At 39.1% G+C, this 72,089-nt stretch overlaps 3 non-coding genes across 3 annotated transcripts; 1 reads left to right on the top strand and 2 right to left on the bottom strand.

Annotated features, from left to right (window-relative positions):
• Positions 1 to 31,368: 31,368 nt before the first annotated feature.
• Positions 31,369 to 31,476, bottom strand: LOC112745795 (small nucleolar RNA R71). The gene has a single exon (XR_003173706.1). It is a non-coding gene; the product is annotated as a small nucleolar RNA R71 (small nucleolar RNA).
• Positions 31,477 to 44,453: 12,977 nt separating this feature from the next.
• LOC112746260 (small nucleolar RNA R71) lies at positions 44,454 to 44,561 on the bottom strand. Its single transcript, XR_003174153.1, has one exon. It is a non-coding gene; the product is annotated as a small nucleolar RNA R71 (small nucleolar RNA).
• An 18,143-nt stretch (positions 44,562 to 62,704) lies between these two features.
• Positions 62,705 to 62,811, top strand: LOC112745309 (small nucleolar RNA R71). Its single transcript, XR_003173245.1, has one exon. It is a non-coding gene; the product is annotated as a small nucleolar RNA R71 (small nucleolar RNA).
• The last annotated feature ends 9,278 nt before the right edge of the window (positions 62,812 to 72,089 follow it).

The raw sequence follows: 72,089 nt of genomic DNA, 5'->3' as shown, positions 1-72,089 counted from the left end.
CTAATTTTCAACAAACAAAAAGTAACATGAACAATTAGGATCAAAATGAACTAAGCATATGCTATTCACATCATCCAATCACAAACCATATCTATACTATATACTAAGCAAAATAAAACTCAAAACATATATAAAGCATAATTAAAAGTGCAATACTAAAGAAAAACTCGAGGCAACTAATATATACATACCAACAGTACTAAACAGTAGTTCATAAGTCAAAGTACTAAAATATTCACAAAAAGCATGATAAAACTCAAAATAAACTAGATGACAAGTGTTAAGGAGAGAATGTTTACACCTAAAAAATAGTAGATCCTCCCCCACACTTAAATGAAGCACGGTCCTCCGTGCCAAGAATCAGACAGGGGGTGATCAACTCTGCTAAGCTCCACAGTCTGGCGGTGGCGGGTGGTGATGATGCTGATACAATGATGGCGTGGGAAGTCTCTGTGGTAGTCTAAGCTGCCGGCTCCTAAACAGCCTGGTCAGCTGGCTCTGCTGCCATCTCTACTATTGGCTCGACTCCAGCTGACAGCTCCTCAACTTTAGGCTGCTCCACCCTCTGCTCAAGGGGCTCGACTGCTTGGCCAGCTTCAGCTGCTAGCTCCTCCGCTGTCGCCTCAGTCACATGCTCAAGCTCTGGTGTATCGGAAGGAGGTGGCCCAGGGTCTCTACCCTCAAACTTCGCCACAATCCACTGAAAGTGGCAAGCATTGCGGTGCTCATAACGGTGGAGGGTCTCAAGAATCACCCGACCCAGGTCATAGGGTGTCTGAGGTCGGAGTGTGGGCACAGGAGGTCCTGAAGGCTCAGATGATGATGCTGGTGGCTCTGTGGTCTTCCTCTTCTTCTGTGGCAGTCTCTCATACTCGCTGTATGGTAGGAATGGCTGGGTGCTAATGTAAACAGAGGTCTGGTCTGTCGAACGTCTCTCCACCCCAAATAAGGTAGCCAATCTGGTGATCATCGAAGGGAAGGGAATGTTATACTTCTGTTGTTGGGTCACCTTCTATATCGAATCTCTGATAAGGGGAAAAATAGAGATCCTCTTCCCTTCCAGAATAGCCCAAAGTAAAACGACTACACGGACGCGAATGTGAGTGGCATCCGTGCTCGGCAGGATGTGGTCGGCAATGATCTGCTACCAGATCCTCGCCTCAGAAGTCAAGTCGGTACACGCGATGCTCTGTGGGACCGCATTTTCTCCTCTGTTGTACTCTCATTTGGCCTCAGGTATACGAATCTTCTTCAGAACTACGTCCAATAAAAGCTTCCCCGATGTTAAGTCCTTCACTATCTGAGGCTAAGCATCACGGGCCGGAGGAATATGTGGAATCTCTAAGAGGGCCTCCAAAACATGATCAGATGCGTCTAGTATGACACCTCTCAAAAAACCAGTTGTGGCGTTCCTCTTAAGCAGATTTCCATAGAATTCTTTGACCTGGTGTTCATTGATTTCCACCGGATCGAATTCTACGAATTTCGAATGGTAAAAATTTAGTCTGTTAAGTCTTTGGTCCGCATATTTCTCCGGTAAGTTCAACTTCCTCTCGTAGTGGAAGGCTTTCGTTTTCACTTTCTTATATTATTCTTGGGCTGTTTCATTGATGAACGTATCCGGTTGGGTACTCGGAGGCACAGGACGGGGAGGAGCCAAAGGGTTGGCTTTCTCCTTTCTTTTGCGGCGCATCCTAAAAAAGAAAAAAAAATAGAATACAACTCAGGAGAAACAGATAAAAATCACAGAAACCAAAGGGAAATAGTCAAATGAAGCATATTAGAGCCAGTAAGGTAAACAAACACTCAATTGAGGAAAACATGTTCAAAACAAGTGATATGCTCAAAAGAGAATGTATTTTCCTACAATCAAGCAACCTGAGTAACATAAAAGAGAATGAACAACAATTAAAGGACATATATGACTTAGGTGTAACAATGCAAGTGAATTGAATTGAAAGGAATTGATTATTGCAATTTTGCATTTGAATTGAAAAGATTAGCAAAAATTGGTACAAAAGGCAATAATCAATTTGACAATTGAAGCACCTGCCTATTCACGAGAAAAAGTGGCAAAATGATCACATAGCCAAACCCTTGTTCCAATATCAATAGTTGATCAAAATCAGATTGCATTGGTCAAAAAGATTTGTAAAAAACAAGTTATTGTACATGATCATTTATGGTCAAGAACACATGAGTAAGCAGTTAGTCAATTCACTCAACAAACACTGTATGCACTGTTGCAAATGCACCAAACAGATTTCAAAATTTGTAAGTTTAAAGCTATTTTGGTGTTTAAGCAAAAAATTAACAACATGTACATAACTCAGCAGTTTACCAGGCTAAAGGAAAATATGCACAGCTAAGGTAACACCAAACAGAATAATCACAGCAGAAAATTTCAAGTTCAGATTGGTGTTTAAGCAAAAATAACACAAGGTGCATAATCAACCTTCAAGAATAGTTATCATCCAAAACCATAGAAATTTGTACATGGATGAATAACAATGCATAATGGAAGAAAAATTCAACGCTCATGCTAAACAGACAAGAGGATCAAATAAAAAATTTCATTCAAGCATTATATCAAGCATGTTATGTGCATCAGATTCAGACAGCATTCTTAGTACAATATAGCAGTAAAGCAACCTAGAAAATTCAACACTAATCAACCAACATTCAACATTCAATCCAAAACATAGAAGTCATCTAACCTTTAGCCTCCTAATCACTAAAACAGAATTAAAAAGTAGTGAAGATAACGAAAGTAAGATAGAAACAGGAAGGGGGTACGGCTCAGGGGAAGAAATGGAACCTGTGCTGTGAAGGAGAGAAGAGGAAGAATAGGGGTGTGGAGGCGGGGTCGCAGCGGCACAGAGCTTCGCTGCTGCTGGTGGCTCGCCGGCGCTGAAAAACGCAAATGGGGACTCGGCGCAGGAATGGCTTGCACGTAGAGACAGGGGAGAAATCGAGGAGAAATGGAGAAGAGAAAAAGGAAAGAAGGGAGGGATGGTGGGCGACGGTGGTCGCTGGAGGTGTCGCGGTCAAACGGAGGTGCTGGTTGGTGGTGGTCTGGGTTGCTGGGTTGAAGGTTGGTGGTGTTGGGTTCAAGAAAAGAAGAAGAAGAAAGAAAAGGGATTTAGGGGAAACTGAAGCGCGCTGGTCTTCTTTTTGAATTAACGTTCGAAAAGTTACCTGTGCGTACGCACAAGGTAGTGTCCGGACGCACATAAGGCAAAAATGAGGGTATGCGCACGCACAGCAGCGTGTGGGTGCTGCAGACAAAAGAGGTATCGCGACCTGTGCGCGTTCACAAGGTCCTGTACGGGCGCACAGAAGAGAAAAAGATGGGGCTGTTCCGACGCACAAGGGGCGCGTGTGCTGCGACCAGAAGGGTTGTCGCAAGCTGTGTGTGTGCTTAGGGCTATGCGCACGCACAGGTGGCTTCTCTCTTGATGAATCCAAATTGATGAATCCATATTTTACGATAAATTTTGGTTTGATTTGAGTGGATTTTATCACGTAAACACACATTTATTCATCTAAATAGCATAGTTTCATGATTTCTTCCTAAATTGTGCTTGAAAGTGAAAACATGCTTTTTTGTGCTTAAATTAGTCAATTTTATTCACTTTAATCCCATTTGGTGCCTTGATGTATTTGTTAAGTGATTTCAGGTTTCCGAGGCAAGTATGGGTTGAAGAAGTGAGAAAAAGAGCATGCAAAAGAGAAGAAACCATGAAAAAATGGAGTTTGGACATTCCAGCATCCGTGCGTGTGGTGCATGAATTGTGAATCACACTTTTCACAACCAGTACCACTAACCAGCAAGTTCACTGGGTCGTCCAAGTAATACCTTACGTGAGTAAGGGTCGAATCCCACGGAGATGGTTGGTTTGAACCAAACTATGGTTATCTTATTATTCTTAGTCAGGATGCCAACAACAGTGTTTTTCAACTTCAATTGTAAAGAGTCAAAGGACATAAATATAAATACTTATTGTGCAATGATGGAGAATATGTTGGGGTTTTGGAGATGCTTTGTCTTCTTTATTTCAGTTTTTCTCTTGTACTCCTCTTCACACACGCAAGGCTCCTTCCATGGCAAGCTGTATGTAAGGTGTCACCATTGTCGACGGCTACTTCCCGTCCTCTCAGTGAAAATGGTCCAAATGCTCTGTCATAGCACGGCTAATCATCTGTTGGTTCTCGATCATGTCGGAATAGAATCCCTTGATTCTTTTGCGTCTGTTACTATGCCCAACAATCGCGAGTTTGAAGCTCGTCACAGCCATTCAATCCTTGAATCCTACTCGGAATACCACAGACAAGGTTTAGACTTTCCGGATTCTCATGAATGCCGCCATCAATTCTAGCTTATACCACGAAGATTCTGATTAAGAAATCTAAGAGATACTCATTCAATCTAATGTAGAACGGAGGTGGTTCTCAGGCACACGTTCATGGATTGAGGAAGGTGATGAGTGTCACGGATCATCACCTTCTTCATAGTGAAGCGCGAATGAACATCTTAGATAGGAACAAGCGTGTTTGAATGGAAAACAGAGATAATTGCATTAATTCATCAAGACATTGCAGAGCTTTTCACCCCCAACAATGGAGTTTAGAGACTCATGCCGTCAAAGAGTACAAAGTTCAGATCTAAAAATGTCATGAGATCCAAAATAAATCTCTAAAAGTTGTTTAAATACTAAACTAGTAACCTAGGTTTACAGAAAATGAGTAAACTATGATAGAGAGCGCAGAAATCCACTTTTGGGGCCCACTTGGTGTGTGCTGGGTCTGAGACTTAAGCTTTTCACGTGCTTGGGCTGTTTTGGGCGTAACCTATTTCTGGCGTTGAACTCCAACTTGTAACTTGTTTCTGGCGCTGGACGCCAGACTGCAACATGGAACTGGCGTTGAACGCCAGTTTACATCATCTATCCTTGATCAAAGTATGAACTATTATATATTTCTGGAAAGCCCTGGATGTCTACTTTCCAACGCAATTAAGAGCGCGCCATATGGAGTTCTGTAGCTCCAGCAAATCCACTTTGAGTGCAGGGAGGTCAGAATCCAACAGCATCAGCAGTCCTTTTTCAGCCTGAATCAAATTTTTGCTCAGCTCCCTCAATTTCAGCCAGAAAATACCTGAAATCATGGAAAAACACACAAACTCATAGTAAAGTCCAGAAATGTGATTTTTAATTAAAAACTAATGAAAATATACTAAAAGCCAACTAAATCATACTAAAAACTAAGTAAAAACAATACCAAAAAGCGTATAAATTATCCGCTCATCACAATACCAAACTTAAATTGTTGCTTATCCCCAAGCAACTAAAAATAAAGTAGGATAAAAATAAGAGAATATACAATGAATTCCAAAAACATCTATGAAGATCAGTCTTAATTAGATGAGCGGGGCTATTAGCTTTTTGCTTCTGAATAGTTTTGGCATCTCACTTTATCCTTTGAAGTTCAGAATGATTGGTATCTATAGGAACTCAGAATTCAGATAGTATTATTGATTCTCCTAGTTCAGTATGTTGATTCTTGAACACAGCTACTTTATGAGTCTTGGCCGTGGCCCTAAGCACTCTGTTTTCCAGTATTACCACCGGATACATACATGCCATAGACACATAACTGGGTGAACCTTTTCAGATTGTGACTCAGCTTTGCTAAAGTCCCCAATTAGAGGTGTCCAGGGTTCTTAAGCACACTCTGTTTTTTTGCTTTGGACCTCGACTTTAACCGCTCAGTCTCAAGTTTTCACTTGACACCTTCACGCCACAAGCACATGGTTAGGGACAGCTTGGTTTAGCCGCTAAGGCCAGGATTTTATTCCTTTAGGCCCTCCTATCCACTAATGCTCAAAGCCTTGAATCCTTTTTATTACCCTTGCCTTTTGGTTTTAAAGGCTATTGGCTTTTTTCTCTTGCCTTTTGGTTTAAAGAGCTTTTGGCTTTTTCTGCTTGCTTTTTCTTTTTCTTGCTCTTTTTTTTTTCGCATTTTTTTTCTGCAAGCTTTGTTCTTCACTGCTTTTTCTTGTTTCAAGAATCATTTTTATGATTTTTCAGATTATCAAATAACATTTCTCCTTTTTCATCATTCTTTTAAGAGCCAACAATTTTATCATTCATAACAACAAATTCAAAAGACATATGCACTGTTCAAGCATTCATTTAGAAAATGAAAAGTATTGCCACCACATCAAAATAATTAAACTATTTTAAAATTCGAAATTCATGTACTTCTTTTTCTTTTTCAGAAAATAATTTTCATTTAAGAAAGGTGATGGATTCATAGGACATTCATATCTTTAAGACATAGACACTTAGATACTAGTGATCATATAGTAAAGACACAAACATAATTAAACATGAAGCATAGTAAACGAAAAACAGGAAAATAAGAACAAGGAGATTAAGGAATGGATCCACCTTAATGAGGGTGGCGTCTTCCTCTTCTTGAAGGACCAATGGTGCTTTTGAGCTCCTCTATGTCTCTTCCTTGCCTTTGTTGCTCTTTCCTCATAGCTCTTTGATCTGTAGTCAATTGCTCTACCACTGAATTATGGAAAAACAAAAGTAATCCTTTTACCACACCAAACTTAAAAGGTTTGCTCGTCCTCGAGCAAAAGAAGAAAGAAGTGGAGAAGATGGAGGAGATGAAAATGTGTGAATGGGTGGGTTTGGGAGGGAAATGGTTTGAATTAGAATGGTGAGGTAGGTTGGGATCCTGTGGGGTCCACAGATCCAGTGGGGTCAAGGATTTAGCATCCCTGCTCCAATTAGGCGTACAAAATGCCCTTACTGTGCAATCCTGGCGTTTAACGCCAGACTGCTGCCTATTTATGGCATTAAACGCCCAAATGTGGCCTGTTTCTGGCGTTTAACGCCAGACTGATGCTTGTTTCTGGCGTTAAATGCCAGCTTGGTGCTTGTTTCTGGCGTTAAACGCCAGACAGATGCTTGTTTTTGGCGTTTAAATGCTAGAATGATCTTCCTCCAGGGTGTGCTATTTTTCATGCTGTTTTTCATTCTGTTTTTGATTTTCCATTTGTTTTTGTGACTTCACATGATCATCAACCTAAAGAAAACATAAAATAGCCATGGAAAATAAATAGATATAATTAAATAACATTGGGTTGCCTCCCAACAAGCGCTTCTTTAATGTCAATAGCTTGACAGTGAGCTCTCATGGAGCCTCACAGATAATCAGAGCAAGGTTGGGACCTCCCAACATCAAACTTAGAGTTTGAATGTGGGGGTTCAACACCAAACCTAGAGTTTGGTTGTGGCCTCCCAACACCGAACTTAGAGTTTGACTGTGGGGGATTTGGTTGACTCTGCAGTGAGAGAAGCTTTTCATGCTTCCTCTCCATGGTTATAGAAGGAGAACCTTGTGTCTTATAGTTTGCAATGTCTGCAAACCACAGAGCTTCCTAAATAGCAAACAATTGCTCATCCAGAAAGATTTTAGAGATCTCAGTAGGAGGGAGGGATGCTCCTGCTACTAGTTCTATCCAGGACAGGTGATCAGCTACTTGATTCTCTGTTCCTTTTCTGTCTCTTATTTCTATATCAAACTCTTGCAGAAGCAACACCCATCTTATGAGCCTGGGCTTTGAATCCTGCTTTGTGAGTAGATATTTAAGAGCAGCATGGTCAGTGTACACAATCACTTTTGATCCTACTAAGTAGGATCTAAACTTGTCAATGGCATAAACCACTGCAAGTAATTCTTTTTTTGTGGTTGTGTAATTTTTCTGGGCATCATTTAAAATACTGCTAGCATAATAAATGACATGCAGAAGCTTGTTATGCCTCTGTCCCAATACTGCACCAATGGTATGGTCACTGGTATCACACATTAGTTCAAAGGGTAATGTCCAGTCTGGTGCAGAAATAACTGGTGCTGTGACCAGCTTAGCTTTCAGGGTCTCAAACGCCTGTAGACACTTTGTGTCAAACACAAATGGCGTGTCAGCAGCTAGTAGATTGCTCAGAGGTTTTGCAATTTTTGAAAAATCCTTTATAAACCTCCTATAGAATCCTGCATGCCCCAGAAAGCTTCTGATTGCCTTAACATTGGCAGGTGGTGGTAATTTTTCAATTACTTCAACTTTAGCTTGATCCACCTCTATTCCCTTGTTTAAAATTTTATGCCCAAGGACAATCCATTCAGTCACCATAAAGTGACATTTTTTCCAGTTTAAAACTAGGTTGGTCTCTTGGCATCTTTTCAGAACAAGTGCTAAATGGTTAAGGCAGGAGCTGAATGAGTCTCCAAATATTGAAAAGTCATCCATGAAGACTTCCAAAAACTTCTCTACCATATCAGAGAAGATAGAGAGCATGCACCTTTGAAAGGTTGCAGGTGCATTACACAGATCAAAAGGCATCCTTCTGTAGGCAAACAGTCCAGAAGGACATGTGAATGCTGTTTTCTCTTGGTCCTGAGGATCTACTGCAACTTGGTTGTAACCTGAATATCCATCCAAAAAGCAGTAATATTCATGACCTGCTAGTCTCTCTAGCATCTGGTCTATGAATGGTAAAGGAAAATGATCCTTCCTGGTGGCTGTATTGAGCCTTCTGTAGTCAATACACATACGCCACCCTGTACCTGTTCTTGTAGGAACCAGTTCATTCTTTTCATTATGAACCACTGTCATTCCTCCCTTCTTAGGGACAACATGGACAGGGCTCACCCAGGGGCTATCAGAAATAGGATAGATAATCCCAGCCTCTAGTAACTTAGTGACCTCTTTCTGCACCACCTCCTTCATGGCGGGATTTAGCCGCCTCTGTCGTTGAACCACTGGCTTAGCATCATCCTCCAATAGGATCTTGTGCATGCATCTGGCTAGGCTAATGCCCTTAAGATCACTTATGGACCACCCAAGAGCTGTCTTGTGTGTCCTTAGCACCTAAATTAGTGCTTTCTCTTCCTGTGGCCCTAAAGCAGAGCTTATGATTACAGGAAAAATGTCACCTTCTCCCAGAAATGCATATTTCAGGGATGGTGGTAGTGGTTTGAGCTCGGGTTTAGGAGGTTTCTCCTCTTCCTGAAGAGTTTTCAGAGGTTCTTTTATTTCCTCTGGTTCCTCCAGATCAGGCTGAACATCTTTAAAAATGTCCTCTAGCTCTGATTCGAGACTCTCAGTCATATGGACCTCTTCCACCAGGGAGTCAATAATATCAACGCCCAGGCAGTCGTCTGATGTGTCTGGATGTTGCATAGCTTTGACAACATTCAACTTAAACTCATCCTCATTGACTCTCAGGGTTATCTCCCCTTTTTGGACGTCAATGAGGGTTCGTCCAGTTGCTTGGAATGGTCTTCCTAGAATGAGAGTTGCACTCTTGTGCTCCTCCATTTCCAGCACTACAAAGTCAGTAGGGAAGGCAAATGGCCCAACCTTGACAATCATGTCCTCAATTATGCCTGATGGGTATTTAATGGAGCCATCAGTAAGTTGAAGACAGATTCGGGTTGGTTTGACCTCTTCAGTCAAGCCAAGCTTTCTGATAGTGGATGCAGAGATTAGGTTGATGCTTGCCCCAAGATCACATAGAGCTGTCTTGGTGCAGTTACCCTCTAATATGCATGGTATCATAAAGCTCCCGAGATCTTTAAGCTTTTCTGGGAAGCTTTTCAGAATGACTGGACTGCATTCTTCAGTGAGGAGAACCCTTTCAGTTTCTCTCCAATCCTTCTTATGACTCAAGATATCTTTCATGAACTTGGCATAAGAGGGTATTTGCTCAAGTGCCTCTGCAAACGGAATCTTTATTTCAAGAGTCCTGAGATACTCTGCAAAGCGGGAAAATTGCTTATCCTGCTCCTCTTTGCGGAGTTTTTGAGGGTAAGGCATCTTGGCTTTGTATTCCTCAACCTTAGTTGCTGCAGGTTTATTTCCTACAGAGGTAGGTTGAGAAGCCTTCTTGAGGGATTTATTATCAGCACTTGCAGGTGTCTGATCCCTCACTGGCATTTGAAAGCCAGGGTTGGAAGCTGGAGTGGCGTTAGACGCCAACTCCTCATCTGTTCCTGGCGTCTGAACGCCAGAACTGTGCTTCCTTTGGGCGTTCAACGCCAGTTCCTTGCTTGTTTCTGGCGTTGAACGCCAGTCCTGAGCATGGTTTGGGCGTTCAGCGCCAGCCTTCCACCCAATTTCTGGCGTTTTAGCGCCAGAATTATTTTTCCCTGGGCTCTTACTGTCCTCAGATGGAATTTGGGTAGTTTGCTCATTTCTTGGCTTCCTGCTGCCTTGAGGTGGGGTATTTAATGTTTTCCCACTTCTTAATTGAACTGCTTGGCATTCTTCTGTTATTTGTTTTGACAGCTGCTGCTTTGTTTGCTTTAATTGTTCTTCCATATTTATATTAGCCATCCTTGTCTCTTGTAGTCTCTCCTTGAATTCGGCTAACTGTTTTGTTAGAAAATCCAATTGCTGATTGAATTCAGTAGCTTGTTCAGCAGGATTGAGTTCAGTAGTCACTGTTTTAGCCTCTTCTTTCATGGAAGGTTCGCTGCTTAAGTATAGATGCTGATTTTTGGCAACTGTATCAATGAGCTCTTGAGCTTCTTCAATTGTCTTCCTCATGTGGATAGATCCACCAGCTGAGTAGTCTAGAGACATCTGAGCTCTTTCTGTAAGCCCATAATAGAAGATGTCTAGCTGAACCCACTCTGAAAACATCTCAGAGGGGCATTTTCTTAGCATCTCTCTGTATCTCTCCCAGGCATCATAAAGAGGTTCATTATCTCCTTGTTTAAAGCCTTGGATGTCCAGCCTTAGCTGTGTCATCCGTTTTGGAGGAAAGTATTGATTCAGGAATTTCTCTATCAGCTGTTTCCATGTCTTTATGCTAGCCTTAGGTTGGTTATTTAACCACCTCTTGGCTTGGTCTTTTACAGCAAATGGAAACAGTAATAATCTGTAGACATCCTGATCTACTTCCTTATCATGTACTGTGTCAGCAATTTGTAAAAAATGTGCCAGAAACTCTGTAGGTTCTTCCTGTGGAAGACCAGAATACTGGCAACTTTGCTGCACCATGATAATGAGCTGAGGATTCAACTCAAAGCTAATGACCCCAGAGTCCTTCTGGACTGTTCATTTCCACTTAGATCCATGATGGAGAAAGGGAAATGATGTGAAATAGAGAAGAAATATTTTTATTTATTTAATTATTTATTTATTTCGAAAATAAAATAAATTAAAATAAAATAAATAAAAATGGGTGAAGATTTTCGAAAAAATGAGGAGAGAGAAAGTGGTTATGAAGTTTTGAAAAAGATATGATTTTTTTTAAGGTTTTAAATTTTGAAATAAATAAATAAAAATAAATAAATAAATAAAAAATCTGAATTTAAAAATAAATTTCGAAAATTTGTTTTAAAATAGAGAGAAAAGATATTTTTGAATTTAAAGAGGAAAGAGAAAAACATTAAGATAGCACAAGATTTAAAATTTTTAGATCTAATGCTCCTTGTTTTCGAAAATTTTGGAGGAAAAACACCAAGGAACACCAAACTTAAAAATTTTAAGATCAAGACACAAGGAAAACTCAAGAACATTTTGAAGACTCACAAGAACACAAGAACATGAAGAAAGAACACCAAACTTAAAATTTTTAGAAAACCAAAATAAAATTTTCGAAAAACAAAGAAAAATCAACAAGAAAACACCAAACTTAAAGTTTTGCACAAGATTTGATAGACAAATTATTTTTGAAAAAGAAGATTTTGAAAAGAATATAAAAGATTCTGACCCAATTGCCAAGAACACAGACTAACGCTCTAGCCAACTGAGTTATAAATGTAACACTTGTTTTGAAGAAGTATTTTTAAATAACAAAGAATGAAAAAATTATTTTTTTGAAAACTAATGTTTTGAAAAGGCACAAGAAAAACAAGAAAAATCACAAAACAAGAAAAACTAAAGATCAAACAAGAAAAAAAATTCAATTATAAAAATATAATTTTCGAAAAAAAAATTTTTTTTTTGAAAGAAAAAAAATAAGGATTCTAAAATTTTAACCAGAAACAATATTAGAAGACTCTAAACCAAAAAGAAAAATTTTTCCTAATCTAAGCAACAAGATTCACTGTCAGTTGTCCAGACTCAAACAATCCCCGGCAACGGCGCCAAAAACATGGTGCACGAATTGTGAATCACACTTTTCACAACTAGTACCACTAACCAGTAAGTGCACTGGGTCGTCCAAGTAATACCTTACGTGAGTAAGGGTCGAATCCTACGGAGATTGTTAGTTTGAAGCAAACTATGGTTATCTTATTATTCTTAGTCAGGATGCCAACAACAGTGTTTTTCAACTTCAATTGTAAAGAGTCAAAGGACATAAATATAAATACTTATTGTGCAATGATGGAGAATATGTTGGGGTTTTGGAGATGCTTTGTCTTCTTTATTTCAGTTTTTCTCTTGTACTCCTCTTCACACACGCAAGGCTCCTTCCATGGCAAGCTGTATGTAAGGTGTCACCGTTGTCAATGGCTACTTCCCGTCCTCTCAGTGAAAATGGTCCAAATGCTCTGTCACAGCACGGCTAATCATCTGTTGGTTCTCGATCATGTCGGAATAGAATCCCTTGATTCTTTTGCGTCTGTCACTACGCCCAACAATCGCGAGTTTGAAGCCCGTCACAGCCATTCAATCCTTGAATCCTACTTGGAATACCACAGACAAAGTTTAGACTTTCTGGATTCTCATGAATGCCGCCATCAATTCTAGCTTATACCACGAAGATTCTTATTAAGAAATATAAGAGATACTCATTCAATCTGATATAGAATGGAGGTGGTTGTCAGGCACACGTTCATGGATTGAGGAAGGTGATGAGTGTCACGGATCATCACCTTCTTCATAGTGAAGCGCGAATGAACATCTTAGATAGGAACAAGCGTGTTTGAATGGAAAACAGAGATAATTGCATTAATTCATCAAGACGCTGTAGAGCTCCTCACCCCCAACAATGGAGTTTAGAGACTCATGCCGTCAAAGAGTACAAAGTTCAGATCTAAAAATGTCATGAGATCCAAAATAAATCTCTATCAACATAAGGATTTAATCAACCCTCATGGCAACAACCACCTCCAATGGACTATCAACAACCACCATCATATGCCTATGAACCTCCTCAACACAACTTGGGACCACCATACTCACAAGCCCTTTTCCACCACTCACCTCCATATGACCCTAACCCTCATCCACCATACCAACCACCTTATGAACCAAATGAACCCTCCTATCTACCCCAAACCTCCATGGAGAAAGCACTTGCCGATCTAAAGTCTACTATACAAGCTCTCTTCGCCCAAATCGGACTACCAAACACCTTCAACATTCAACCCTCAAGCTCTAGTGCACTTCCTTATCAACCACAGAATAATCTCTCCATCCCATCACCACCATCCATGGAAGAGCATCCACATCCATAAATCCAGGAGCAACATGATCCCAATGATGCTATTGACATAGAACAAGAGAGAAGGGATCATCTTCGTGAATCCATACTTCATAAGGAGCTAGAGGAGGCCCTAAAGGTGAAGGTAGTAAATACCCTTGAAGATGAAAGAATAGTTGAAAGGAGTTTTCATGAAAAGAAAATCATCGAGGATGAGTACGATTTTATACTTAAACAACTGGACAAAGCAGCAATTATTAAAAAGGAAGAAGTGGTTGCAGACTTAAGAGATGCTGTACCTCCATTGGAAAGTCCAGTCACAAAGCCTCCTTCCACGGTGTTTGATGTTAATGTTGAGAAGAGCGTACAACCTCCAAGGCAGATCATGGTTGAAGATTTTGTAGAGGTTGATCAAGAGGTAGAAGATGTCAAAGAAGAGCACAAGGGAGTGGAGCTTGAAATTACCCTGCCAAAGTTGTTGGAAACCCCTCCCCCTAAGTTGCCATCATCCTTCACAACATTCAAGTGGGTAAAATTCATATCCTATAGCTTTCTAATCCCACTTGAATATGGGCTACTAGAGACGGATGGTCAACTTAGAGCTCTTTGTAACATTCAGAATAAGAGGAAGATGGCCAGTGGTAAGAATTGTCCTGCAAGGTTCATCATGGTTGGAAGATTTAAGTTTAAACGTAAAGGTTGGTATAGAGCTCAACTGAATGGGTCTAGGAAGTTGTTTGGCCGCCTACGTGAGAATTCAGATTGCCTACCACCCGGATGGAATCATGATGATCAACAAGAAAATGGGTGCAAAAGCAAGATTTGGGACCCCGAAATCCAATCTAGAAATCAGCACTCTTGGGGCCTTGTCACATGCTTTAACTTACTTGATGGCTTTCTGCGCCTAGTTTGGGACCCCAGAGGCCATTGGAATCACAAACATTGGTGGAGATTCCTGGATCAGTACAAGCACAAGCCACCATAGCAGGAAGCTCATCAAATGTCCAACTTAAGGACCATAACTAAAAGTGCTAGGTGGGAGACAACCCACCATGGTATGATCGTTCCTTTTTCATTTTTATTTAGTTTTATTTGTTTTCAAGTTTTATTTTATTTTATTAAACCTGGAGTTTTGCATCACATTCATATTAACACTGCATTCTGCATTTTTCAGATTACAAAAAAAAAAAGGAGCGAGCACGCGACGCGACCGCATCAGCGACGCGTCCGCATCGCAAGGAGACGGGAGACAATATTAATATGAACAGAGAGTTTCGTAGGAGCAGCGCTGGAGGCGTGCCAGTGGCACAAATCGACCGACGCGACCGCGTCGCCGACGCGTCCGCGTCATGTAGGAACTTTGGCCTCCCACGCGACCGCGTCGCCCACGCGGCCGCGTGCCCTGAAAATCGACGTGAAAAAGGGTGCTTGGCCAAAAGTTGTGCTGGAGTTGGGCTGGACTCGTGCTGGAAGCCCAAGCCCTCCCACGCGAACGCGTGCCCCACGCATTCGCGTCGTTTTCAAAAGATGGCCACCCACGCGACCGCGTCAACCACGCGATCGCGTCACCCAGAATTTTGGGAAAAAAGAGTTTCGAACAGAGAGTTGTGCGACCGCGAAGCTACACTCGCACCACTAGCACAAATCAAGTCACGCGATCGCGTGCCCCACGCATCCGCTTCACCTGACCTTATTGCGCACCACGCGACCGCGTCACCCACGCGACCGCGTCACCCACGCGACCGCGTCGCCAGCGTCGTACAACCTATCCAGATTAGTGCCAATTTTATTATCTTCTCTTTTCTAATCCTAATTTCTTCCTTCTCTCTCCTTTCTCACTTTCTTTTTCTTCTTCTCATCCCTTTTCCCTCTCATTTTATTTTACTTCATTTATTTGCATATTTCATTCATTGCATTATTCTTATTGGTGTTGGAGTTTTATTTGGATAAGTGCCTTATTTTATTTCAGCACGTGGCTACTCGGAGAAGAGATTTGACAATTGACATTTACTTGTGGTTCTCATATACATTTGGATTACATTATTTTCATCCCTATTTTAACTTGCACAACCAATGTATTTGGGATTATCATTCACAATTGTCATCATTACACATGCTCTTTAATTTGGCACATTTATTACTTGATGCTTGAGCTATGCTTCTCATGCCTATTATTTGCATGTTTTTACCCTCTTGCATCTAATTATTTTTGAATTGCCATTTTTAATCATTATTGTTGTCTTCCCTACATGTTGTAGCTACCATGTAGATGGACTATCATCTTTCCTTTGGCATTCCTTATCACTTGGAATTTCCTCCCTTCCGGTTTTAGTTTTCTATATTTCACACTCTTCCTTTTTCTTCTTCCTTAGGCATGGGTACCAAGAAAGGAAAAGAGAAGGCCACTGACAAGACACCAGCAAGGAAAGGAACCAAGAGATCTCCAACTAAGGCGCCTCCATCTACAAGCATCAGTTGGAGCAACCCGTCCACCTGCACATCTCAGCATGCACCGAGGACGGTGCAATCTTTAAGTGTGGGGAGGTCAATACCGATCTCCATGAGTTAGTTATTTTCTGACTCAACACCAAAATTCTTATTTTATTTGTTTGTTCGTTGTTGCATTTGCATGTTTGATTGCATATTTGTTTGATTTTTTGCATATTTTACCACTTGGTTAAAGTAATATTTTCTTTTTCAAGAAACCTTTTAGAAAATTTCACTAATTTGAATAAAATTTAATGTTACACTTGTTTGAAGGGATATTATACTGGAACATGGTTTAGAACTCGAACACACAAAACCTGTGAGATTTTTTTAGCCTATTTGAATTGGTTGCATTTTATCAACCAATATTTTATTTTTAGTGTGTATTTTTCTCTCTAAAAGTGTGATCTTTGTCTTGCTTAATTCTATATTTCCATAATTTGATGTATGCATACACTTACTTGATTGAGGCCTTTGTTTCACTGAGCTTACATACCCATATGGCCTTACCTTTCATTATCCTTTGCAAACCAATTTGAGCCTATTTTACCCCTTTGTTCTTTACTTTAGCACATCATTAACTCTATGCGGAAAACAAGAATGTCCTTAATTTGAATCCTTAGTTAGCTTAGACTAGTGAGAGTACTTATGATTTAAGTGTGGGAAATTGGGTTTGGAAATATTTGGTTTGAGAATTGAGTATGTTAGAATTTTCTAAAAATGTGAAAGAAATGTTTAGGACATGTTCATGCATTCAATAAATTAATCATATGCATTGACAAAAATAAAAGAAAAAGAAAAATTATGTATAAAAAAAAAAAGAGGAAAAAGAGCAAATAAGAAAAAGGGGACAAAATGCCCCAAAGTAAATGTTGAAAACAATGCATATGAATTGTACTTGAAATTAGAATGCATGAATATGTGGAAAACATGGTTGATGGATAGTTAGATTTTGTACTGTGATTACATGGATTGTTTAAGTTATGTGGAAAGTTTAAGTTAATTAAGGATTCAGATTTTAGTCCACATGGCCAAATACAATCCTACCTTAACCCTAACCCCATTACAACCCTTAAAAGACTTCTTGATATGTGTATCTGTGCATTAAAATTATGTTGATTGTTAGATGAAGAGCAAGCCTTAGAAAGCAAGGTTAGTAGAGAATTGAGAGAATCGAACCTAAAACACTTGAGTGACTAGAGTGTATACACTACCAGTGAGGGTTCGATGCTCAATTCCTTATTCCCTGCTTTCATGAGCTATTTTCTTCTACAAGTCTATTTGTACTTCATTTTTTATGATTTGAATTAGTGAAATCCAGTTCATATTTATTCTTGGAGAACTTATTTACTCTTAACCAAGTAAGTAAAAGCATTTAGCATGTAGTTGCATTCATAGGTTACATTTCATGCATTCTACCATTCCTCTTTATTTCTTTATAGCTTCTCTTGAGCTTAGCATGAGGACATGCTAATGTTTAAGTGTGGGGAGGTTGATAAACCACTATTTTATGGTTTATCTTGTGCTCAATTAAGTGGTTTTTATCTACTCTTTACCCACTTATTCATACTATTTGCATGGTTTTACATTTGCCTTCCTAATTATGTGCTTTGATTGAAAACATGTTTCTTTGGACTTATATTTGCTAATATTAATCCTCTCTTATTACCATTAGATGCCTTGATATGTGTGTTAAGTGATTTCAGAGATTACAGGGCAGGAATGGCTCAGAGGATGAAAAGGAAGCATGCAAAAGTGGAAGGAATACAAGAAGTTGGAGAAATTGCTAAGCTGTCTAGCCTAACCTCTTCGCACTCAAACAGCTATAACTTTAGCTACAGAGGTCCAAATGACGTGGTTCCAGTTGCGTTGGAATGCTAACGTCCGGGGCTTCGATTTGATATGTAATATCTTATAGTTTCTCTGACGCTAGGCAATGCGACTGCGTGATCCATGCGGCCACATCACAATGACGAAAATCCAGCGTGGCAAAAATTCGAAACCAGCGAATTCTCTTAGTTTTAGGAGTGACTCTCAATCCCAGGTTCTTTATTTTTATTTATTTTTTCAATTGGCTTATGAACTTTTCCATGTTAGATTTTACTACTTTGAATGTATTTTATTTGAGGTATTTTCAGATTTAAGATTGCTTTGCTTTATTTATATTGATGCTCTGTTTAAGATTGCTTTCAATTTAATTTAGATATTTTCTTCCTTTTGGCTTCGGTTAGGTAATTGGTAACACTTGAGTTGTCAAACTCAGGAGTGGTTGAAATTGGCAGATTTTGCTTTAGCTAGGATTGCTCTAACACTAGTCTCTCCACAGGGATTGACTAGGACTTGAGGATCAAGCTAATTAGTCCACTTGACTTAAATAAGTGGGAGAAAAATCCAATTCTCATTACAATTGATAAGGATAACTGGGATAGGACCTCCAGTCTTCAAACCTTGCCAAGAGTTATTTTATTATTACTATTTTATTTTATTCTTTTTGTGCAACATACTGCTTCCTTACTTCCAAAACCCCCAATTTACAATCCTCATAACCAATAATAAGAACATACCTCCCTGCAATTCCTTGAGATGACGACCCGAGGTTTAAATACTCGGTTATCAATTTTAAAGGGGTTTGTTACTTGTGACAACCAAAACGTTTGTACGAAGGGATTTTTGTTGGTTTAGAGACTATAACTACAATGCGACTGTTTTTATGACATTCTTTACTGGCAAAAATCCTAACGTCAATGATCATTAGTGTCTAAGTGTCATGCCTTAAAGTAGTGAATATGAATCCATCACCTCTCTTAAATGAAAAATGTTTTAATTCAAAAGAACAAGAAGTACATGAGTTTCGAATTTATCCTTGAACTTAGTTTAATTATATTGATGTGGTGACAATACTTTTTGTTTTCTGAATGAATGCTTGAACAGTGCATATGTCTTTTGAAGTTGTTTTTTATGAATGTTAAATATGTTGGCTCTTGAAAGAATGATGACAAGGAGACATGTTATTTGATAATCTGAAAAATCATAAAATTCATTCTTGAAGCAAGAAAAAGCAGTGAATACAAAAGCTTGCAGAAAAAAAATGGCAAAAAAAAAAGCAAGCAGAAAAAGCCAAAAGCTCTTAAAACCAAAAGGCAAGAGCAAAAAGCCAATAGCCCTTAAAACCAAAAGGCAAGGGTAAATAAAAAGGATCCCAAGGCTTTGAGCATCAGTGGATAGGAGGGCCTAAAGGAATAAAATCCTGGCCTAAGCGGCTAAACCAAGCTGTCCCTAACCATGTGCTTGTGGCGTGAAGGTGTCAAGTGAAAACTTGAGACTGAGCGGTTAAAGTCAAGGTCCAAAGAAAAAGAAGAGTGTGCTTAAGAACCCTGGACACCTCTAATTGGGGACTTTAGCAAAGCTGAGTCACAATCTGAAAAGGTTCACCCAATTATGGGTCTATGGCATTTATGTATCCGGTGGTAATACTGGAAAACAAAATGCTTAGGGCCACGGCCAAGACTCATAAAGTAGCTGTGTTCAAGAATCAATAACACTATCTGAACTCTGAGTTCCTATAGATGCCAATCATTCTGAACCTCAATGGATAAATTGAGATGCCAAAACTATTCAAGAGGCAAAAAGCTACAAGTCCCGCTAATCTGATTGGAGCTATGTTTCATTGATAGTTTGGAATTTATAGTATATTCTCTTCTTTTTATCCTATTTGATTTTCAGTTGCTTGGGGACAAGCAACAATTTAAGTTTGGTGTTGTGATGAGCGGATAATTTATACGCTTTTTGGCATTGTTTTTAGTATGTTTTTAGTAGAATCTAGTTACTTTTAGGGATGTTTTCATTAGTTTTTATGTTAAATTCACATTTCTGGACTTTACTATGAGTTTGTGTGTTTTTCTATGATTTCAGGTATTTTCTGGCTGAAATTGAGGGACTTGAGCAAAAATCAGATTCAGAGGTTGAAGAAGGACTGCTGATGCTGTTGGATTCTGACCTCCCTGCACTAAAAGTAGATTTTCTAGAGCTACAGAACTCAAAATATTGCGCTTCGAATTGCGTTGGAAAGTAGACATCCAGGGCTTTCCAGAAATATATAATAGTCCATACTTTGGCCGAGTTTAGACAATGCAAAAGGGCGTTGAACGCCAGTTCTACGCTGCAGTCTGGAGTTAAACGCCAGAAACACGTCACGAACCAGAGTTGAACACCAGAAACACGTTACAAACTGGCGTTCAACTCCAAGAATGACCTCTCCACGTGTAAACTTCAAGCTCAGCCCAAGCACACACCAAGTGGGCCCCGGAAGTGGATTTATGCATCAATTACTTACTTCTGTAAACCCTAGTAACTAGTTTAGTATAAATAGGACTTTTTACTATTGTATTAGAGATCTTTGATCAGTTTTATGCTATCTTAGACTTTCATGGGGGCTGGCCTTTCGGCCATTCCTGGACCATTATCACTTATGTATCTTCAAATGGTAGAGTTTCTGTACTCCATAGATTAATGTGTGGAGCTCTGCTGTTCCTCATGATTTAATGCAAAGTACTACTATTTTTCTATTCAATTCAACTTATTCCGCTTCTAAGATATCCATTCGTTCCCAAGAACATGATGAATGTGATGATTATGTGACACTCATCATTATTCTCACTTATGAACGCGTGCCTGACAAACACTTCCGTTCTACATGCAAACAAGCTAGAATGAGTATCTCTTAGATATCTAATACAGGGGACCGAGTCCGAGTTATTAATATCTTCGTGGTATAAGTTAGAACCCATGGATGGCCATTCCTGAGATCCGGAAAGTCTAAACCTTGTCTGTTGTATTCCGAGTAGGATCTGGGAAGGGATGGCTGTGACGAACTTCAAACTCGCAAGTGCTGGGCGTAGTGACAGACGCAAAAGGAGGGTGAATCCTATTCCAGCATGATCGAGAATCTCCAGATGATTAGCCATACTGTGACAGAGCATTTGGATCATTTTCACAAGAGAGGATGGGATGTAGCCATTGACAACGGTGATGCCCTTACAGAAAGCTTGCCATGGAAAGGATTAAGACTGATTGGATGAAGACAGTGGGAAAGCAGAGATTCAGAGGAACAAAAGCATCTCTATATGCTTATATGAAATTCTCACCAATGATATACATAAGGATTTCTATCTTTATTTTCCATTTATTTATTATTTAATTTCGAAAACTCCATAACCATTTGATATCCGCCTGACTGAGATTTACAAGGTGACCATAGCTTGCTTCAGGCCGACAATCTCTGTGGGATCGACCCTTACTCACGTAAGATTTTATTACTTGGACGACCCAGTGCACTTGCTGGTTAGTTGTGCGAAGTTGTGAAGTTATGTTTGGACCATGGTACTGTGCACACGTTTTTGGAGCCATTACCAGGGAGAGAACGAACAATAAATTTTACAACCTCAGAGTAACAATTTCGCATATCATGTGGCATATCTCTCTATACACATCCACAACAGAGACTCGGAGTGGGGTGTAATTATGATACCTTCGAGGTTTTTCCGAGTTGTACTCCTCCTTTTTCTGAGTTTCTTTCTCCTTTTCCCAAGTTGGGTAGGACAGGTTGGGCCTCGGGGGAGGCTCTCTAAGTCGGAAATTTTTCTTAATGTTGATGTATTTTCTGCCCGCTCTTGTACTTCGTATAAGAAAGTCAGGTGTTACTTGGATATGGATTGAGAGAATGACACTCCTTTTAGGCCATTAACCAATCCTATTATCACTGCTTCAGTAGACAAGTTTTATATTTCAAAGCAGGCTTTGTTGAATCTCTCCATATCATCTAGGAATGTCTCTCTATCTTCTTGTTTAACCCCTAGAAAGCTTAGGACATGCTTCACTCTGTCTTTCTGAATAGAAAATCCGGTACGAAACTTCCTTGCCAGGTCATCAAAGCAAGTTACCGACCTAGGAGGTAGGTTATCAAACCACTTCATTGCGGATTTAGCAAAAGTTATCGGGAAGGCTTTGCAACGAGTCGCATCAGAGGTGTCAGCTAGATACATCCGACTCTAGAAATTACTGAGATGATGCCTCAGATCGGTTGTTCTATCATAGAGATCCATTTTGGGAGTTTTGAAATTTTTGAGGACTCTAGCTTGCATGATTTCTTCAATAAATAGATCTTTTCCTTCTAAAGGTCTTTCTTTCCGATCTGCCAGATTACTCTATCTTTGGAGGTCAGCCTCCAACCTTAAGAGCTTTTTCTCCAGCTCTTTTCATCATACATCCCTTCGCAGTTCCTATTCTGCTTCTCGTTATTGTTCAGCTTCCAGTTCGAGTTATTCTAGTCATTCACTGTGGCCGTGAACTAACCCCAGTATTTCTATTGGATGTGGTGGTTCTTCGTCCTCAGGTGGATGAACCTCTAGATGGATCTACCGTGGTGAAGGGTTTTCTGATGTTCCTTCCCCATGGGTGCATTCGTTCATTCTCAAGGTGGAGGTAATGCCAGCGTTAGGTCATCATGGTAGTGTTCGGGTTTCTACTCAGACCTCGTGTGACCGTCTTTGTATTGATTGGCCACCATACTCGGATGAAAACTTCCAGGTCCCCTACAATGGCGCCAAAATTCTGAAGGTTACCTGAAACTGGATTGCTCTTGGGCCTGAACATGAGGTCCAAGCTCCTTTTGGGACAGCAACCGACTTATCCTAACGTCTAGGTGCTGCTGTCCGAGTTCCTCGTGAGGAGGTTAGGGGTGGTACGTGCAAGAGACTCTGATGCTTAAGTTAGCAAGGGCTTGATAAACCCAATTTTTAGGGTATATCTTGTGTTGAATTTAATGGATTTTATCAACTTTTCCCACATTTATTCAATAAAATAGCATAGTTTTGTGAAATTCTATTAAATTGTGCTTAAGAGTGAAAATATGCTTTTTAGGGCCTTAATTTGCTAAATTTAATTCTCTTTAAATTATATTCGATGCCTTGATGTGTTTGTTTAGTGATTTCAGGGTTAGAAGGCGAAGATTGGATTGAAGAAGTGGGGAAAAAGTATGCAAAATGGAGAATTCATGAAGAAATGAAGAATTGGTGGAAATCATGACCACGCATACGCATGCCTCACACGTACGCGTGACACTCGTCATGTGACTTCATCATTAAAAAAAATGTGACTAGCAATTTCTGAGATGCATCGGGCCCAAATCCAACTCATTTCTTAAGCTATTAGAGGCAGAATTCAAGATGGAACAAAGAGAGAGCAATTAGGGGATAGTTTAGTATCATGCTTTGGGGTATATTCTAAAGAGAGAAGCTCTCTCTTTTCTCTAGAATTAGGGTAGATTAGATGAAATTTCTCTTAGGCTAAACCTTAAATTGTTACTTTGATTAAGTTTCCTTACAATTTATTTTTCTTGTATCTTTGTTCCTTTAGTTTTATTTGCTACTCCTTTTATTTTGGTACTTTTATGTCCATGCACTCTTGTTGGATTTTCATTTTCATTAATGAAATTTATGTTTCATGTTTCTTCTTTTTTAATTTAGTTGTTATTATTGTTTTCTTGTAATTGGTAGTTGTTAGAGTTTATATTTCTTGTCATTTTTACCATGCTTTTATTTTGTGGCTTCCAAGTGTTTGATAAAATGCTTTGCTGGATTTTAGAGTAGAATTTTGTATTCTTGCCTTGAGTTGAGTAATTGGAGACTCTTGAGTTGTCAAACTCATTTGTTGATTGGTGATTGAGGATTGCTAGTTGGCTTGAAATCCACTAAAGCTAATCTTTGATTGGGATTTGTGCATTAGAGTTGACTTTGCTCACTTGACTTTCCTTCAATTGTTAGAGGATGACTAAGTGAGAGCAACAGACAATTACCATCATAATTTAGGATGATATTGAGGATAGGATTTCCAATTCTTATTTCTTGCCAAGACTTTTTTTAGTTGTTGGCTTATTTCTTTTTTTATTTACATTTCTTGTCCCTTATTACAAAAACCCCAAAATATTTCATAACCGATAATATGCACACTTCCCTGCAATTCCTTGAGAGACGACCCGAGGTTTAAATACTCTTGGTTTTTATTGGGTTGCTTAAGTGACAAACAAATTAAAATTTGATTAAGGGTTGTCTATCGGTTTGGATCTATACTTCAACAGAATTATTTGTGAAAATTCCTAACCGACGAGGCGACGATTTCCCTTTATCATGTTTTTGGCGCCATTGCCGGGGACTTGCATATGTGCGCTTGTTATTGGTTATTGTATATATGTTAATATTGTGGATAGCTTGATTTTTGGATTGATTGTTAGTTTTTGCTAGTTTTAGGAGTTTATTTTCATTAGTTCTTATTAGTGTTGGCCTTTGTTTTCTCTTGCTACTATGAATTCTCACCGTTTTGGCTATGAGTGTGGTTACAAGTATGTTGTAGGAAATGAGGACCAAAATGAAGGCTTGCATCAAGGATGGGAGAATTAAAGGTGGGAGGAGCCATATACTTATGATCAACTCTTTTGGCAACAACCTCCTCCAACATACTATGAGCGTGAACTACCCAATGATGCATACCCATCTGATGGATATCATGGACCTCCTTGTGGTTATCAACCACAACCACCATATGCCTATGAACCCCCTCCTCAACATAGTTTTGAACCACGATACTCACAAGCCCCCTACCACCAAACACCTCTATATGACCCTAATCCGTATCCACCATACCAACCACCTTATGACCCATATGAACCATACATAGAACCACCACAATTCTAACATCAATACTCCTAAGAACCACCACCTCAATATACACCACCTTTATATCCTTATCAAGATGCACTACCTTCCTATTGTGAACCCTTTCCTCCATATAATGAACCCTCCACTCCATCTCAAACCCTCATAGATGATTCTTTTATTTCATTACTTCATGAGCAACGTGAAGCTCAAAAGAGGCAACTAGAATTCATGGCTACCTTGACTGAGGTAGTAAACAACTTAGCCTCACAATGCTTAGACACTCAAAGTACTTGCACAGCTACATGTGGAGAATCAAGTGAAGAGCGTAGCATGAAGGAGAGATTAGAAACTCTGGTGAAAAATGAGGAATGGGACTTTGTGTTGGAACAATTAGAGGAAGCCGTAATTGTTGAAGAGGAAGAAGTTGTTGAAGACTTAGGAGATGTTGAAAGTCCATGGGAATCTCAAGTCATAGAGCCTCCTTCCAAGAAGTTTAAATTTGATGTTGAGGAGGGTGTGCAACCTCCAAAATATATTCCCCATGAAGAATCGAAAAGAGTAGAGCAAGAAACAGGTTCCCTTGGTGATGATGATGATTCCATATCAAGACCTTCTAGTGATGAACTTGCATCCACAAATGAATTATTTGAGCTTGATGAATCCTCCCCCATTGAATTTAAATTTGATAATAAGGTAGACCACAGTCAACCTCCAACTTATGACTTGAGTGATGGGGAAGAATTAGAAGAATTTAGTGAGAAAGAGGTTCAAGTTGAAAAAGCTTGTCAAGAGGTGGAAGTCCTTCCAAAAGGATGGACGGAAGTGGAATTTGCTTTGTCAAGATCATTGGAGACTTCTCTACCTAGGTCTCCATCTAATCCTCCATTTGGGTGGGTAAACTTATATCCCTTAGCTTTATTGTCCCACTTGAATTTAGTTTGCTTGAAATGGATGGTCAACTTAGAGTGCTTTGTGGAATGAAGCGTAAGAGAAGGATGGTTAGTGGTTGGCGTTGTAAATCAAGGCTCATCATGGTTGATACTTCAGTGATTAAATGTAAAGGTTGGACTAGCACTCAATTGAATGGGTCTAGGAGGATGTTTGGTTGCTTATATGAGAATTCTATGTGCTTACCACCCGGGTGTGAAAATAAGATATGGGACCCTGGATTACAGCAAGAGTATCAACTTTGGGGGCCCTTAACATTTGTGTAACTTCATCAAGACTTAGTGTACTTGGTTGGAAATTCTGGCAACCAATGGAGATCCAAACATTGGTGGAAGTTTCAAGATGAGTTCAAGCATAAGCCGCCATGATAGGGAGCTCATCAAATGTCTAACTTACGGACTATAAATAAAAGTGGTAGGTGGGAGTCACCCTACCATGATAACCTCTTTTCACTCCTCTCTTTTGTTTATATTGGTAAATAAGTTTAATTTCATGTTTAGTTTGGTTGGTTATGTTTATTTGGTAGTCTAGGGTGTTAAATAAGGTTTGATGGTGTTTAGATGACTACTTGGATGCTTGGAATACTTGGTTTGGAGCAAGAAGTTGAAAAATTTTGAAAAACAGAGCACTCTGTCATGCGTACGTGTGATACCGTGATTCCAAACACTCCCACGTACGTGCCCATAATGATGCATACGCATCATGCATTTTGTTGGCCCAAGATGCGTACGTGGTCACTTTTCGTGTATGCATTCCACCCAGGCAGAGAGTACTCTCCGCGTCCCAATTACTTGCGTACGCAGAACCATTCCTCTTCCCCATGTCATATGTACATATGACCCACACGTACGCGTGACCCCCTGCCCTGTTTCACACACTTCTTTTCTTTCTTCTCTCAATTTCTTTTCTTCTTTTCTCTTCTCCTCTATTCTTTCCTTCTTCCAACCATCATCTACCACTATCATTCACTGTCAACCATCACTTTCTTTAGATAGATAATTAGTTAGTTTTTTTAATTTTCTATTTTTGTGGATAAGTGCTGGATTATTAATCTGTTTTGCTGTTTATTGCTGCTGATTACTGATAGGATGTTATTTTAGCATCATTGTTGTTAATATTCATTGTTGGATTTCTTTATTGAGGATCCAATTTGTTACTTGATTTTGAATTTTTCATGCTTAACATTTGTGATTAACAAGTACTTATGACATTGCCTTCAAACCTTTCTAAATCTGCTGAATTGTATGATTTGGCCACCATGTGATTTGAATTCTTCACTTTGACTAGGCAATTCCTTGATGTTGGATGATGTGTATTTATCTTAATGCATTGTGTTGCTTGATCATATGCATCCATATGTTATGCTTATGCCTTAATGATATGTTGATCCTTAAATGTTTAACTATGTGCTCTACACATAATTGAAACTAGTTATTTTGGCATAATGTTTCGTTTGTGAAATTGGATTGTAAGCTTACCTAGGGACATCTTTTCAAAATTCTTAAGCTCTATGGATCATGCTTGCTATGTGATGAGCGGATAATTTATACACTTTTTGGCATTGTTTTTAGTATGTTTTTAGAAGAATCTAGTTACTTTTAGGGATGTTTTCATTAGTTTTTATGTTAAATTCACATTTCTGGACTTTACTATGAGTTTGTGTGTTTTTTTGTGATTTCAGGTATTTTCTGGCTGAAATTGAGGGACTTGAGCAAAAATCAGATTCAGAGGTTGAAGAAGGACTGCTGATGCTGTTGGATTCTGACCTCCCTGCACTCAAAATGGATTTTCTGGAGCTACAGAACTAAACATGGCGCGCTTCCAATTGCGTTGGAAAGTAGACATCCAGGGCTTTCCAGCAATATATAATAGTCTATACTTTGCCCAAGTTTAGATGACGCAAACTGGCGTTCAACGCCAGCTCTCTGCCCAATTCTGGCGTCCAGCGCCAGAATCAAGTTGCAAAGTGGAGTTCAACGCCCAAACTGGCACAAAAGCTGGCGTTCAACTCCAAGAATGACCTCTCCACGTGTAGACTTCAAGCTCAGCCCAAGCACACACCAAGTGGGCCCCGGAAGTGGATTTATGCATCAATTACTTACTTCTGTAAACTCTAGTAGCTAGTTTATTATAAATAGGACCTTTTTCTATTGTATTTGACATCTTTGAATTATCTTTTGATCTATTGATCACGTTTGGAGGCTGGCCATTCAGCCATGCCTGGACCTTCATTACTTATGTATTTTCAACGGTAGAGTTTCTGCACTCCATAAATTAAGGTGTGGAGCTCTGCTGTTCCTCAAAGATTATTGCAAAGTACTACTGTTTTCTATTCAATTCATCTTATTTCGCTTCTAAGATATTCATTCACACTTCAACCTGAATGTGATGAACGTGACAATCATCATCATTCCCTATGAATGCGTGCCTGACAACCACTTCTGTTCTACATTAGATTGAATGAGTATCTCTTAGATCTCTTAATCAGAATCTTCGTGGTATAAGCTAGATTGATGGCGGCATTCATGAGAGTCCAGAAAGTCTAAACCTTGTTCGTGGTATTCGGAGTAGGACTCTGGGATTGAATGACTGTGACGAACTCCAAACTCGCGAGTGCTGGGCGTAGTGACAGACGCAAAAGGATAGTAAATTCTATTCCAGTATGATCGAGAACCTCCAAGATGATTAGCCATGCAGTGACAGTGCATCGGACCATTTTCACAGAGAGGAATAGGATGCAACCAACGACAAGGGTGATGCCTCCAGACGATTAGCCGTGCTGTGACAGAGCATTTGGACCATTTTCCCGAGAGGATTGAAAGTAGCCATTGGCACCGGTGGCATCCTTACATAAAGCCAGCCATAGAGAGGAGTAAGACGGATTGGATGAAGACAGCAGGAAAGCAGAGGTTCAGAGGAATGAATGCATCTCCATACGCTTATCTAAAATTCTCACCAATGATTTACATAAGTATTTCTATCCTTATTTTAGTATTAATTTCGAAAACTCCTTAACTATTTTATATCCGCCTGACTGAGATTTACAAGGTGACCATAGCTTGCTTCATACCAACAATCTCCGTGGGATCGACCCTTACTCATGTAAGGTTTATTACTTGGACGACCCAGTGCACTTGCTGGTTAGTTATGCGAAGTTGTGAAGATATGTTTAGACCATGGTTCTGTGCATCCATTTTTGGTGCCATCGCTTGGGAATCAATTTCGAACAATAATTCACAACCTGAGTAACAATTTCGCATACCAAGTTTTTGGCGCCGTTGCCGGGGATTGTTCGAGTTTTCGGCAAGCTTTTGGTCCGGTAACATTAGTGCCAAGTTTGATCCAGCAACAACACCAAGTTTTTGGCGCCGTTGCCGGGGATTGTTCGAGTTTGGACAACTGACGGTTCATCTTGTTGCTCAGATTAGGTAACTTTCTTTTTGTTTTCTTTTCAAAAAGTTTTCAAAAATCTTTCAAAAATTTCTCCTTTGTTTTCGAAAAAAAATGTTTTCAAAAATATATTTTTCTTCAAAATTTTTAATAATGAATTCTAGTGTTTCATGAAGCAGGTTGAAGCTTGACTAGCTATAAAGCCATGTCTAAATTCTTTTGGACTGAGGCTTCCAAACCATCAGCATAGAGGCAAGTTACTTTGATAAGTAATGAGCAGTATATTCTCTGATGTTATATGCTAAAGCTTGGCTGGCTATTAAGCCATGCCTAACCCTCAGATTGGAGCTTTAGACTAAGAATACTAGATTCCTGGAATTCATATTAAAAATTTTGGAATCCTTATTTTTGTTTTTCAAATAATTTTCGAAAAAATACAAAAAAATTAGAAAATCATAAAAATCAAAAATATTTTTTGTGTTTCTTGTTTGAGTCTTGAGTCATGTTATAAGTTTGGTGTCAATTGCATGTTCATCTTGCATTTTTCGAAAAAATTCATGCATTCATAGTGTTCTTCATGATCTTCAAGTTGTTCTTGGTAAGTCTTCTTGTTTGATCTTTGCATTTGCATGTTTTGTGTCTTTTCTTGTTTTTCATATTCATTCCTGAATTCTTTAAGTCTAAGCATTAAAAAATTCTAAGTTTGGTGTCTTGCATGTTTTCTTTTCATTAAAAATTTTTCAAAAATGTGTTCTTGATGTTCATCATGATCTTCATAGTGTTCTTGGTGTTCATCTTGACATTCATAGCATTCTTGCATGCATTCATTGTTTTGATCCATAACTTTCATCCATTGCATCATTTTTCTTGTTTTTCTCTCTCATCATAAAAATTCAAAAATCAAAAAAATATCTTTCCCTTTTTCTCTCTTAAAATTTCGAAAACTAGATTTGACTTTTTCAAAAATTTTTAAAATCTAGTTGTTTTTATGAGTCAAATCAAATTTTCAATTTAAAAAAATCTTATCTTTTTCAAAATCTTTTTCAAAAATCAAATCTTTTTTCAATTTTTTTTAGTTATTTTCGAAAATTTCAAAAATAATTTTCAAAAATCTTTTTCTTAATTTTACATCATATTTTTGAAAATAACATCATCAATTAATGTTTTGATTCTAAAATTTCAAGTTTGTTACTTACTTGTTAAGAAAGATTCAAACTTTAAGTTCTAGAATCATATCTTGTGATTTCTTGTGAATCAAGTCATTAATTGAGATTTTAAAAATCAAATCTTTTTCAAAAACTAATTTCTATCATATCTTTTCAAAAATATCTTCTTATCTTACCTTTTTCAAAAAAGTGATTGTAAAATATCTTTTCTAACTTCCTAACTTCTTATCTTTTCAAAATTTGTTTCAACTAAGTAACTAACTTTTTGTTTGTTTCTAACCTTTTTCAAAACTACCTAACTAACTCTCTCTCTCTAATTTTTGAAAAAAATCTTCCCTCTTTTTCAAAATTTCTTTTTAATTAGACTAATTATTTTATTTTTTATTTGAATTTTCGAAAAACTACTAACCTTTTTCAAAAACTATTTTTGAAAATCACTAACTCTTTTTCAAAAATTATTTTCGAAAATTCTCTCCTCCTCTCATCCCCTTCTATTTATTTATTCATCTACTAACACTTCACTTCATCTCACATCTCTGCTCCTATCATCACCTTTGTGTTTGGATTCTTCATTCTTCTTCACCCCTATTCCTTTTCTTCTTCTACTAACAATAAGGAACCTCTTTACTGTGACATAGAGGATTCCTCTTCTTTTCTTTTTCTCTTCTCTTTCTTATGAGCAGGGACAAAGAAAAAGGCATTCTTGTTGAAGTTGATCCAGAACCTGAAAGTACTCTGAAGAGAAAACTAAGAAAAGCTAAATTACAACAATCCAGAGACAACCTTATTGAAAATTTTGAACAAGTAAAGGAGATGGCAGCCGAACCCAACAACAATAATGCAAGGAGAATGCTTGGTGACTTTACTGCACCTAATTCCAATTTACATGGAAGAAGCATCTCCATTCCTACTATTGGAGCAAACAATTTTGAGCTGAAACCTCAGCTAGTTTCTCTGATGCAGCAGAACTGCAAGTTTCATGGACTTCCATCTGAAGATCCTTTTTAGTTCTTAACTGAATTCTTGCAGATCTGTGATACTGTTAAGACTAATAGAGTAGATCCTGAAGTCTACAGGCTCATGCTTTTTCCTTTTGCTGTAAGAGACAGAGCTAGAATATGGTTGGACTCTCAACCCAAAGACAGCCTGAACTCTTGGGATAAGCTGGTCACGGCTTTCTTAGCCAAGTACTTTCCTCCTCAAAAGCTGAGCAAACTTAGAGCTGATGTTCAAACCTTCAGACAGAAAGAAGGTGAATCCCTCTATGAAGCTTGGGAAAGATACAAGCAGCTGACCAAAAAGTGTCCTTCTGACATGCTTTCAGAATGGACCATCCTGGATATATTCTATGATGGTTTATCTGAGCTATCAAAGATGTCATTGGATACTTCTGCAGGTGGATCCATTCACCTAAAGAAAACGCCTGCAGAAGCTCAAGAACTCATTGACATGGTTGCTAATAACTAGTTTATGTACACTTCTGAAAGGAATCCTGTGAGTAATAGGACGCCTATGAAGAAGGGAGTTCTTGAAATTGATACTGTGAATGCCATATTGGCTCAGAATAAAATATTGACTCAGCAAGTCAATATGATTTCTCATAGTCTGAATGGAATGCAAGCTGCATCCAACAGTACTCAAGAGGCATCTTCTGAGGAAGAAGCTTATGATCCTGAGAACCCTGCAATAGCAGAGTTAAAATACATGGGTGAACCATATGGAAACACCTACAATCCATCATGGAGAAATCATCCAAATCTCTCATGGAAGGATCAAAAGCCTCAACAAGGCTTTAATAATGGTGGAAGAAACAGGTTTAGCAATAGCAAGCCTTTTCCATCATCCACTCAGCAACAGACAGAGAATTCTGAGCAGAATCTATCTAGCTTAGCAAATTTAGTCTCTGATCTATCTAAGGCCACTGTGAGTTTCATGAATGAAACAAGGTCTTCCATTAGAAATTTGGAAGCACAAGTGGGCCAGTTGAGTAAAAGGATCACTGAAATCCCTCCTAGTACTCTCCCAAGCAATACAGAAGAGAATCCAAAAGGAGAGTGCAAGGCCATTGAATTAATTACCATGGCCGAACCCACAAGAGAGGAGAAGGATGTGAATCCCAATGAGGAAGACCTCTTGGGACGTCCAGTGATCAATAAGGAGCTTCCTTCTGAGGAACCTAAGGAATCTGAGACTCATCTAGAGACCATAGAGATTCCATTGAACCTCCTTATGCCATTCATGAGCTCTGATGAATATTCCTCTTCTGAAGAGAATGAGGATGTTACTGAAGAGCAAGCTGCCAAGTTCCTTGTTGCAATCATGAAGCTAAATGCCAAATTATTTGGTATTGAAACTTGGGAAGATGAACCTCCCTTGTTCACCAATGAACTAAGTGATCTGGATCAACTGACATTGCCTCAGAAGAGACAGGATCCTGGAAAGTTCATAATACCTTGTACCATAGGCACCATGATCTTTAAGGCTCTGTGTGACCTTGGTTCAGGAATAAACTTCATGCCCCTCTCTGTAATAGAGAAACTGGGAATCTATGGGGTGCAAGCTGCTAAAATCTCATTAGAGATGGCAGACAATTCAAGAAAATAGGCTTATAGACAAGTAGAGGACGTGTTAGTAAAGGTTGAAGGCCTTTACATCCCTGCTAATTTCATAGTCCTGGATACTGGAATGGAAGAGAATGAATCCATCATCCTAGGAAGACCTTTCCTAGACACAGCAAGAGCTGTGATTGATGTGGACAGAGGAGAATTGATCCTTCAATTAAATAAGGACAACCTTGTGTTTACAACTCAAGGATCTCTCTCTGCATCCATGGAGAGGAAGCAGAAAAAGCTTCTCTCAAAGCAGAGTCAACCAAAGCCCCCACAGTCAAACTCTAAGTTTGGTGTTGGGAGGCCACAACCGAACTCTAAGTTTGGTGTCAAACCCCCATATCCAAACTCTAAGTTTGGTGTTGGGAGGTCTCAACAAAGCTCTGCACATCTGTGAGGCTCCATGAGAGCCCACTATCAAGCTATTGACATTAAGGAAGCGCTTGTTGGGAGGCAACCCAATGTTTATTTATCTAATTTTATTTTTATTTTTTATGTTTTCTTAGGTTCATGATCATGTGGAGTCACAAAATAAACGAAAAATTTAGAAACAGAATCAAAAACAGCGGAAGAAAAATCACACACTGGAGGAAGCACCTGTCTGGCGTTCAACGCCAGAACAGAGCATGGTTCTGGCGCTGAACACCCAAAATGGGCAGTATCTGGCGCTGAACGCCCAAAATGGGCAGCATCTGGGCGCTGAACGCCAGAATTGCACCCTGGAGAAGAGTTGGCGCTGAATGCCCAGAACAAGCATGGTTCTGGCGTTCAACGCCAGAAATGGGCAACAAATGGGCGTTGAACGCCCAAAATGGGCACCAACCTGGCGCTGAACGCCCAGAGTTGTGTGCAAGGGCATTTTACATGCCTAATTTGGTGCAATATTGTAAATCCTTGAACACCTCAGGATCTGTGGAGCCCACAGGATCATCTCAGGATCTGTGGACCCCACAGGATCATCTCAAGATCTGTGGACCTCACAGGATCCCCACCTACCTCCACTCACTCTCTTCTCTCTTCTCAATCATCCTCTATTCCCAATAAACACTCTTCCCCAAAACCCTTCACCTATCACCTCCATCTCTCTTCCCTATTAACCCTTCACCACTCACATCCACCCACTTTTACCCATAAACCTACCCAATAAACTCCACCTACCTTCAAAATTCAAATCAATTTCCCACCCAAACCCACCCATATGGCCGAACCATAACCCCCCCTCCCTTCCCTATATAAAGCCTTCCATTCTTCCTCATTTTTACACAACACAACCCTCTCTTCTCTTCTTGGCCAAAACACAACTCCCTCCTCTTCTCCATCTTTTCTTCTTCTTCTTTATCTAATTCTTTATTTTCTTGCTCGAGGGCGAGCAATATTCTAAGTTTGGTGTGGTAAAAGCATAAGCTTTTAAGTTTTCCATTACCATTGATGGCACCTAAGACCGGAGAATCCTCTAGAAAAGGAAAAGGGAAAACAAAAACTTCCACCTCCGAGTCATGGGAGATGGAAAGATTCATCTCCAAAGTTCATCAAGACCACTTCTATGATGTTGTGGCCAAGAAGAAGGAGATCCCTGAGGTCCCTTTCAAACTCAAAAGAAATGAGTATCCGGAGATCCGACATGAAATTCAAAGAAGAGGTTGGGGAGTTCTAACAAATCCCATCCAACAAGTCGGCATCCTAATGGTTCAAGAGTTCTATGCCAATGCATGGATCACCAAGAACCATGATCAAAGTAAGAACCCGGATCCAAAGAACTATGTTACAATGGTTCGGGGGAAATACTTGGATTTTAGTCCGGAAAATGTGAGGTTGGCGTTTAACTTGCCTATGATGCAAGGAGATGAACGCCCCTACACTAGAAGGGTCAACTTTAATCAAAGGTTGGACCAAGTCCTCATGGACATATGTGTGGAAGGAGCTCAATAGAAGATTGACTCCAAAGGTAAGCCGGTTCAACTAAGAAGATTGGACCTCAAGCCTGTGGCTAGAGGATGGTTGGAGTTCATCCAACGCTCCATCATCCCCACTAGCAACCGATCTGAAGTTACTGTGGATCGGGCCATCATGATCCATAGCATCATGATTGGAGAAGAAGTAGAGGTTCATGAAGTCATCTCCCTTGAACTCTACAAAATAGCCGAAAAGCCCTCTCCTGGGGCAAGGCTAGCTTTTCCTCATCTTATCTGCCATCTATGTTACTCAGCTGGAGCTTCCATAGAAGGAGACATTCACATTGAGGAAGAGAAGCCCATCACTAAGAAAAAGATGGAGCAAGCAAGAGAGCCCATTCATGGAGCTCAAGAGGCGCAGGAAGCTCATCACCATGAGATCCCGGAGATGCTTCATATGCATTTTCCTCCACAAAACTATTGGGAGCAAATCAACACCTCCATAGGAGAATTAAGTTCCAACATGGGACAACTAAGGGTGGAACATCAAGAGCACTCCATCATCCTTCATGAAATAAGAAAATATCAAAAAGCAATGAGGGAGGAGCAACAAAGACAAGGAAGAGACATAGAAGAGCTCAAGGACATCATTGGTTCCTCAAGGAGGAAACACCACCATCACTAAGGTGGACTCATTCCTTGTTCTTACTTTCTCTGTTTTTCGTTTTCTCTATGTTAAGTGCTTATCTATGTTTGTATCTTCATTACATGATCATTAGTAGTTAGTAACCTTGTCTTAAAGTTATGAATGTCCTATGAATCCATCACCTCTCTTAAATGAAAATTATTTTTATTCAAAAGAACAAGAAGTACATGAGTTTTGAATTTATCCTTGAACTTAGTTTAATTATATTGATGTGGTGACAATGCTTTTTGTTTTCTGAATGTATGCTTGAACAGTGCATATGTCTTTTGAAGTTGTTGTTTAAGAATGTTAAATATGTTGGCTCTTGAAAGAATGATGACTAGGAGACATGTTATTTGATAATCTGAAAAATCATAAAAATGACTCTTGAAGCAAGAAAAAGCAGCAAAGAACAAAGCTTGCAGAAAAAAAATAAAATAAAATAGGCGAAAAAAAATAGAAAGGAAAAAAAAAAAGCAAGCAGAAAAAGCCAAAAGCTCTTAAAACCAAGAGGCAAGAGCAAAAAGCCAATAACCCTTAAAACCAAAAGGCAAGGGCAAATAAAAAGGATCCCAAGGCTTTGAGCATCAGTGGATAGGAGGGCCTAAAGGAATAAAATCCTGGTCTAAGCGGCTAAACCGAGCTGTCCCTAACCATGTGCTTGTGGCGTGTAGGTGTCAAGTGAAAACTTGAGACTGAGCGGTTAAAGTCAAGGTCCAAAGCAAAAAAAGAGTGTGCTTAAGAACCCTGGACACCTCTAATTGGAGGCTTTAGCAAAGCTGAGTCACAATCTGAAAAGGTTCACCCAATTATGTGCCTGTGGCATTTATGTATCCGGTGGTAATACTGGAAAACAAAGTGCTTAGGGCCACGGCCAAAACTCAAAAAATAGCTGTGTTCAAGAATCATCATACTGAACTAGGAGAGTCAATAACACTATCTAAACTCTGAGTTCCTATAGAAGCCAATCATTCTGAACTTCAATGGATAAAGTGAGATGCCAAAACTATTCAAGAGGCAAAAAGCTACAAGTCCTGCTCATCTGATTGGAGCTATGTTTCATTGATAGTTTGGAATTTATAGTATATTCTCTTCTTTTTATCCTATTTGATTTTCAGTTGGTTGGGGACAAGCAACAATTTAAGTTTGGTGTTGTGATGAGCGGATAATTTATACGCTTTTTGGCATTGTTTTTAGTATGTTTTTAGTAGAATCTAGTTACTTTTAGGGATGTTTTCATTAGTTTTTATGTTAAATTCACATTTCTGGACTTTAATATGAGTTTGTGTGTTTTTCTATGATTTCAGGTATTTTTTGGCTGAAATTGAGGGACTTGAGCAAAAATCAGATTCAGAGGTTGAAGAAGGACTGCTGATGCTGTTGGATTCTGACCTCCCTGCATCCAAAATGGATTTTCTGGAGCTACAGAACTCAAATTGGCTCGCTTCTAATTGCGTTGGAAAGTAGACATCCAGGGCTTTCCAGCAATATATAATAGTTTATACTTTGTCCAAGTTTAGATGACACAAACTAGCGTTCAATGCCAGCTCTCTGCCCAATTCTGTCGTCCAGCGCCAGAATCAAGTTGCAAAGTGGAGTTCAACGCCCAAACTGGCACAAAAGCTGTGGTTCAACTCCAAGAATGACCTCTCCACGTGTAGACTTCAAGCTCAGCCCAAGCACACACCAAGTGGGCCCCGGAAGTGGATTTATGCATCAATTACTTACTTCTGTAAACCCTAGTAGCTAGTTTATTATAAATAGGACCTTTTACTATTGTATTAGACATCTTTGGATTATCTTTTGATCTATTGATCACGTTTGGGGGCTGGCCATTCGGCCATGCCTGGACCTTCATTACTTATGTATTTTCAACGGTAGAGTTTCTGCACTCCATAGATTAAGGTGTGGAGCTCTGCTGTTCCTCAAAGATTAATGCAAAGTACTACTGTTTTCTATTCAATTCATCTTATTTCCCTTCTAAGATATTCATTCGCACTTCAACCTGAATGTGATGAACGTGACATTCATCATCATTCCCTATGAACGCGTGCCTGACAACCACTTCCGTTCTACATTAGATTGAATGAGTATCTCTTAGATCTCTTAATCAGAATCTTCGTGGTATAAGCTAGATTGATCGCGGCATTCATGAGAGTCCGGAAAGTCTAAACCTTGTCCATGGTATTCCGAGTAGGACTCTGGGATTGAATGACTGTGACGAACTCCAAACTCGCGAGTGTTGGGCGTAGTGACAGACGCAAAAGGATAGTAAATTCTATTCCAGTATGATCGAGAACCTCCAAGATGATTAGCCATGCAGTGACAGCGCATCGGACCATTTTCACAGAGAGGAATAGGATGCAACAAACGACAAGGGTGATGCCTCCAGACGATTAGCCGTGCTATGACCGAGCATTTGGACCATTTTCCCAAGAGGATTGAAAGTAGCCATTGGCACCGGTGACATCCTTACATAAAGCCAGCCATAGAGAGGAGTAAGACGGATTGGATGAAGACAGCAGGAAAGCAGAGGTTCAGAGGAATGAATGCATCTCCATACGCTTATCTGAAATTCTCACCAATGATTTACATAAGTATTTCTATCCTTATTTTAGTATTAATTTCGAAAACTCCATAACTATTTTATATCCGCCTGACTGAGATTTACAAGGTGACCATAGCTTGCTTCATACCAACAATCTCCATGGGATCGACCCTTACTCACATAAGGTTTATTACTTGGACGACCCAATACACTTGCTGGTTAGTTATGCGAAGTTGTGAAGATATGTTTAGACCATGGTTCTGTGCATCCGTTTTTGGTGCCATCACCAGGGAATCAATTTCGAACAATAATTCACAACCTGAGTAACAATTTCGCATACCACTATGTGATCGATTTTCACCTCTATCTCTCTTTTCCTAAGTTGCATAACAACCATGCTTCCTACTTCATGTCAATTAGGTGATGCAAAAATCAAATTCAAAATGTGTCATTGAATGATGTGTGAGTTCTAAATTTTCTTTGTTGCATTGAATTCTCTTGCACATCAACCAATGCCCATTCAATATCCATTTCACAATTGCTTGATTATTTGCTTGAATGCTTTCATGCCTCTTTATTACTTATTTGTTTGTTATAACTTACAAGTTTCCTTTAAAGTATTTCAAGTACACTAAATTGAGTGAAGTACATACCTCTTTTATGTAGTTGTGACATAGTTTTCAAATGCTAGTTTGTGAATTCTATCCCGCATGCAACTTAAAATTCACGCACTATTTTCATCAATGTCACACACTAATTCACTCAATTAATTTAGTGATTCTTACCTCATTCCAACAATTTATGCTTTCTTGCTTTTGCATTTTCTCGCCTTGCTATCCTATTTTATTTTCTATCTTTCAGGATGATTTATGCTAAGGAAAAAAAAAGATAAGCAGAAAAAAGAACGCACAGAAGCTGGTAGATCCACCAGCTAAAGGTGGCAATTCGTGAAGTTGCCGTACCCCCCTTGCTCATCTTTGAATGCACCGAGGATGGTGCAAACTTTTAAGTGTGGGGAGGTCGTCCGACTAGTCGACCGTTAAATTGGGTGAAAATTTTCTAATCCCAACACTTTCACATTCCATTTAGTTTTCTTCTATTACTAGGTCTTTTAGAGCTTTGATTGCATTCTTCTTAGTTGTTTGCATTTATATATATATATATATATATATATATATATATATATATATATATATATATATTAAGAACCGCGATTAATTAACCGTTTAATTAAATAATTAATATTGCCCAAAATAGGATCCAAAAATTTTGAATGTAAATTAGAGAATTAAAATATGATTTTTGGACTCAGTAGATTTTTCTGAGTTGCAAAATGTAATTTTTTTGTAAAAAACCGAGTAAAACCGCACACCGGTAGACGAATCGGTCGAACCGATTTAAAAGCCAGAAATTTGTGCCAAAAGGGCCAATTCCAACTCATTTTTGAGAAAACGTGACTAGCAATTCCTGAGATGCATCAGGCCCAAATCCAACTCATTTCTAAAGCTATTAGAGTCAGAATTCAATATGGAACAAGGAGAGAGCAATTAGGGGATAGTTTAGTAACATGCTTTAGGGTATATTCTAGAGAGAGAAGCTCTCTCTTCTCTCTAGAATTAGGGTAGATTAGATTAAATTTCTCTTAGGTTTAGCCTTTAATTGTTACTTTGATTTAGTTTCCTTGCAATTTATTGTTCTTGCATCTTTGTTCCTTTAGTTTTATTTGCTACTCCTTTTATTTTGTTACTTTTATGTTCATGCACTCTTGTTGGATTTTCATTTTCATTAATTCAATTTAGGTTTATGTTTCTTCTTGTTTAATTTAGTTGTTATTATTGTTTCCTTGTAATTGGTAGTTGTTAGACTTTATATTTCTTGTCATTTTACCATGCTTTTATTTTGTGCCTTCCGAGTGTTTGATAAAATGTTTGGTTGGATTTTAGAGTATAATTTTGTATTCTTGGCTTGAGTTGAGTAATTGGAGATTCTTGAGTTATCAAACTCTTTTGTTGATTGGTGATTGAGGATTGCTAGGTGGCTTAAATTCCACTAAAGCTAATGTTTGATTAGTACTTGTGGATTAGAGTTGACTTTGCTCACTTGACTTTCCTTCAATTATTAGAGGATGTTGATAAACCCCATTTTTAGGGTTTATCTTGTGTTGAATTTAGAGTGTTTTATCAACTTTTCTCTCATGTATCCAATGAAATAGCATGGTTTTATAAATTCTCCTTTAATTGTGCTTAAGAGTGAAAACATGCTTTTTAGGACTTAAAATAGCTAAATTTAATTCATCTTGATTCCATTAGATGCCTTGATGTGTTTGATAAGTGATTTCAGGTTTAGGAGGCAAAGATTGGATTGAGGGAATGAAGAAAAAGCATGTAGAAATGGAGAACTCATGAAGAAATGAAGGAATAGCAAAGCTGTCAAGCCCTACCTCTTCACACTTATTCAATCATAACTTGAGCTACAGAGGTCCAAATGAGGGAGTTTCAGTTGCTTTGGAAAGCTAACATCCGGTGCTTCAAAATGATATAAGATTTGCCATAGTTTCCTAGCATTTAAAGATACGTACACGTGATGTACGCATACACGTGGGAAGCTGCATGTGACTCACTAAAGGCAACTCGTGGCCAGTGATTTCTGAATCATTTTGGGCCCAATCCAACTCATTTCTGATGCTATTTAACCCAAGAAAAATTGTTGATTAAGAAATTATAGTGAACTGACGTTGCGAGTATAGTTCTTAACCAACAAAGATTCTGCGTATCAATTTAAAAAGAGTTTGTCACAAATTAAGAATAAAATACTGGGAGTAGAAATCCTAGGTCGTCTCCCAACAAGTTGCTAAGAGAGTGTTATTTATTGATCAGGGGGTTTCTGAGAAATTTGAAGTTGGAGAGTGAAATTGAAGCAATGAAAATTACACAAAGATTTTATTTAATTAAGATAGAAAGCCTTGACTGGGAGAAGATTAATCGGAAGTTCTATCCTTGTTGGTTTTCCCAAGATTAATAATGATTGGTTGTTATTTCTACTTAGTTAACCCTTACCAAATAAGGGAAAGTCAAGTAGTTAAGCCAACTTTTATTCACAAGTCCTAATCCTCTCCCTTGGGAAGGACTAGCGTTAGTGACTAGAAAGCCAGCCAATAACTTCCAATCACCAATTAACGCTTCAGTATTTCGACTCAAGGGTCTCCTATTGATCAACTCCCAAGTCAAGTTGGGATTCTACTCCATTGACATAGATGCTAATTTCAAATACATATTCAAGGGGTAGAAAGAAGGCATAATAATCAAATTAATTGGAAGCAAGCAAAAAAAAATTAAATGGAAAAGTGTTCTTTGTATTAATAGATCCCAAAATCAGAAATATCCATAAGTAACTCTGAATGATGTGAATGGTAAATAAAAGAAGAAAGTGAATAAGAAAACAAACTGTAATGCTAAAACTTCACGGAGGTAATAACTATTCGCAATTATCTAACCCAAAATGTAGTACTAGTAAAAGGTATGACTATGAAGAACCCTGGAGGAAGTAGTGTTCTCTTCCAAGATTCAAAACTAAAAACTAAAAACTAAGTATTCTCTGCTGTCCCCTGGCTCTAGTATGCATTTCTGGGCCGAAAACGGGGTCAAAACTCAGCCAAAAATCACCCCCAGCTATTTATGCAGTCGCAGAATATTACGCACACCATGCGTACGTGCCAGGTGCGCATCCGCGTCGATGGCCTTCTGCATGTGTCACGCGTACCCGCCAAGTGCGTGTCCGTGTCGTTCTGGAATGCGCCAAGTGCGCGCGCACGTGAGGTGTTTGTGCGCGTCCGTCCTCGCTGGGTAGCTCCTTGGTTTCGTGTGTTCCTTCCATTTTTGCAAGCGTCCTCTCCATCCTCCAAGCCATTCCTGCCCTATAAAGCCTGAAAACACTTAGCACACAGATCACGTCGTCGAATGGTAGAAAAGGGGGATTAAAGATTGATAATTTAAAGGCTCAGGAAGCAATTTTTCAATCATATAGCGGAATTAGGAAGGAAAATATAAAACATGCAAATTGTATGAATAAGTGTATGGAAAATTAATAAAAGCCACCCAATTTACCACAAGAATAACCATAAAATAGTGGTTTATCAACCTCCCCACACTTAATCATTAGCAAGTCCTCATGTTAAGCTCAAAGAGATCAAAATAATGAATGGGGAAATTAACACTAATGCAATGCAATGTAACCTATGTGTAAGAATACAACTACATGCTAAGATATTTCCACCTACTTAGTTAAAATGAACAAGTTCTCCAAGACAAACAAAAATTAGATTCCACCAACTCAAATCACACAATAATAGGCAAGCAAACTTGTAAGAAGATAGCTCATGAAAGCCGAGAACATAGAATCAAGCATGAAACCCTTGATAAACCACTATTTTATGGTTTATATTGTGTTTAATTGTGTGGTTTTATCATGATCCTTACCCACTTATTCATTAAATTAGCATGAAATTATAATCCCTTCCTGAATTTATAACATGTTTGAAAACTGCTTCCTAGAGACTTTAATTATGTAATTTTAATTCTCCTTTATTCCATTTGATGCCGTGATCTGTGTGTTGAGTGTTTCAGACTTTATAGGGCATGAATGAGTTGGAGATTGGAAAGGAAGCTAGCAAAAATGGAAGGAACATAAGAATTTGAGGAGATAACCAGCGAGAAGTGATGCGGTTGAATGGCTCACGCGACCGCGCGAAGGAGAGCAAATCGCAGTGACGCAACCGCATGGCTCACGCGGCTGCGAGGATTGGAAAAACTCAAGCGACGCGGTAGCGTGGACGACGTGAACGCGTAGTAAGGAAAAGCGCGAATGACGCGTCCGCATGGATGACGCGATCGCGTGACATGTGCGATCTGCATAATCTGCAGAATTCGCTGGGGGCGATTTTGGACCTTATTTCGACCCAGTTTTCGGCCCGGAACAGCAGGCTAGAGCCAGAGAATATGTAGAAACAAAGGACAACATTCATTCTACATAGTTTTCAGTTTTTTTTAGATCTAGTTTTACGCCTTTAGGTTTCTTTCTCTAGGTTTAAGAATTTTAATTTTCAATTAGTCTTAGCATTGGAACATTGAGAAGAGTTATTTCCTCATCAAGACTTCGTTATTCTAGTTCGTTCTCTTTACTTGGTTTTATTCTTCCATGTTCTTTGCTTTGTTCAATTTTGTCATTTGAATACTTTCATGATTATTTAATACAAGGATTATTTCTTCCATTTTAATTTATTTTCCATTCCAATAATCATGTCTTCTTTTATTTCCCTTTCATGTGTTATGGATTTATTATTTACAAGGAGTGAGTAGTTCCCTCACTTGATGGGGAGTTGATTGAAAGGAACTCTTGAGTTGGAAGAATTGAAAGAAAAATTGTAATTGGGTTAACTGTTGGATTGTTATCTAATCACTAACACCAATCCCTTTGAACTAAGTGGGTTGCAACTCGTGAACAGATCTAGCATTCCAACTTGTTTGACTTTCCTTTACCTAGTAAAGGATAACTAAACAGAACAACCATTAATTATAAATTAATCTTTAAATCACCCCACCAATGATAGAGATTCCAACTAATCAACTCCCAGTCAAGGCTTTTATTTCATATTATTTGAATTTTCTCAATTTAATTTCCCACCTATTTAACTCAACTTCTTGGAACATCTGATTAATAAAATAGCACACTTTTCTGCAACTCGTTGGGAGACGACCTGGGACTTAAACTCCCAGTAATTTTTAATTTAAACTCTCTGTGACATATTTCTAAATTGATAGGCAGATTTTCGGTGAGTTAAGAACTATACTTGCAACGTAACTATTTTAATAATTTTTAATTCACCAACTTCTGTGTCTCACCAATTTTTGGCGCCGTTGCCGGGGAGTTGCAATAGAGTACTAAAGTTATTAATTAGAATTTATTTATTTGCATTTTATTTTATTTTGCTACTATGAGTTGCATGTTTCTTTCGTCAAATGACGCGTTCACTTCCTGATCCGCGCTTGCTAATATTCGATCCTGAAATTGAAAGGACTATTTCACGAATAAGGCGAGAACAGCGTCGGTTAGTCCACTCTGAGGGCGGATCTGAAAGTGAACTTGAGGAAGAAACCAGCCCCCGTTCTACTGATTCGGTTGTTTTACGTGCAGAAGACATGGCAGCTAGAAGAGTTACCTTCCAGGAGGAAGGAGCCCCTGATTTTACAATGCAACCGTTTCAAGCGCATCATCCAGCGGTAGCTACAGATTTTGAAATAAAGACCACACTGCTAAATTTGATGCCCAAGTTTCATGGCCTACCTGCTCAAGAGCCTATCAAGCACTTGAGAGATTTCCAGGCCGCCTGTTCTACTGTCAGGCGTGATGGTACTGATGAAACTTCAATTTTGCTGAAAGCTTTCCCGTTTTCTCTTAAGGGAAAAGCAAGAGAGTGGCACTACACTCAACCTCTAGCAAATGTATCCAACTGGGATACACTCAGAAAGGAGTTTTTGGAGAAATTCTTTCCATCTGAAGTTACTGATAAACTGAGGAAGGATATTTCCACAATTGTTCAGGATGACAATGAGACTCTCTTTGAATATTGGGAGCGCTTCAATAATCTTCTGGAAGCATGCCCCCACCACATGATTGACAAGATAGTGTTACTTAGCTATATCATACAGGGCATGAGGCCCCAAGATAAGACCACATTGGAAAGTGCTAGCAATGGGTCTATGAAGAAGTACAAGACCACTGATGAGGCTTGGCAATTGATCAGTGATTTAGCTGAATCTACTAGGAACCACAGACAAAAGCAAGGCCGTTCAAAAGCCATTGCAGAAGTATCCTCTAGTAGAGAGACTGCGGCTCTAGCTCAGGGTATATGTGAGATGACCAACTTGCTGAAGCAAATGCAATTGAATCAACAACAAGCTCAGCAAGCTCAACCTCCTCCACTACAGCAAAACCAACAACTGGTCCCGCAAAGAATTTGTGGAATCTGTGCTGATTATAGCCATTACACTGATGAATGCCCGCAACTCCAACAAGAAGACAACATGGTGGCATCCACTCATAACTTCTATGACCGCCCCAACCAAGGGTACAATCAAAGTGGAAATAATAATCATGGATGGCAGGACAATTCTAACCAGAATTTGAGGGACAACAATAACAGAGGAGGCAGAGATAATCAAGGAAATCAGAGATGGAATAATAACAACAACAGGCAGCAGAATCAACCTTACAGAGCACTTCACCTAAGGCAAAACCAAGGACCACAGAACAATCAACAGCAGACTTCTCAATTTACTCATTCTTCTTTATCTCCTAATGAAGAGCTACTACAATCTTTTGAGCGAAGACAACAGACCATGGAAAGTAACATCATGAATAGTATTAATGCCAGTCTGAATGGTCTCACCTCTACTTTGCAAGCTCTTATGTCACAGCTTGGATCAACGCAAAATTCCAGTAACCAACCTTCAAGCTCTACTAGAATCCCCTATCAACCATTACCCAATCCAAAGGGAGGCATTAATGCCATCACCCTAAGGTCTGGAACCACACTGCAGGAGGGGAATCAGGAGGAACCAAGCCCACCAGAACACACCTCAGCTGAAAAGGTAGTAGAAATAGAAGATGTTAAAGAGGAAGAGGACATACAGGACATAGCTAAAGAAGAAATAGCTCAACCACAGGAGGAAGCACCAAAAGGCGCAGACACCACAGAAAACACTACTCCTATTCCATTTCCACAACTTGCAAGGAAGCCCAGGAAGCAGCTGGAACCCGACCCCAAAATAGTAGAAATATTCAAAAAGGTTGAGGTAACTGTTCCTCTTTTTGATGTTATTCAGCAGGTACCTAAATATGCAAAGTTTCTAAAAGACTTATGTATCCATAAAGACAAAATTAATGAATTAGAAACTATTCCTTTAGGTAGTTCTATATCTGCTTTAATGGGAGGATTACATGAAAAATGTAGTGATCCAGGTCCTTGTATAGTTAGCTGTACTATTAGTGGTGTAGTAATTTATGATTGCATGTGTGATTTAGGAGCATGTGTCAGTATAATGCCTTTGTCTATATATGATATTTTGAGGCTCCCTCCCTTAAAAAGGTCGGCAGCTCGTTTTGTGTTAGCAGATAAAAGCATTATTACAGTGGCTGGAGTTGCTGAAGATGTTTTGGTGAACATTAAAGGGCTTACATTTCCCACTGATTTTTATATCTTGGAGATGCCCCATAATGATTCAAATAAGCCATCATCAATCCTACTTGGAAGACCATTCCTGAAGACATCAAAATTCAAATTGAATCCTTTTTCAGGAACATACTCCTTTGAAATAGATGGCCGCATAGTAATCTTCAACCATGGAGTCATTGACAACCCCCCAGAAGATCGTTCTATCTTCCAGTGTGATGTCATAGATGAAAGTGTAGCTGAAGTTCACAAGGAAGAGTTTGAAGAGAGGCACACTGGACAAGGTCCAAGTGTGGGGACCCTTTTAACTGACAATGAGGGCACTTCGCCATTTTCACAAGCTCCAGATAATCCAAAGCCTGCCCATGATCAAAAGTTAGAATTGAAACCCCTCCCTCCACATCTCAAATATGCTTATCTTGAAGATGAGCAGAGGTTTCCAGTTATCATTGCAAGGGAACTTACTTCTCAACAAGAAGAGCAGTTACTTAATGTGCTGAGGAAGCATAAGAAGGCAATTGGGTGGAGCTTGGCAGACATAGTAGGCATCAACCCTCAAGTATGTGAGCACAGAATATTTTTAGAAGAGGGAGCAAGACCTGTCCATCAACCCCAAAGAAGATTGAATCCCACCATCTTGGAAGTTGTCAAAAAGGAAGTGACCAGACTATTGGAAGCCGGTATCATATATCCCATTTCAGACAGTGAATGGGTAAGCCCAGTACAAGTGGTGCCCAAGAAGTCTGGAGTCACTACAGTGAAGAATGAGCATGGAGAGCTCATAGCAACTAGAGTTCAGAATTCTTGGAGAGTCTGCATTGATTACAGGCGTCTCAACCAAGCTACCCGTAAGGATCACTACCCACTTCCATTCATTGATCAAATGCTGGATCTCCTGTCAGGTAAATCACATTATTGCTTTTTAGATGGTTACACAGGTTATTTCCAGATTCATATAGCTCCTGAGGATCAGGAAAAGACTACCTTTACATGTCCTTTTGGGACTTATGCTTACAAGAGAATGCCCGTTGGCTAGTGCAATGCACCAGCTACTTTCCAAAGGTGCATGATGAGTCTTTTCTCTGATCTTATTGAGGACTGTATGGAAGTTTTTATGGACAATTTTAGCATTTATGGTGATTCTTTTAGCCTTTGCTTAGATGGATTATCTAGATTATTAGATAGATGTGTTAATACAAACCTTGCATTAAATTTCGAAAAATGTCACTTTATGGTAAAACAAGGAATTGTATTAGGACATGTGGTATCTAATAATGGCATTTCTGTAGACCCAATAAAGGTGAATGTTATTTCTAGTTTACCTTACCCCTCTTCTGTGAGGGAAGTCCGTTCGTTCCTTGGCCATGCAGGTTTTTACAGGAGATTTATTAAGGACTTTAGTGAGGTCGCACTTCCCTTATCCAGATTACTGCAGAAGGATATTGAGTTCGAGTTCAGTGAGGATTGCAAACAAGCGTTCGATAAGCTGAAGACTGCTCTGACTCAAGCTCCAATTGTGAGAGGACCAGACTAGAGCCAGCCATTTGAAATCATGTGCGATGCTTCCAACCATGCAGTAGGAGCAGCGCTGGCTCAGCGTGAAGGTAAGGATCCTTCCGTTATTGCTTATGCGTCTAAGACTTTAGACACTGCCCAGTTCAACTATACTACTACTGAGAAAGAGCTTCTTGCTACTGTTTTTGCTCTAGATAAATTCCGAGCTTATTTACTTGGCACTAGAGTAGTAGTGTATTCGGACCATGCAGCCTTAAAGTATCTATTGGCTAAAAAGGAGTCCAAACCAAGACTTATACGTTGGATACTGATGTTACAAGAATTTGATTTAGAAATAAAGGATAGGAGTGGTAATCAGAATTTAGTGGCAGACCACTTGAGTCGCCTTGAGCATATTAAGGATGATTCTACTCCTATAGATGATAATTTTCCTTTTGATAACCTACAAGCAGTATCTGAGGTAGCCCCTTGGTATGCACCTGTTGCTAATTATTTAGCTAGCCGCACATTTCCTCCAAATTTTTCTAAGCATCAAAGAGACAAGCTGAAAAGCGAGTCTAAATATTATATATGGGATGACCCATATTTATGGAGATGTGGTGCTAATCAAGTAATTAGACGTTGTGTGCCTCAATCAGAATTCCAGTCAATTTTAGAGGCCTGTCACTCATCTGAGAGTGGAGGACATTTTGGCCCTCAAAGAACAGCTAGAAATATCTTAGACTGTGGATTCTGGTGGCCTACTCTTTTTAGAGACGCTGCTGAGTTTTATAAATGTTGTCTCCCATGCCAGAAATTTGGCAATATATCCAAGAGAGATGAGATGCCTCAACAAATTATGCTTTTCTGTGAAATTTTTGATGTTTGGGGCATTGACTTCATGGGTCCATTTCCAAATTCTAATGGATATTTTTATATATTGTTAGCTGTGGATTATGTTTCCAAATGGGTGGAAGCAATTCCTACCCGCACTGATGATGCTAACACTGTTGTTTCCTTTGTGAGAAACCATATTATATGTCGCTTCGGATCACCACGAGCAATCGTGAGCGATCAAGGCACCCATTTTTGTAACAGGATTAATGAAGAAGCATGGGATAATTCATAAAGTTGCAACAACTTACCATCCCCAAACTAATGGGCAAGCCGAGGTGTCAAACAGAGAAATTAAGCGTATCTTACAAAAGATAGTAAAGCCTCATAGAAAAGACTGGAGCACCAGACTACAAGATGCACTCTGGGCATATAGAACAGCATACAAGACACCCATTGGGATGAGTCCTTTCCGCTTGGTTTATGGAAAAGCTTGTCATCTCCTAGTTGAAGTAGAACACAGAGCTTTTTGGGCAGTTAAGGAGTGCAACATGGGAATTGAGAAAGCCGGAGCTGAAAGGAAGTTGCAACTGCAGGAACTGGAGAGCCTTCGCCTAGAAGCTTATGAAAACTCCAGAATATACAAGGAAAAGATGAAGGCTGTACATGATCAAAACATCAAGAAGAAAGAGTTCCACCCTGGAGATTTAGTCCTCCTTTACAAATCTCGACTAAGGCTCATGCCAGGCAAGTTAAGATCAAGATGGGAAGGTCCATACAGAGTAGAGAAGGCCGAACCGTACGGAGTTTATCACCTAAGCCATCCTTCAAGCTCTAAACTTATTAAGGTAAATAGACAACGCCTGAAGCTATACCATGGCAAGAAGATGCAGAAAACAAGGAGCTTGAGATCTTCCTCTTGGAAGATCCCCACATAGCAGAAGATTGAGCTAGTGGAGCGTCCAACTTACGGACGTTAAAGCAAAGTGCTAGGTGGGAGACAACCTACCATGGTATGATCATTCTTTTCTTTATATTTAGTTTTTCCTATTCAATAACTCTTCTCTTCCTTAGTACTTTCATGCATCTGCATTTACATGTTTTTATTTCAAAATAAAAAATTTTTTTTTGCTACGCGACGCGATCGGATCAGCGACGCGTCCGCATCACAGGGAGAATAAAGAAAAATAAAAATGAATAGAAAGTCACGTTGGAGTGTGGCTGGAGGCATGCCAATGGCACAAATCAACCCACGCGACCGCGTCGCTGACGCGTTCGCGTCGCATGGGAATCATGGCCTCCCACGCGACCGCGTGCCCCACGCGGCCGCGTGCCCTGAGTTTTCGACGTAAAAGGGTGCACAATGAAATATTGTGCGAGAGTGATGTTGGATTGTTGCTGGAAGCACAATCCTTATCACACGACTGCGTCGCCGACGCAGCCGCGTCATCCATTTTCTGGCGCACACTCACGCGATCGCGTGACCCACGCGATCGTGCCGTCCGAATTTTGGCAAATAAATTAATTTGAACAGAGAGTTGTGCTGGTGCGAGGCTGCACTCGCGCCAGAAGCATAACATGGGTCACGCGACCGCGTGACCGACGCGATCACATCACCATACTTGAAGCGCATCAACGCGAATGCGTGCCCCACGCAGCCGCGTCGCATGCGCCGCACAGCTCAACCTAAATTGCCAAATTATCTTATCTTTCTCTCCTCCAAATCCTAGTTTTTCTTTTCCCTCCTTATTTCTTCCTTCCCCTTTCCCCCTTCTATCTCACCTTTCACTCTCTATCTCTCTCACCTCCGTTAACAAGGTTTTACTTTCTTTTTCTCTCTTTCTTTTTCTATCATTCTTATTATTTTATATGTATTTTCTTTTCTTTTTTTTTCTTTTCATTATTCATATTTTCTTTCTTTTTCTTTTTCTTTTTACATGGTGTTAGAAATTTAATTGTTTTTCTTTTTTTGAGTCATTATCTCTCATTATATGCTTGTGGATTGTTGCAAATTGTTTGACAATTATTTTTATTCTATTTATGGGATTGCTTGCATGTTCACCTTCATATTTTCTATACCTTATTCAACATGCATGCTATGTGTTTGTAAAAAAGCTCAAATGGCATTATGCACTTCTCTATGTTGTTATACTATTCAATGCTTGCTTTTCACAACTTTCCTTTACTATTGTATTAATTGAATTTAATTGTCAATACAAACGTGATGGTTTGTTACAAAGTATGGCTTGGTCTATGCTACTCATGCCCTTTGCCGGCATGCCAATAAACACCTTGCAGTCACTTGCCTTTATATGAACTAGCTATTTTCCATTGTTGGCTTTTCACATGTACTCGCGAGCATGTGATAATGTCAGTATATGCTAATGTGCATCCATCACCCTCTTTTCTGTTTCCTTCCTTGCTGTATATCTCTTTGAATTTAATTTACTTTCACTTCCCTTCTTTCAGGATGGCCACCAAGAAAGGAAAAGAGAAAGCTACTTCCAAACCACTAGCAAGAAGAGGAACTAAAACAGCATTAGTGGCACAGCCTTCTTCAACCGCAGTTAAGCCCTCAACAAAAAGAGTTAAGAGGATAATAAAGGTTGATGAGAAGGAGAAAGCCTTTCCAGTAAAGAACACTGAGCGATTTCCCAATCGCTACTATGAACAGATGTTCCCTATCCTGGTAGAAAGAAACTATAATAATGAATACCTTCTTATCCTCCCATCCAATATTGCTTCCTTTGTTGGGCCGCAAATTGAACGACGACAATGGGGTTTCCTACGGAGACAGCCAAGGCAGGTCAATCTTTCTTGGGTAGTTGAGTTCTACTCTAACTTCTACATGCCAACCCTGCAGTCTATTTATGTCCAGATGAAGCAAGTCCCCATCACAGAAGAGGCCATTCAGCAAGCTCTGAGTCCTCCCCCTATTCCAGAAGGAATGGACGCCTTCCAAGAAGCCGCACTTAAACGCCAGAGGTACCAATTTGACTGGGACTCCATTCTCGGAGTTATCGCATTACCTGGTAGCCGTTGGATCTACGGATACCACCGTACCCGCCCTAAGGGAATCTTGGCTTCAGCACTTACTTTGGAGGCTCGCGTTTGGGCACAGATCATGTCTCATTACGTCTTTCCGAGCACCCATGAGTCCTCCTTCACTGCGGACATGGCTGTTCTACTACGGTGCATCCTTACAGACCAACCTCTGCATCTCTCAAGACATATCCGGAATGCTATGGGACACGTACAAATTGCGGGCAATTTACCTTTCCCCGCCTTGGTCTCAGATCTTGTCTCAGCAGCCAGAGTCTCCTACAGAGCTGGGGACACCAAAGTCGTGCTTCCACGGGATGATCAGTATGTCCCTAACGGGAAATACCTCAAACTCCCAGTAGCCACTACAAGCCTTCCTACTACTCCAGTTGAAGATAATCCTTCTTCAACACCACAAGCACCTACAACTGATGAATTGCTCCAGCAGATAATTGAAAGGTTGGATCGGCAAGAACAGAAAGCAAAGATGAGAGAGCGCCGTAACGAGCGCCGATTCAAACACCTCAAGGAGCTACTCAAGGGACACTTTAAGGACTCGGATACCCCGGACTCCACTTCTTTTACCAGCACAGGGAGCCATAATGGTCCCAACTGTGGAGATACTGCCACCGGCCCACCCCTGTTCCTGACAGACGGCACCAAGGACGGTGCAAAGCCTTAAGTGTGGGGAGGTCGGTCAGTACCTGACTTCCGGAGGTAATTTCTCTTCTCTAGCACCAATAATTAGGATATTTTAGTTAGATTTTCTTTCTTTTATAGAATAGAATAAATTGCATAGGTTAGGATAGTTGCATGCATGTTCTACTTGATTGAAAAGACAATAAGTTTCTTTTAAGACTCTATCTTTGGAACAAAATTTCACTAATTTTTTAAAATTTTTATGATAAATTTGCTTGAGTTGTATTTGGAACATGACATTTGAGCTAAAGAACACACAACCTGTGAAAGATTTGAGCCCCTATGTATGGTTACATTATTTAACCATAATTATTTCATTCTTGTGTGTTTACTTCTCTATGATTGTAATCTATATTTTGTTTTATCTTATATGTCCAATATTTATTATATTTGCATGCTTGCACATGATTGAGGCCATTATTTGTTTAAACTCACTTATCCAAATTAAGTCTACCCTTTTCAATTACCTTTGTTAACCACTTTGAGCCTTTAAATCCCATTTGTTCTATATTTTACCACATTACTACCCTTAAGTTGAAAAACAATTGTATATCCCAAATTGAATCTTTGGTTAGCTTAAGATAGAATTATGTGTGCTAGTTAAGTATGGGAAATTGTGGGAACAAAAGTTGTTAAGGGAATGTGTCATGAGAATTTAATGGGAATTTGGATACCTACTCATGTGAAACTATAAGAATTAAAAATCTATGTGCATTGATAAGCTATATTTATTTTAATGTCAAAAAAAATTTATATAAATAAATAAGGGGACAAAAATTACCCCAATGTTAAATTCAGAATTCAAAGATCAATACACATATAATAGAACCAAATATAAAGTTGATACATGAGTATGGATAGAAAAAGGGAATTCTGGGAAGCTAGGTATGAACTTTAAGATTACATTAAAAATATATAGGTTGGGTTGAAGCTTGGGTTAATTAAAGATTCAATTTATTAGCTCACCCGACCAAATGTATACCCCTACCTGTACCTTAGCCCCATTACAACCTTGAAAAGACCTCATGATGTTTGCATTGGTATATTAACTGTTGTTGATTGGTTAGGAGAAGAACAAAAGTTAGAAAGCATGATTAGAGAAGGATAGAGTGATTACCCTATACACTAGAGATTAGAGCGTACATACATTATCAGTGAGGGTTCAATGCTTGAATTTTCATGTTCCCTGCTTTCATGAGCTATCTTCTTGCACCTTTATCTGTTTTATTGTATAATGATAGAATTAGTGGAATTTGATTTGTAATTGTTTTGAAGAGCTTATTTACTTTTGATCAAGTGGGCAAGAATCATATAGTTGCATTTATTTATATATATATATAGGCTTGCATTGCATTTCATGAATTTCTACATGTTCATACTTATTTCCTTATCTCCTTCAATTAAGCATGAGGACATGCTAATGTTTAAGTGTGGGGAGGTTGATAAACCACTATTTTTTGGTCTATATTGTGTTTAATTGTGTGGTTTTATCAGGATCCTTACCCACTTATTCATTAAATTAGCATGAAATTATAATCCCTTGCTGAATTTATAACATGTTTGAAAACTGCTTCCAAGAGACTTTAATTATGTAATTTTAATTCTCCTTTATTCCATTCGATGCCGTGATCTGTGTGTTGAGTGTTTCAGACTTTATAGGGCATGAATGAGTTGGAGATTGGAAAGGAAGCTAGCAAAAATGGAAGGAACATAAGAATTTGAGGAGATAATGATGCACGGAAATTTGTCTCAAAACAAATTCCCTTCGGCAAGTGTACCGAATTTGTCGTCAAGTAAAAACTCACAATAGAGTGAGGTCGAATCCCACAAGGATTGATTAATCAAGAAACTTTAGTTAGAGAACTGTTCTAGTTGAGCGAATCCAAAATTTGAGTTGAGAATTGCAGAAAATAAAATGGCGGGAAGGTAATTGACAGGAAAGTAAATGCTAGAATTATAGATCTAAAAGTAAATGACGGAAGGTAAATTGCAGAATTGTAAATGGGAATGGGGGAATTGCTCATTAAAGTAAATAACAGAAATTAAAGAGAATGGGTAAGATCAGAAATGGGGAGTTCATTGGGCTTAGGAGATGTTGCATTCTCCGGATCAATTTCATTTTCATCTCTTCCTCAATCAAAGCACTCATTGATCTCCTTGGCAATCTTAAGTGATTGAATTACAATTTCTTGTAATTCAATCTCTCAAATCTTGATCAATATCCAATTCCTTGGTCAATTGCTCATGAGAAGAGATGAAGTATGGTCACTGATTATACCACATGCATTTCCCAAACCAAGTGTTGAAAGGATTATAGTCACATATCAATCCAAACCCAATTTGGTCCAGCATGAGAAAGCATTTCTAGCTTGATCTCTTCATTCCTCTTTCAAGGTTCAGAAGAGATCCAAGTATGAATAGCTTCTTTTTCAAGATAACTACTCAATTGGATGAAGATCGAAAGCTTTCAAGTAAAATCAAGAGAAAAGATAGAAGAAGAATAATGAAAACTAGTATTGATCCATCAAATTACAATAGAGCTCCCTAACCCAATGACAGGGGTTTAGTTGTTCATAGCTCTGGAAAATGAAAACAAAGATGGAGAATACATTATGAAAACTTAGAAGTGCAGAAAAAGTAAATACAGAGAGTAGTTCCTATTCTAAGAGTCTCCCTATAATTTCCAACTCCCCAAAATATTTCAAAGATACTCCTATATATACTACTCTTCTGTTCTTCTAGTTGATTCTTCAAGTCTTGGGCCTTTGGATCTTGAGTTGGAAGCAGTTCTCTTCTTCATTGGGCATAGCTTTTACTTGCAGAGAGAAAGTATGAAGTGGGCAGGGGCTTTGGCTCAGGATGTTAGTGGTGTTAACGTTCAGTGAAAATATGGGTTCGAGAACGTTAGTGACAATCACCTTTTTTACTAACATTCCTCATCAAAGTTAAAGGCCACGTTAACCTCAACGTTAGTGGCACAAACGTTGCCACTAACATTTCCACTATGTTCTTCGCACACGTTATTGGGACTCAACTTTCCCAATAATGTTGAGAAGCCTCCCCCTTCCCTACGTTAGAGCCCACGTTAACTTAGTTAACGTGGCTCTTTTAACGTAGGCTTGCCATCCTTCGAGAACATTAATGACACTTACCATTGTCACTAACGTTCCAAATTGCCCCTATTTTCCACGTTAGAGTCCACGTTAACTAGGTTAACGTGGCTTCTAACGTGGCCTTGCTAGCCATCTCCAACGTTAGTGACAAAGTTGAGTGTCACTAACGTTGGCTCATCCTTCCCTTATCCACGTTAGCTTCCACGTTAACTAAGTTAACGTGGGAGTTAACGTGGCTCATGGTGGCATGTATGGCTCCTTCCAACGTTAGTGACAATGTTGGGTGTCACTAACGTTGGCGATCACCTTCTTTCTTCACGTTAGCTTCCACGTTAACTAGGTTAACGTGGGAGTCAACATGGCTTATTGGGGGCTTGTGTTCTTCCAACGTTAGTGACAATGTTGGGTGTCACTAACATTGTCGACCACTTTGTTCCTTCACGTTAGCTTCCACGTTAACTAGGTTAACGTGGGAGTTAACGTGGCTTAATGTGCTTTGGCCAACGTTAGTGACAATGTTGAGTGTCACTAACGTTGGCTCCCCCCTTCCTTCTTAACGTTAGAGGCCACGTTAACTAGGTTAATGTGGACTCTAACGTGGCCACTCATGATCTTGGTTCAACGTTAGTGAAAATGTTAAGTGTCACTAACGGTGGCTCTATTTCTTAACGTGGGCAATGATGGCTTCGAGAGCGTTATTGGCAATCACTTTTCTCATTAACTTTGCAAGTTACTCCCATTCCACGTTAGTGTTAACGTTAGTGCAACTAACGTAGCCACTAATGTGGTTCTTCTTTGCTTCCTTTGTCCTGAAATTAAGCAATAAAGTACATCAAAGTTCTAGTCCAAGTCATGGGAAATGCAACATCCAATTTCTCCTTAAATTCAGGCAAAATCCTCATGAAATCATGTAAAATGCACAATGTATGCTTGAATCAAGATGTAAGTGAATATCTACCCAAAACTAGCTTATTTCTTAAGGAAATGCATGAAATTACCCTAAAAACAGTAAAGAAAAGGTCAGTGAAACTGGCCAAAATGCCCTGGCATCACAACACCAAACTTAAAGCTTGCTTGTCCCTAAGCAAGTACTGGAACAAGAGAATGATGAATGGAATGCCAAGAGAAATGAGTCATTCTTGTGGAAGTCATGTCCCTAGTTTTATGGTGGTTTTATGCATAGAAACTTAGGTTCATTCCTGGCTTTCAGACCTTTATCTTGTCATAAAACACTCACTTTGATTGCATCCCATGAGACTTTTATTCATTGATCCTTTTGTTGTTATTTGAGGGCTTATTTTTGTTCTTAAGCTAAGTGCTCTGTAAAAGGGCAACTCTTTAAAATAAGCTTTCAGCCAACACTCCCGAACCAGTTGGTTCAAGGTGCTAGGTGTTGAAGCACCCCTAAGGACTTACTTGCTCAAGTCTCTCCCCCATACATACACACCACATGCACATAGTTTATTTATTTTCTTTTCTTGAGACCTTGGTGTCCAGCACCTCTTTGGGTTACTAAATGCTCTGTGGTGAGGGTTACTCTTGATAGTGGACTTTCAGCTGATAATCCCGGGTTAGTTAACCCAAGTTACCAAGTGATAAGGCACCGCTAAGAGCTTATTCATCCAAGTAGATCCCTCACACAGGAGCACCACAGACACATGCTTCAAGATTAAAACCATTGGTGCCTAGCCTTATTGCTTACTATTTTTCTTTTATTCCTCAACTTTGATTGTTCTTTCCCTTTTTCTTATTAGGATCTTCTTATTTATCTAGTCTCATGGGGTGTGTCTCAAGCATAGTATTCATGACAGATTGTTGTCTTCCCACCTTATGGTTGAACCAACTTAGCTAACTTATGACCACACCACAAACTCATGGACTTACTCCCTAGTATGAACTCCACTCTGGTCTTTTGAAAACAATCATTCTCTTTTCATTTGATTCAAAAGGGATAAGCATACAAGTAGGTAAAGAAATGATGCAATAGCATAAAGACCAGCGACAAAAGACCTATGCATCAAAACTTTAAAAGACAGAATTAAAATAAAGTTCAAACTACGAGCAACTATTAATCAAAAGTGCATCCGGAATTCCAATTTTCAACAATTCTGGGTACAATGGTATTAAGTAACAATACAACCTTCTGGTGACGATTTCTAGTTGCCTTCTTTCTTTGTCACCATCCTAGTCCTTTCTACCTCACTTCCTTGGGTGAAAGTGCACAATTTCCTCATAAGATTCCTGTAAAGTTATTTGAAGTTGCTTGTTCCCAAAGCACTTGAGAAATAGTTAGCTTGCATGTATGCTTGTGATTTCTGAACTTAATTTGGTGTGTGAACACCAAACTTTGTTCCGTGCCTAGTACCAAACCTTGCATATATGCTGAGAACCTCATATCTTATTGTTAACAAAACACTTATTAACTGAAGTCTAACTACATCTAAGTTGTTTCCCTTGATTGGTTGGAGCTAGTAATGTGTTTTGGGAGTGGAGTGTAATTCTAACTACTGTCCTTTGGTGGAACACCAAAATTAGAATTACACTATCACTCTTGGATTGTTCTGGTGTGGAACACCAAACTTAGCTCCTTACAATACAGGGGAAATAACTTGTGATATTTATTGAAATAAAGGTGAAAAGGAAAATACCTGAGGTTGGGTTGCCTCCCAACAAAGCGCTTCTTTATCGTCACTAGCTTGACGATTCCTCCTTCACTTGAGATGATAGTTTACTCTGGGGTTTTCCCCCATGTTGCCCAGGTAATGCTTGAGTCTTTGTCCATTAACTGTAAAAGTCCTCTCTGAACCTTCATCCATGACTTCGATGTGTCCATATGGCGATACTTTTGTGACAAGAAAAGGTACGGACCACCTTGATTTGAGTTTTCCTGGGAACAGTCTCAATTTAGAATTGTAGAGAAGTACTCGCTGCCCCTTTTCGAAATTTCTGGGTGCAAGACGCAGGTCATGTCTTCTCTTTGCATTCTCTTTGTACATCCTGGTATTTTCATAGGCTTGTGACCTGAATTCCTCCATCTCTTGCAGCTGTAAGATCCTCTTTGCACCAGCGGCAATGCTGTCGAAGTTTAGTATTTTGATAGCCCAGAGAGCTTTGTGTTCCAGCTCTAGTGGTAAATGACAAGCCTTACCATACACCAGTTGATATGGGGACATTCCAAGTGGTGTTTTGAATGCTGTTCTGTATGCCCAAAGAGCATCATCCAGGTTCTTCGACCAATCCTTTCTTGATGCACCCACAGTCTTTTCCAGAATCCTCTTTAGCTCTCTGTTGGATATCTCAGTTTGTCCACTTGTTTGGAGATGGTATGGTGTGGCTACCTTATGTTTTACCCCATATCGTAGGAGAAGAGCTTCTAGTGGTTTGTTACAAAAATGGCTTCCTCCATCACTGATGAGTGCTCGTGGGACTCCAAACCGGCTAAAGATATTCTTCCTGAGGAAGTTCATGACCACCTTGTTATCGTTTTTTGGGGTTGCAATAGCCTCTACCCACTTGCAGACGTAATCTACTGCTACCAAGATGTAATTATTTGCATATGAGATTGGGAATGGACCCATGAAATCAATTCCCCACACATCAAACAGTTCCAGTTCCAAGATGAAATTCTGTGGCATCTCATTTCTTTTGGGCAAGTTTCCAGATCTTTGGCATTCATTGCAGCTCCTTACCAGTTCTGTTGCATCCTTGAAAAGGGTGGGCCAAAAGAATCCGCTTTGTAACACCTTTGCTGCTGTTTTATCTCCTCCAAAGTGGCCTCCATAACATGAGCCGTGGCATTTCCATAGGACCTCTCATCCTTCTTCTTCCGAAACACATCGTCTAAGGATTCCATCTGAACACTTCTTGAAGAGATATGGCTCATCCCAGACAAAGTACTTTGCATCATTCATGAGCTTCCTTTTTTTATGTTTATTGATCTCTTGAGGTAATGCTCTAGATGCCTTGAAGTTGGCAATGTCTGCGAACCATGGTGCTTTGTGAACTGTCATCAACTGCTCATCAGGGAAGAGCTCGTTTACACTTGTATCATGTGCTCCACCTTCATTATGAGGAATCCTGGATAGGTGATCTGCTACCTTGTTCTCCACTCATTTCTTGTCTCTGATCTCAATATTGAATTCCTGCAACAATAAGATCCATCTTATTAGTCTTGGTTTTGATTCTTGCTTGGCAAACAAATATTTAAGTGTTGTGTGGTCTGTAAAAACAATCACTTTCGTACCAATGAGGTATGATCTAAACTTGTCAAATGCAAAAACTATTGCTAGCAACTCCTTTTCAGTAGTGGTATAATTTCTTTGAGTATCATTAAGGACCTTGCTAGCATAGTATATCACGTGGACTAAGTTATCTTTCCTCTATCCCAACACTGCCCCAACTGCGAAATCCGATGCGTCACACATCAATTCAAACGGTAAATTCCAATCAGGTGGGGAAATGATAGGAGCAGAGGACAACCTCATTTTCAAATTTTCAAAGGCTAACATGCATGTTTCATCAAAGATAAATGGTGTATCTGATACAAGCAGATTGCTTAAAGGCTTGGCTATCTTTGAAAAATCTTTAATAAACCTTCTGTAAAAACCAGCATGCCCTAAAAAGCTCCTAATTGCCCTAACATCACTGGGTGGAGGCAATTTTTCAATAAGTTCTACTTTGGCTCTGTCAACCTCAATGCCTTGGTTAGAAACTTTGTGACCAAGGACTATTCCTCCTGTCACCATAAAGTGATATTTTTCCCAGTTCAAGACCAGATTGGTTTCTTGGCATCTTTTCAATACCAAGGCAAGGTGATGTAGGCAGCTAGGAAAGGAATCTCCGAATACCGAGAAGTCATCCATAAAAACTTCAATGAATTTTTCTATCATATCTGAAAAGATAGAAAGCATGCAGCGTTGGAAAGTCGCAGGTGCATTACATAGCCCAAATGGCATGCGCCTGTAGGCAAACACTCCATATGGGCAAGTGAATGAGGTTTTCTCTTGATCTCTGGGATCAACCACTATTTGGTTATATCCTGAATAACCGTCGAGAAAATAATAATAAGCGTGCCCTGCGAGTCTTTCCAACATTTGATCCATAAATGGAAGGGGGAAATGATCTTTTCGTGTAGCCTTGTTGAGCTTCCTGTAGTCTATGCACATCCGCCATCCTGTGACTGTCCTTGTAGGAATTAGTTCGTTCTTCTCATTGGGAACCACGGTAATTCCTCCCTTTTTTGGGACGACATGCACGGGGCTAACCCAGGGGCTGTCTGAAATTAGGTAAATTACCCCCCTTGCCACAACTTCATAACTTCCTTCTGTACCACTTCCTTCATGATTGGGTTCAACCTCCTTTGGGATTGAATGGATGGTTTGGCATCTTCTTCCAGCAGTATCTTGTGCATACATATGGCCGAACTTATCCCCTTCAAGTCAGCAAGAGTCCAACTAATAGCATCTTTGTGGTTTCGCAGTACTTTGAGCAGTTCATCCTTTTAATCTTGGCTGAGGAAGGAGCTTATAATCACTGGGTAATTTTCATCTTCTCCTAAGTACGCATATTTGAGAGAGGGTGGCAATGCTTTGAGTTCAAGTTTGGGTGCTTCTGACTTTTCGTTCTCTTCCTTTGGTGCACCTTGTATTTGACTTGCTGCTGTTGCAACCTCTTCACTACACGTAGACTCCTCCTCTGTTATACCTTCAGGTTCTTCTTCTTCAAAATTTTCCTGCACTGTGTCTTCAAGTGAGTCCAACCTCATACATTCTCCCATTTGCTCTGGTGGGTAACTCATGGCCTTGAACACATTGATCGTCATCTTTTCCTTGTGTAATCTTAGGGTGAGATCTCCTTTTTGTACATCAATTACAGCTCCAGCAATGGCCAAGAATGGCCTTCCCAGAATAATGGAAGCCTTGGCTTCCTCCTGTATGTCCAGCACTACAAAGTCTGCTGGGAAGATAAAATCTCCCACCTTCACCAGCAAATCTTCTACAACGCCATGCGGGAACTTGAACGATCTGTCTGCCAATTGTAAGGCCATCTTTATTGGTTTAGCTTCCTCAATCTTCATCTTTCTCATCGTAGCTACTGACATCAAATTGATGCTGGCTCCTAAGTCACACAGAGCCTTTTCCACTGTGATTTCCCCTATAATATAAGGGATTTGAAAACTCCCAGGATCCTTCAATTTTTGGGGTAGTTTGTGCTGAATGATAGCACTACATTCTTCGGTTAGTATCACAGTCTCGTTGTTCTTCCAGCTTCTCTTCTTAGTCATGAGCTCCTTCAAGAACTTGGCGTAGAGTGGCATTTGTTCTATTGCTTCAGCAAAGGGTATGTTGATTTGCAGTTTCTTGAAGATTTTCAGAAATCTCGAAAACTGATTGTCATCCCCTTTCTTCCTTAATTGCTGAGGGTATGGGACTCTTGGGGCGTCTGGCTTGCACTCCTTCCCCTTTTTGTAAATTCAAAGTGGGAACTCGAGCTTCGTCCTGCTCTTCTTCCTCTTTAGTTGAGTCCTCTTTTTGTGGTTTCTGGGGGGGTTTCCTTCAGTTCCTTCCCACTCCTAAGGGTGATAGCCTGACACTCCTCCCTTTGTGTTGAGCTAGTCTTGCTGCGAAGGTTGTGGCGGGGGATTTGTTTGAATAAGTAGCCAATTTGTGTCTCAAGTTTCTTGATGGCAGCATCCTGATTCTGCATATTGGATATCACCTCTTCTCGGAATGCTTTACTATCTTGAATCTCTTTGCTTATGCCTTTGAGTAGATTCTCAATCCTTAAGATTCTTTCATCAAATGATGACAGGTCAGGCTGAGTAGGGTTATTCTGGCTTTGATATGAATGTGGGGAGGTGTTGTTATGGGGGTGTTGATATGGTCTAGATGTGAAGTGTTGGGTGGCTGCATTGTTTGGATTTGGGCGTCTTTGATCAAGGCTTTGGTCTTGTTGATTTCCCCACCCAAGGTTTGGGTAATTCCTCCATCCAGGGTTGTAGGTCTTGGAGTATGGATCATGGTTTTGCCTAGGTGAATTCCCAATGTAGTTGGCTTGCTCCAGACTACCCTCTGCTTCTTCATTCACTCCTTCTTGGGTTGTTGATGAAGTGGAGACTGCTGCTACTTGGTTCCTCTCCATCTTCTGGGTGAGGTCAGCCAGCTGTTGGGTAATGAGCTTGTTTTGGGCCAGCAGAGCATCTACATTGTTTAGCTCCATTACTCCTCTTGTGTTCCCTCTTTCGGAAGCATAGAAGTAGTCGTTCTCTGCTACTGTTTCAATGACATCTATGGCTTCCTCAATAGTCTTCTTCTTGTTCAAAGATTCTCCGGATGAATGGTCTACGACCTTCTTTGACTCATAAGAGAGCCCTTCATAGAAAATGTGCAGCTGCACCCATTCGTTGAACATATCTGGTGGGCACCTCCTTGTTAAGTCTTTAAACCACTCCCATGCTTCATATAGAGTCTCACCATCTTGTTGCCTGAAAGTTTGGACCTCAGCTCTCAGCCTATTGATTCATTGAGGAGGGTAAAATCTTGCTAAGAATTTGTTCACCACGTCTTCCTAAGTTGTCAAGCTCTCCCTTAGGAAAGACTCCAGCCACTTAGCTGCCTTATCCCTGAGTGAGAATGGAAATAAGAGCAGTCTATAGGCGTCAGGATGAACACCATTAGACTTCACTGTGTCACATATTCTCAGGAAGGTGGTTAGATGTTGATTGGGGTCCTCTTGGACACTCCCTCTGAACGAACAGTTGTTCTGAACAAGGGTGATGAGCTGTGGCTTCAGTTCAAAATTGTTGGCATGGATGGTTGGCTTTTGAATGCTACTTCCACAGTTCCCTGGGTTTGGATTGATATAAGAGCCTAAAACTCTTCTATCCTCCCCAGCATGATTTGCTCCTCCTCCTCTGCCATGGTTGTGAGCCTCTTCTTCATGATGGTTTTCCATATTTTCTTCCATGTTTGGTTCAAAGTATTCCTCAAAGTGTTCCTCCTCTTCTTCACCACCAACTACACATTTTTCTCTTGCCTCCCTCCTTAGTCTAAGGAAGGTTCTCTCAGGTTCAGAATCAAAGGAAGTTGAAGCCCCGCTTCTTCTCCCTGTCATACAACCAATAAGTACAAGCAAAGAGAATAGGTGCAGAAAGTATATCTGTCAGAATTACAGTTAGTGTGAGTGATGCAATATATCAAACAGTTAGTGGGTTAGTGAGATGAATAGTAAATAACAAAGAAAAAGTAAGGGGGAAGGGAAGAAGTTATCTAAAACAGAAAGTAAATGACTCAAACAGAAATTTAAATCAAACAAAAATAAAATGCTCAATCTAGTTATCCTCCAATCTAATCATTGTTGATGCACAATCAATCGGTGACAATGGCGCCATAAACTTGATGCACGGAAAACTTGTCTCACAACAAATTCCCTTCGGCAAGTGTACCAAATTTGTCGTCAAGTAAAAACTCACAATAGAGTGAGGTCGAATCCCACAAGGATTGATTGATCAAGCAACTTTAATTAGAGAACTGTTCTAGTTGAGCGAATCCAAAATTTGAGTTGAGAATTGCAGAAAATAAAATGGCAGGAAGGTAATTGACAGGAAAGTAAATGCTAGAATTATAGATATGAAAGTAAATGACGGAAGGTAAATTGCAGGATTGTAAATGGGAATGGGGGAATTGCTCATTAAAGTAAATAACAGAAATTAAAGAGAACGGGTAAGATCAGAAATGGGGAGTTCATTGGGCTTAGGAGATGTTGCATTCTCCGGATCAATTTCATTTTCATCTTTTCCTCAATCAATGCACTCATTGATCTCCTTAGCAATCTTAAGTGATTGAATTACAATTTCTTGTAATTCAATCTCTCAAATCTTGATCAATAGCCAATTTCTTGGTCAATTGCTCATGAGAAGAGATGAAGGATGGTCACTGATTATACCACATGCATTTCCCAAACCAAGTGTTGAGAGGATTATAGTCACATATCCATCCAAACCCAATTTAGTCCAGCATGAGAAAGCATTTCTAGCTTGATCTCTTCATTCCTCTTTCAAGGTTCAGAAGAGATCCAAGTATGAATAGCTTCTTTTTCAAGATAACTACTCAATTGGATGAAGATCAAAAGCTTTCAAGTAAAATCAAGAGAAAAGATAGAAGAAGAATAATGAAAACTAGTATTGGTCCATCAAATTACAACAGAGCTCCCTAACCCAATGACAGGGGTTTAGTTGTTCATAGCTCTGGAAAATGAAAACAAAGATGGAGAATACATGATGAAAACTTAGAAGTGCAGAGAAAGTAAATACAGAGAGTAGTTCCTATGCTAAGAGTCTCCCTATAATTTCCAACTCCCCAAAATATTTCAAAGATACTCCTATATATACTACTCTTCTGTTCTTCTAGTTGATTCTTCAAGTCTTGAGCCTTTGGATCTTGAGATGGAAGCAGTTCTCTTCTTCATTGGGCTTAGCTTTTACTTTCAGAGAGAAAGTATGAAGTGGGCAGGGGCTTTGGCTCAGGAAGTTAGTGGTGTTAAAGTTCAGTGAAAATATGGGTTCGAGAACGTTAGTGACAATCACCTTTTTTACTAACGTTCCTCACCAAAGTTAAAGGCCACGTTAACCTCAACGTTAGTGGCACAAACGTTGCCACTAAGGTTTCCAATATGTCCTTCGCACACGTTATTGGGACTCAACTTTCCCAATAACGTTGAGAAGCCTCCCCCTTCCCTACGTTAGAGCCTACGTTAACTTAGTTAACGTGGCTCTTTTAACGTAGGCTTGCCATCCTTCAAGAACGTTAGTGACACTTACCATTGTCACTAGCGTTTCAAATTGCCCCTATTTTCAACGTTAGAGTCCACGTTAACTAGGTTAACGTGGCTTCTAACGTGGCCTTGCTAGCCATCTCCAATGTTAGTGACAAAGTTGAGTGTCATTAACGTTGGCTCATCCTTCCCTTATCCACGTTAGCTTCCACGTTAACTAAGTTAACGTGGGAGTTAACGTGGCTCATGGTGGCATGTGTGGCTCCTTCCAATGTTAGTGACAATGTTGGGTGTCACTAACGTTGGCGATAACCTTCTTTCTTCACGTTAGCTTCCACGTTAACTAGGTTAATGTGGGAGTCAACGTGGCTCATTGGGGGCTTGTGTTCTTCCAACGTTAGTGACAATGTTGGGTGTCACTAACGTTGTCGACCACTTTGTTCCTTCACGTTAGCTTCCACGTTAACTAGGTTAACGTGGGAGTTAACGTGGCTTAATGTGCTTTGGCCAACGTTAGTGACAATGTTGAGTGTCACTAACGTTGGCTCCCCCCTTCCTTCTTAACGTTAGAGGCCACGTTAACTAGGTTAACGTGGACTCTAACGTGGCCACTCATGATCTTGGTTCAACGTTAGTGATAATGTTAAGTGTCACTAACGTTGGCTCTATTTCTTAACGTGGGCAATGATGGCTTCGAGAGCATTATTGGCAATCACTTTTCTCATTAACTTTGCAAGTTACTCCCATTCCACGTTAGTGTTAACGTTAGTGCAACCAACGTAGCCACTAATGTGGTTCTTCTTTGCTTTCTTTGTCCTGAAATTAAGCAATAAAGTGCATCAAAGTTCTAGTCCAAGTCATGGGAAATGCAACATCCAATTTGTCCTGAAATTCATGCAAAATCCTCATGAAATCATGTAAAATGCACAATGTATGCTTGAATCAAGATGTAAGTGAATATCTACCCAAAACTAGCTTATTTCCTAAGGAAATGTATGAAATTACCCTAAAAACAGTAAAGAAAAGGTCAGTAAAACTGGCCAAAATGCCCTGGCATCAGATAACCAGCGAGAAGGGGAGCAAATCGCAGTGACGCGGCCACTGGCTCACGCGGCCGCGCAGATTGGAAAAGCTCAAGCGACACGGTAGCGTGGACGACGCGAACGCGTAGCAAGGAAAAGCGCGAATGACGCGTCCGCATGGATGACGCGATCGCGTGACATGTGCGATCTGCATAATCTGCAGAATTCGCTAGGGGCGATTTTGGACCGTATTTCGACCCAGTTTTCGGCCCGGAACAGCAGACTAGAGACAGAGAATATGCAGAAACAAAGGACAACATTCATTCTACACGGTTTTCAATTTTTTTTAGATCTAGTTTTACTCCTTTAGGTTTCTTTCTCTAAGTTTAAGAATTTTAATTTTCAATTGGTCTTAGCATTGGAACATTGAGAAGAGTTATTTCCTCATCAAGACTTCGTTATTCTAGTTCGTTCTCTTAACTTGGTTTTATTCTTCCATGTTCTTTGCGTTGTTCAATTTTGTCATTTGAATACTTTCATGATTATTTAATACAAGGATTATTTCTTCCATTTAATTTATTTTCCATTCCAATAATCATGTCTTCTTTTAATTCCCTTTCATGTGTTATGGATTTATTATTTACAATCAGTGAGTAGTTTCCTCACTTGATGGGGAGTTGATTGAAAGGAACTCTTGAGTTGGAAGGATTGAAAGAAAAATTGTAATTGGGTTAACTGTTGGATTGTTATCTAATCACTAACACCAATCCCTTTGAACTGAGTGGGTTGCAACTCGTGAACAGATCTAGCATTCCAACTTGTTTGACTTTCCTTTACCTAGTAAAGGATAACTAAACAGAACAACCATTAATTATAAATTAATCTTGAAATCACCCCATCAATGATAGAGATTCCAACTAATCAACTCCCAGTCAAGGCTTTTATTTCATATTATTTGAATTTTCTCAATTTAATTTCCCACCTACTTAACTCAACTTCTTGGAACATCTGATTAATAAAATAGCACACTTTTCTGCAACTCGTTGGGAGACGACCTGGGATTTAAACTCCCAGTAATTTTTAATTTAAACTCTCTGTGACATATTTCTAAATTGATAGGCAGATTTTCAGTGAGTTAAGAACTATACTTGCAACGTAACTATTTTAATAATTTTTAATTCACCAACTTCTGTGTCTCATCAACCCTCACTGGGAATGTATATTCACTCTAATCACTCAGATGTTTAGGGTTAATCCACTCTAGTCTCCTCTAGTCATGCTTTCTAAAACTTTGCTTTTCATCTAACTAATCAATAAAATATCTAGTGTACTAATGCAAATATCATGAGATCTTTTCATGGTTGTAATGGGGCCATGGTAAGGGTGAGGATATATGTATGGCTAAGTGAGCTATTAATTGAATCTTTGACTAACCTAAGTTCTCACCTAACATACACACACTCTAGATGCTCCTAAAATCATGCCTAACTACCCATAATCTCACTTCTGTATTTTTCACATACTCATGTAATTGAAGGCTCTTCTATTTCATCCCATATGCATTGATCCTTTTATTGAACTTGACATTTGGGGTGATTTTATTCCCCTATCATCAAAATTATATATATATATATATATATATAGAGAGAGAGAGAGAGAGAGATTTTTTTTAAATGCATAGTAAATCAATGCATATAATTTTCATAATTCAGATGACTAGCACCCAAATTTTCAATAATTGCCAATAGAACAATACACACTCTCATCACCCAAAGTTCCCATATTCCCCTCACTTAATTGACACACAATCTCTATCTTAAGCAAACTAAAGATTCAATTGGGGTAATTACTTGTCTTTCCGCTTAAGGCTAGTGATGGGGTAGCATAAAGAACAATTGGGGGTTAAAAAGGCTCAAAGTGGCAAACAAGGGAAAATGGAAGGGTAGGCTATTTGGGATAAGTGAGCTAATAACAAATGATGGCCTCAATCATATGTATGCATGAATATACACTAAACAATGGACATATAGAATGAAGCAAATCATAGATTACAATCATAGAGGACAAAACACACAAGAAGAAAAATCATGGTTAAATAAGGTAACCATACAATTAAGCTCAAGATCTCACAGGTTGTGTATTCTTAGCTCTAAGCTATGTTCTAAATTAAAAATCTTCAAACAAGTTTAACATAAATTTTCCAATTTGAATTAGTGAAATACTATAGAATAAGGTCTTGAAAAGAAACTCATTATTTCAACCAAGCATAACATACATGCAAACAATTATTATCATGAAATTTATCCTATCTAGATAACTAAAAAAAATGACATATTAGTGTTAAGAGAGAAAGAGAGATTACCTCTAGAAGTCAGGTACTGACCTCCCCACACTTAAAGCATGGCACGGTCCTCCGTGCCATCAGTAAGGAGCAAGGTGGGGCTTGTAACAGCCTAGCTTTTAGCCTCGAAGAAACAGCAGTTTTTTGGGATCAAACGGAATTTTTATGGAATTTTTAGGAATTTTAGTGCATATAAGCGCCTCTGCTGCACAGGTGCTGTGTCATCAAGCTGCTGAGTCAGCAGCTTGACTGCACCAGACACCTCTCCTGATCTAAGTAAGGACGTCGTGAAAAGTTGCGTTTTTGAGCCACTTCGAGTCCGAATTTCAAAATTCTGATTACCGTGGTTAGTCTCCATGTGACGAGCCGGTCACGAATCTCGAGAGAAAAATTATATTAATATAATATTCATATATTATTATTTTATTTGGAATATTATATTATTATTTTTTCTAGTGTGGTTAATGTTCATCTATGTTTAGTAATATAATAACTGAGCTAGAAATCTACCGGTAATGGATAATACTGGCATTCCTAGATGAACATAGCAATGCTAATGCTTCATCATATATCGTTTATTCTGATGATTATCATGTTACTAGTATCATTTATACTAGTAAAGCTCATGCTTATCCTTTAGTAGTGTAATCTGATATATCTAGTTTTAGTAATTATCTCCAGAATAATATTTTATTATTAAACACTGATGAGTCAGCACCCAGTGACATGTGGCTCTCCCAGAGTTAGCCACCACATGTTTTCTTTCTTTCTCTCCAAGCCAAGCTTTTTTAAGGAAAAAGTAAGAAACAATTGTATTCTAATACACCAAACTTTAGGATAATGCTTATCCTAACCCCACAAATCCCTAGTCTCATCATTACCATCAACTTTTCTTCCAAACAATCTAGAATTTTCGAAATCCTTGAGAGAGAAATGAAAGAACTTCCATGAAAACTTCCATGAACACCTGAGCTTCTTTCTCCGTTCTTTCTCAAACTAAAACCCCTATCAAAAATCTAATCCGACCAAAATGTTCATCTCTTCCTCCTCTTTATTTCTATGCCAATATTCAAAGAGTAAATCAAGGTATGATGGCTGCTCCTCCTCCTTGAAGTTTTAGCCATGGTGGAAACTCAAGCTGATGATGTTTTCTTCATGTTTTCTCTTAGGATCTCTTGTTCAATCACTATAGGCTCTAAGAAAACGTGATTTCTAGCTGATTTAAGGTGAGAAAACCTTCTTTTCATCATCATGAAGCTTCAGCCTTCATGGTTCATATGGTTCTAAAGTTATTTTTGATGTTAAAATAGGCGTAAAAGTGCTTCTAAAAGCTTGTTTTTGGTTCAACTTTTAGCAGCAGCAAAGGAGGTAAGGTTTGGTAAATTAATCAATGATTTGTTGTATTCTCGAAGTGTTAAATCAGATATTGTTTCTTGAGGCTTGATGTTGAGTGTTTGTGTGGTGGTTTGATCATGAAATCTTGTTGTTTAATGCTTGAAAATCATGTTTTTGATGGTTCTGAAGTTGTTGTTGTTGCTGCTGGTAAACGTGGCTTTCCAGCCATGAAATTCATGATATTTGATGTGTTTTTGATGTGTATTTGATGGCTGAAACGTTGCTCTTTGTTTTGGTCAAAATCTGGTAAAATTCGGTTACCGAAAAGTTTGAAAAACAGGTTGAAAATCAAGCTAAAATATGATGAACTTTTGGAAAAATATTTTTGGTTTTTGGAAGGATGTGAAAACTTTTATTTGATGATTTTGAGGTAAAATGCAATTATTAAAAAGTTTGGGGTTGAAAGTTAATTAAAGAAAAGTTAAGGGGCCCAAGTGTAAATATTAAAAGTTAAGGGGTCAAAATGTAATTTCTAAAAAATTCAAGGGTCAAAATGCAAATTTTGAAAGTTGAATAAAATATTATTATTTTAATATTAAAATATTAAAATATTATTTTATTAATAATATTATTTTATTAATAATAATTAAATATTGATAAAAAGACAGTTTTTCCTAAAAGTCTCAGGATGGCAGTTTTGAGTCTACAATCCCTAATTCTCTTTATTAAACACCTAAGTGAAGGTATAAGATAAGATATCAAAGAATGTAAGATAATGAAACAAGTTCTAAAAACTTACAAACATGTTAGAAAGAAAGGGAGTTAAGAACTATATAGTAGTGTGCTGTTGTGATGTTGTGATGTATACAGAGAATTGTGAAATGCGATCACTGTGATGCTTGACTTATGATTGTGGAAAGATGAAAAAGGATTATTTCTAAGTGATGGAAAGTATGGTTATATGTGACTTATGAGCCTTCGGGTGATGCTTGAGAACGGTTATGTAAGAATTTGCTGCAGAGAGGCAGTCATATAAATGGTGGTGCGACCACTGAGAATGCTTTCCTGGGATACTTAGCTATAGTGCTATTCTGTAAGTCAGAGGACTCTTACAGAGGTATCGAGAAACCACAACTAGCATATGCTCCTGTAAATCAAAGGACTCTTACAGTGAGTGTGTGTGTGCTCTTGTAAGTCAAAGGACTCTTACAGTGAGTGTGTTGGGCAGACTAGCTCCATCCTGCAAGTCAAAGGACTCTTGTAGTGGGTAGCTAGTGCCACTCTGCAAGTCAAAGGACTCTTGCAATGGGTATTGCCAACAGGAAAGCCTTACCTGGTCAAAGGACTACGGGTAACGTCGGGAGCGGGTCTGTAACCGACGAATGAGCTCATTACCTACATTAAGGCTAGACATGCATCATACTTGGTTATGCATTTCTTCCTTTATGTTTGTTGTATGAATGTATGTTTTCTTTATGTGTAATCTATTCTTTGTGTTTTTGTTATTTTCTTGTATTCTTCTGTTTGGATTCTGCTATCTATTTTTACTATCTTCTCTACTTATCTGTGTTTTCTATTTACTGCTTCTTTGTATTCTACTGATAGTCTGCTAAACGACATAGAATTAATGAATGTAACTAATAACCCCGACCTTACTAAGAACTCCCCAGTTCTTATCCCTTCTCTCTCCCTTCTCCTTTTAGATGGAAGCATGAGTACCCTTCCGTAGTTCGCTGATGACGCTCTACCTGACTTGAGTTTTGAAGACCTAGAATGTACTTTCCCTCACATTAGTAGTTTAGAGGGACTAGGTGAGTGAAGAGTCTAGGCTAGCCTGGGCGCCAGCTTATGGACTCCTTGAACAGGTCAGGGCCTGGGATGTTTTATGTATATATATATATATATATATATATATATATAAGGTTATTATCTGGCTATATCTAGGGATGTTCTAACTAAAGATCTATGATCTAATAAAGGCTGGATGACTGAATGATGTCAGTTGTTTGAGATGTATGAATTTATATGAATGTGTGTTTACTTTTGACTGCTTATCTTGTTGTTACTTATGATATCATCTATGTATGTTCATGCCTGACAACTTAAATGTTTTGGAAAAAAAAATACCTCGCAAATTAACTACGCTTTTAACAGCAAATCAGGCTCATAAGATAAATAATAGATAATAATTAGGAAGACAAATTGGTAGCGCTCAGTTTCCGGTATGATCTAGACATATTGAAAATTGGATCATTACAATTTGGTATCAGAGCAGTTTGTTCCCAGTAGAGCCTGAGGAGTGGACTGACTATGCTTTACTG

This window comes from Arachis hypogaea, chromosome 14 (assembly GCF_003086295.3).
Source record: "Arachis hypogaea cultivar Tifrunner chromosome 14, arahy.Tifrunner.gnm2.J5K5, whole genome shotgun sequence".
In the NCBI taxonomy this organism is placed as follows: Eukaryota; Viridiplantae; Streptophyta; class Magnoliopsida; order Fabales; family Fabaceae; genus Arachis; species Arachis hypogaea.
This window is presented reverse-complemented; position numbering and strand designations above follow the sequence as displayed.